This window comes from Suricata suricatta, chromosome 2 (genome assembly GCF_006229205.1).
Source record: "Suricata suricatta isolate VVHF042 chromosome 2, meerkat_22Aug2017_6uvM2_HiC, whole genome shotgun sequence".
Lineage (NCBI taxonomy): Eukaryota > Metazoa > Chordata > Mammalia > Carnivora > Herpestidae > Suricata > Suricata suricatta.
The window spans coordinates 180,073,775-180,145,863 of NC_043701.1; positions in this window are offsets into that span (position 1 = coordinate 180,073,775).

Below are 72,089 nucleotides of genomic sequence, written 5' to 3' on the forward strand. Positions count from 1 at the left end.
CCAGCTGCTTGCAGGGGGGACAGGTGTTACTAGTGTGTATTCCTGGGACTTCATGCAAGGTTGGCGCCCAGGATGTGTCTGCTGAATGGATGGTGGAAAGAAGGGAGCTTTCTCCCTTGAGCTTAAAACCTGCACATAGACACACTTGGGGAGCACACGGAAGCACACATTTTTCTTGAACCGAACACAGTGAAAAACAAGTAAGAGGCATGATGGACGTTAGTAAATGGGTGGGAATTAGGTATACCCGGACACACTATCGATGTGACCCTGGGCACGTTGCCTCACGTTTTCGATCCTCAGTTTCTTATAGACCCAGCAGGGGTGTGAATTAGCTGTAACAGAGGGCAGGTGTGGGTGGAGGACGGCATTCCATCCTTGGTGGGTCATTGCTCAGTAAATGCTTGCTGAATGAATGAATGGGGGGGAAGATGGACTCGCGCCTCCGTGAACTTGCCCTTGAACCCCCCAGCACGGGGGCATGTTGACTGACGTGGTTTTGATGGCTGTGTTGTTCCAAGAGTGGAACTGCTGGGTGGTCCGGGGTGTGGGTGGGGATTTGCACGGACCTGCGTGTGCATCCCGTCGCTGCTGCCGAACGGGTCCTGGAGAAAGCCCGGGGTCGTCATTTTCACCATGAGATGCACACTTAGCAAGCACAAACCCAAGACCTCTCCGTCCGTGGATGCTGGACCCCGGCCAGGGCCCCCACGCTTCCCACCACTCACCCTCACACCACACTGTGCCTCACCCAGGACTTGCGGGGTTGAGCGAGCTGTGGCCTGTGGATCAGGTGGTGACACCCCTCAAAAGCAGATGCTCTTCTCCCCTGTATGGATCATCTGCGGGGGCGGGGGGGAGAGTCCCTGTTCCCGGAGCACTGGTGCTGGCGGCCGAAGCACCAAGAGGTGAAGCCAGAAGGTCTGGGATGGCGGCCCGGAGAGAAGTAGAGATTTGTCTGGGGGACACTGGGGCTGAGAGCCTGAGCCTTGATGTCCTTGCATATCATAATCCGTGGGTCCCCGAGACCCGGGCCTTGTACTGATTCGCAGTTTCACAGGTGGGATTGGTTCAAACCATGGGGTACCTACAATCTGCCCAGAATGCACAGATAAGGCTCAGTATCTGCCCTTCAGGAACTTGCAGTCCGCTGGGAGGAATAAAACACACTTCACGATCCAAGTCAGAAATGATCAGTGAATTAGAGAGGCCGACTCCAGTGCCGCCTCGGTTCTGAGCATAGACGGATCATAGGCAGCTGGAGGAAATCAAGGAGGGCTTCTTGGAAGAGGTGGCACTGTACTCTTCAAACAACAAGCATTTCCTGGGGTGCCTGGGTGGCTCCTTCAGATGAGCATCTGACTTCGGCTCAGGTCGTGATCTCACAGCTCATGGGTTCGAGCCCCATGTGGGGCTCTGTGCCGACAGCTCAGACCTTGGAGCCTGCTTTGGATTCTGTGTTTCCCTCTCCCTCTGCCCCCCTCCCACTCACCCTTGGTTTCTCAAAAATGAATAAACGTTAAAAAAAATTAAAAACAACAACAAGAAGTGTTTCCTGAGCATGTCTCTGGAGGCTCCCTGCTTGCCATGAGGCCTGGGCTCGACGGTCCCCGCTCTAGGGGCTCACACGGTCGCGGAGGAGAGGCACAGAGGCAGACTATGAACGAGCTGACGAGTGAATGAAGGGGATGCTTTGCAGAGAGCGAGGAGTTTGGACAATGAGGATGTCTGGGGCCTTGACGGATGCGTAGAAGGAGGGCAGGTGCTCTGGGCAGAGTGTCACCAGGGAAGAGCCCTGGAGGAGAACAGGGGCAGGCAAGAGTGGGCGAAGCCCGGAGGCAGGAAGTGGGGCTGGAGAGAACTTGAACTCCAGGCTCAGGAATGTACATCTTAGCCAGCGAGCACTAGGGAGCCAAGGTGGGTTGTGGAGCAGAGGAGGGCATGACGAGAGCAAGCGGTGCTTTAGGGAGCGGGTGGGATGGTAAACCTGGAGTGCGGCTGTAAGGGAGAGACCCCCTGGAGGGCGCTGAGATGCCCAGGGATGAAGTAGTGAAAGGGGATGAGCGGGGTGGCCACTGGCAGCAGCATGGGGTCATTGACCAGGAGGACGTGCGGCTTCCGCATGGGTGAGGACAGGACAGATGCAGGGGGCAGTGGGAGTAACAAGGGGGTTGGGGAAGGTGCCTGAGGACGGAGTAGTTTAGCAGTAGGACCCGTCCACCTGTCCACCGACCAACGCATGGTGACCCCCGGAGGGCACGTAGGCTGCAGGGTGTACTTTCCCAGCACCGCTGCCTCGTCTGGGCCCCATCTGCCGTGCGCTTGGAAGTACAGCCCTTCGGTAGGGTTGCCGGATTCAGCAAATAAAAGTGCAGGACGTTCAGTTGAATTTGATTTTCAGGGAGGAAAAAAAAGGGATCATTTTGTAGTATAAGTATATCCCACACACTATTTGGAGGTATACTCAGACTAAAAATTTACTGGATGTTCGGTTATTTTCCCTGGCCACCCTACTCTGTGGTAACAACTGAAATGAAGAAGCTGACAGCTGTGTCCTAAGAAATAATGCTTCTGTGAGTGTGAGTGTGTGTGTGTGTGTGTGTGTGTGTGTGTGTGTGTGTGTGAGAGAGAGAGAGAGAGAGAGAGAGAGAAAGAGAGAGAGGCCATGTCTTAGTTCTTGGAATGGAAATGACAATTCTGAACGAGTTGAACTTGAAGCTGTCTTGACAGAAAGGACACTGCTGCTCTCTCCCGGGCCAGCCCAGCGGGCTGCAGAGTCCTGCTCACAGGACAGGGTGTCAGCTCCAAGGCCGTGGTCTCTGGGGGGGGTCCTTCCTTGATGGGACTCCTCCTTCCCCGGAGCTTCTGGGGTTGCACATCAGGGTGGATCTGACGATGTCACGTGTTCTCCAACAGCAAGAACCCGGTGCTGATGCCCGTCTGGCTCCCCTGGTCCATTTGCGTCATTTCTGTCAGCAGAAGAGTGAGCAGTGGTGGGGACCCCACAGGATGGCTTCTGCGTCCCTTGTCTGTGATTTGCATGGGTGGGAGCAGGGTCCAGGGTCCTGCTGGGCGCTCAGCAATGGGTCAGGGTCCCGGCAGACCTGGCCTTGGGGACATCTACAGGTTCTCGGGACCTACTGGGTTTGGCCCCCCTGAGGGGATGCAGGCAAAGCAGCTTCTGGAGGCTCTGGAGGCTCTGGGCCAGCCTTGTTCCAGCGTGTGGCCACCACTACCGGGAAGACCAGAAAGGCCAACCTCACAGCAGGCCCTGAAGTGCTGGTGTGGCAGGCCGTGGCAGCTCGGGTCCGAGGTGCTGGGGCGGGTGTCACCCGGACCCAGGAACTTGGTGTCGTGTTCCAGGGGTGCCCGCGTGTCTGTTCCTGGAGAGGGCTTTCCTTCTGCAGAGAAAAATCCTTCCTCCCATCCTGCTCTGGAAAGTTCCACAGTGTTTCCATTTATCCAGATCTGTCTTCACCTCCTGCCTGATTCCTTTTGGCCCATCTTGTACCAGATTCTGTTTGGAGTTGGCTGTGGGGGTGCAGAGGTGGTACTGAAGGTCCGCTGGAGCTCTGCTGAGTTGGGGCACTGTCCTAAACTGGGGGTATTTCTTTAATTTTTTTAATGTTTATTAATTTTTGAGAGAAAAAGAGTGCACACAAGTAGGGAAGGGGTGGGGGGGGCATAGAATCCGAAGCAGGCTCCAGCCTCTGAGCTGTCAGCCAGAGCCCAACGCGGGGCTCAAATCCACAAACCGTGAGATCATGACCTGAGCCGAAGTCGGACGCTTAACCGACTGAGCCACCCAGGCGCCCCTCATTTTATTGCTTTTAATTTTTTTTACATTTTATTTATTTTTGAGAGACAGAGAGAGACAGAGCATGAACAAGAGAGAGGGGGACACAGAATCCGAAGCAGGCTCCAGGCTCTGAGCTGCCAGCACAGAACCTCACGTGGGGCTCGAACCCACAGACTGCGAGATCATGACCTGAGCTGAAGTCTGACGCTTAACTGACTGAGCCACCCAGGCGCCCCTGGGGAGATTTCTTAAAAAAAAATAAGTGGATTGTCCTGATCATTTCCTCCCTCAGAATTAAAAAAGGCAGCCCTCGAAGGCCTGATCTTGGAAAGAGTCAGAGATGGGGCTAGAACGCGCACCTGAAAGTCGCCAGACCTGCGTGTGAGCCCCACCCACCCCCGCTGACTCTACACAGGGGCTCTGCGACTTTGGGGCAAGCTGGTGACCTCTGCGTGCCTCGGTGACCTCATCTCCCCAGGCCCAGAGAGGCGCCCGGGAGCGTGTCGTTAGACAAGGGCCCTCCGCAGGCACCCAGGAGCTCAGAGGGCACCTCAGCATGCCCTTCGCCAGGGGCCGGTTACGTGCTTTGCATTTAATTCTCCGAGCAGTGCTGTGCCTGTGGTTCCACCCATTTCGCAGGGGATGAACCGGAAGGAGAGGTGTTCGTTCTTTCTCCTCGTGGATTAGGATCTGGCAAAGAGGCCCCGACAGTCCCCATAGATGGGCTGCGCTGTAGGCACTATCCGAGGGCTACGGGAGCGCCGGGAGAAAGGGCAGGGGCGGGGAGGCTGTAGGCCGTGGTTTCAAGAGGTGACTTTGAAAAACCAGCCGTGGCTGGGGGTGGGTGGGAAGAGGGGTCGTGGATGGAGCACAGCAGCCGCAGAGGACAGACGGTGAGAACGCGTGGCAGCAAGGGAGGGCCTGCTGAGCTGCAGCTGGGCGCCGGCTCCGTGTGCGTGCACATGCGTGCGGGTGTGTGTGTGTGTGCGCGTGCATGTGTGTGCATGCGGCTGTGTGTGTGCATGTGTGCATGTGGCTGTGTGTGTGTATGTCCGGCTGTGTGTGCATGTGTGTGCATGCATGCGTGTGGCTGTGTGTGCGTGTGTGTGCATGCATGGTGTGGCTGTGTGTGTGTATGTCCGGCTGTGTGTGTGTGTGTGTGTGTGCATGCATGCGTGTGGCTGTGTGTGCGTGTGCGTGCACACATCAGAGGTGGCAGGGAGACTGAAAGCCCAGCCAAGCCCTCTGAGTTTGATTCTGTGGAAAGCCGTGCTATCTCCCAGGTGCAGACTCTGAACCTGAGTCACCTTTTAACTCAATTATTGAATCTGTCCATCTTTTTAATAAGATGTTTTTAATGGCAGTGAAAGGCTGCCCTTTCCGGTCAAGATGGACCACTGGACTTGACATTTACTGGGAAAGAAGAGTCCAGGTCCGCAGGAGAGGTGAGCAAGATGGGCGCATGTTCGTCCAGAGATTCTCCTGGAAGTGGGGGGGACGGGTCTGGCTTCTGTTGCGGGGACTTGGTCAGTGCCCGGCTGAGCCTATGTATAGTGGTGGCCAAGTCGCTGTGGCCCAACGTGGCTGGTGGTGGGACAAAGCTGGGGAGACCCCGGCTTCTCCAATAGCTTGCTGACACATCTCTCCCGCTGGAGGAGTTGAAAGGACATCTTTGGACACAGCTGTAACAGAAGATCACGTGTGCTAAGTGAGAGGGTGCTGTGGGGGTGCAGGCGTGTCCCTCTGGGGTGTAAGGCAACGGCTCTGTGGGGCAGGCGTCCCACACCACCTGAGGGGTGGCCATTCTTGTTAGTGAATCCAGCGTGAACAAGATTCATCGGCCAGACAGGTGACTGTCAGCCAGTGGAGGGTGGGCGCTGATGAGACAGGGGGGAAGAGGGAGGGGCTGGTAAAGGTCAAAGACCTGGTGGCTCCTGGGAAGGGGTGCTCATCGGGGGGACAGGACATGGAGCTCTGATCTAGGAGAGAAAGGCTTTATCACAGACTTTCCCAGGCTCAGGATTTCTCAGCGGCCTCTAGGACTTTAGGAAGAGGTAGGAGCAAATTGGTTGGCCAGGGTGCTGGCAATGAGAAACAAACTCTGGAGTTCACCAGAACAGAATTTGCTGGAGAAGTATCCAGAATCAATGGGAAGACTGGAGACCTGGCTCAGAAATAGGCAGAAACCAAGAAAGCTTGTTGGGGGAGGAGGGGTCAGAATAGCCTCATGGCGGGAATGTCGGGAACGTCTCCATTCTGGACAACTAGTCTACCTGCTCAAGCTCTGTCCTCAGCCAGGCCTCAGTTCAGAGCCTAGCGTGCGCCACCTGTCTCCCTGTCGGCTCAGGGAAGGCAGGGTCTCCTCCAATTCCACACGTAATTTCCCCATAAAGAGACTGGAATGCCGTTAGGAAGGCGAGTGGGGGTGGGCGGCCCTGAGCCACACTGGAGTCCACTGGACATGCATTCTTGCCTGGAGGGTGTGTGAGGCTCCCGCCTGGTTGTCCAGGGTGGTGTCAGCAGGGACAGGTAGTCCTCTGCCCTTCTGTGTAACCCTTAGACTATCCACATGCCTCATACCCGCTGGGGGCGTGGGGCTCCGGGCAAGTTCAAGTGCCCCTACGCTGCAGAACGCACAGGTCCCAGCCACAGTAGACCCGTGTCAGAGGGAGAGAGCTGTCCCCCAGCCTTTGCAGGAGCAGAGATGGAACACACTTTTAGCAGCTTTTAAAGAGAATTACCCGGGATAAGCCGTGTTCTTCCAGGAACACACGTGCTTCAGGAAAACCGCAGGAAAAGCTGGGAAAACACGACACGTTATGATAGACTGAGCCCGGCAAAAAAACGACAAGCCATGTGACAAGGGGGGAATTTTGGGGTTGGGGACAGAGTTAGAAATAATTACAGTATAACCGAGCACAGCTTTCCTACCCCTCTTGCTGCGCGGCTGGGGTCTCGTGTGCGTGGATGGCAGAGAAGGGGGAATCATTTGACTCTAATTTCAAGCCTTGTTCCTCTAATGGTTCCTTGCGGAATGATGTTAAATAATGATAATTATTACAGAGCCCCGTGCTTTGAGCATCTCGCGTCAACTGCAGCTGGGGCCCGTGGGGTTTGCCATTTCTCTCCGAAATTCGTTTGTAAGGCCAGTCTACAGATGTGAGCGCATTACTGCCTCTTTAACTTTGTAACTGCAGTTTGGGTAGGCGTCACCAGAGGAACCCGGATATCTTGTGCTTGGCATTGTCTGCCCAGCAGCCTAGCCCTTAGTGGTCACGGAAAACTAGGATTGCAGAGACTGAGGCACACTCCACGCCCACGACAGTCCATGAAAACACTATTCGTTCCTTTATCCAATCAACTCCGTCCCATTCAAAGACTAGTGGTGGCCATTCAGGGACGCTGTGCTCTGTGCCAGGTGCCCGGGCTGAGACTGAGGACCCAGAGGGAAACGGGACATGCTTCCCTCTTCTAGGAGTTCATAGAACACGGAACTGTTGGCCATAATGTGCAAGGCGTGCTAATAAAAATGTGCACACGGGGCTTGGGAACCAGAGAACGGATTCCCAAGCCAGCTTGGAATGGACAGGAGTCCAAGAGAGGCTGGTGCTTGGAGGGTAAGTAGGAGTCAGAGAGCAAGTCTGCTCCAGGCAGGAGGACCCCACGAGTCACGACAGGACGCACTGAAGCAGATTGCAAGTCTAGGAGCAGGAAGGGGACACAGTGGCTGAAATGAGGCAAGACCCTATTTTAATTTTCAAACAATTAAGTATTTCTGATTAGGGCAATAATAAATGTTTAAAGACAACTGTGGTTGAAATGTTGGTATTCCTCCTCCTCTGTGTCCGCCCCTTACTGCCTCTTCTACGAGGCTTCTTTCTATGCATTTATCACTCTCTCCAGAATTGGGATGAGATTGAACATATAGTTTTTATATCCTTTTAGCACTTACAGATTACGTTACGATCATTTCCCCTATCATTAAATATTCTCCATCGATATTATATTTAATGACTTACTATTTCATCGTATGCACATACCATCGGTTTCTCACATGTTCTGTCATGTGGGACATTTAGTTTGTTTTTGGTGTTCTGGACACGGCAGTGAACATCAAGATAAATACTTTTGTCCACATTTCTGACGAGTTCTTCAGGATAAATTCCTAGAACTCTGCAAGTGGAATGAAAGGGTCTGAATGTTTCTAAGGTTCTTGGTTCATGTTACTCATTGCTTTCTTTTAAAAAAGTTTAAACCAGGGGGCACCTGGATGGCTCAGTTTCTTAAGTGTCTGACTCTTTGGCTCAGTTCATGGTCTCTTGCTTAGCAAGTTTGAGCCCCGTATTGGGCTCTGTGCTGAGGGTGCAGAGCTGGCTTGGGATTCTCTCTCTGTCCCTGCCTTGTGCCAGGCGCATGCTGGCGCTCTCTCTCTCTCTCTCTCTCTCAAAATAAATACATAAACTTAAGGAAAGTTTAAGATAACTCACAGGTAAAGAGGGCAGATGAAGCACACTAATTTTGCTCTTCTTCTCACCGGTACGGTAAGATTTTTTAAAAAGGCATAAACTTGCAAGAACACGAGAGGAGCACAGCAGCACAGTCTGGGAATCTGGGAAGCAGATGGACAAGGGGTAGCTGCTTTAGCAGATTTGGGAAGACGGAATCCCCAGCCGGTACTGGAGAAAACACAAAACCAAGTCAATGCACTCAGCTGAGTCCTCAAATCATGCAGGAGGAGGTGGCACCAAGTGAGTCTCAGAAGCTGAAAGTTTTTCCAGAAGCAGTCAGATCCCCAGGCTCCCTACCATACTCTGTTGGAGGGGCATGGAGTGAGCCCCACACCCCCTACACCTTGCACGCATTTGGACATTATTCTTTGGGAAAGGTAAAACAAAGCAACCTTGCATTGGGCCATTAGATGTGGCCTGGATGGGGTGTTTATCATACCTGATAGTCTACATGGATGGACCTAGGCAGGTGGCTGCTGTCACCTCATTTCAGCCCTCCCCAGACTCTGGGGACAGGGACAGCCAGGCAGCGATCACCAGGCTGGAGACTGAAGGAAGTTTTTAAAATGTTTACTTATTTTTGAGAGAGAGAGCGTGCGCGAGTGAGCATGAGCGGGGGAAGGGACAGAGAGAGGGAGACACAGAATCCGAAGCAGGCTCCAGGCTCCGAGCTGTCAGCACGGAGCCTGATGCAGGGCTTGAACCCATGAACTGTGAGATCATGAACTGACCTAAAGTCAGACGCTTAATGGACTGAGCCACCCAGGGGCAGCTGCAGGCATTTTCTTTCAGGAGACTGTCTGGCACAGGGGGAAAGACTGTAAAGATACTAATGTGCAGAACTTCAGATGAACTTTCTGGGGTGTTTCTAGCTTACATTCCCTCCCCTCACATGCAGAATTCCTAAATCGATTGTTTAGTTCCTCATGTTTAAACATGTGAAGGTCACCAAGGGTTACCAGACATCTGAAGAAAGTCTCTAACATGGAAGGAAAGGGCCAAAGCAAACTATCAGAAACACTGGCCTCCACCTCATACCGCACACAAACACCGATCTGAGACCGTAAGTCTAAATGTGAAAGCTACAATAAATTATAAAGCTTTGAGAAGAAAACATAGGGGAAGTGTCATGACTTTGGAGTAGGCAAAGATTTTTTAAATAGGACACACACACACACACACACACACACACACCCCATTAATTAAGAAATAAAAGATTAATCAGAATTCACTGACATTTAGAAGTTCCACTCCTCAAAGGACACCATTTAGAGAATGAAAATGTAAGTCACAGAATGGGAGTTGATATTTGTAATTCTTACCTTAGACAAAGGGCTTCTATCCAGATTACACAGATAATGCTATAAACCAATAATTTAAAAACCAGCCCATAAAAAAAAATTGTTTGAAGACTAGAAGTCTTCTAGAAATGGGGGCACCTGGGTGGCTCAGTCAGGTAAGCTTCTGGCTCTTGATCTCGGCTCAGGTCATGATCTCACAGTTTGTGAGGTTGGGCCCCATGTTGGGCTCTGTGCTCACAGTGTGGAGCCTGCTTGAGATTCTCTTTTTTCCTCTTTCTCTGCCCCTCTCCTGCTCATGCTCACTCACCTGCTTTCTCTCTCTCAAAAAAATGTTCTAGAAATGAAAAACCTAGAACAGAGATCAAAAAGATAAAGTTGAGGAATCTCACAAAAACAGAGTGAAAAGACCACAGATGGAAAATAAATAAGATCAGAAAATGAGAAGACCAGTTGGCAGAGTAGGAAGAGAGAAAAAAAAGAGAATAAACAAGTAACCTGATCCAATAAAACATTTCAAAGTGAAAGGCACAGGTTTCAGCATGAACGGGGCTCATGTATTTACCCCGAATCAGGATGGAATCACATCATGACATTCCAAGGCGCTGAGGACAAACTATGAGCTACCACAGGGAAAAGAAATAAAATAAACCCAATACAAGAGAATAAGTCCTATTCGCAGGGACAGCTGTCAGACTGGCTTTGGATGTCTTAGCTTGGAAGCCATCTCAAGGCTCAAAGACCATGGGCGATCTTTTAATAATGTGGAAGGAAAAGGATTCTTAACCCCCTTTTCTACCCAGCTGACCTATCAATCAGATCTTACAGTAGAATAAACTTATTTTCGTATTTGCGAAGTCTTGGAAAATTTATATCGCATACACACATTTCTCATAAAGCTGCCATAGTTTATATTTTACCAAAAGAGCAAAGTGAACATCAAGAAAGACAGGGAGTCAGGAAACGGGACAAGCAACAAGGAGACAGACAGGTGGAGGGACCCCTAAGGCGGTGGTGGAGGGGGAGCGTTGGCCCCAGCCAAGTACCCGACACGGAGGGCACTGGGTCAAAGCGGTGTGACTGAGACAAGGGGCAGGCTTGTCACCACCTTGATGCCTTGTGCTCTTTCACTCCCTTTGTATTTTCTGCGTTAAAAAGCATTTTAAAAATTGTGGTAAAATATATATAAAATTTGCCGTCATAAATATTTTTTTAAAAACATTTTTATTTATTATTGAGAGACAGACAGAGACAGAGCACGAGCAGGGGAGGGGCAGAAAGAGAGGGAGACACAGAATCCGAAGCAGGCTCCAGGCTCTGAGCTGTCAGCACAGAGCCTGATGTGGGGTTGGAACTCATAAACTGTGAGATCATGACCTGAGCCAAAGTCGGGCGCCCAACCGACGGAGCCACCCAGGCGCCCCCAATGTAACCATTTCTAAGCGTACAATTCAGAAGCATAATTAAGTTTACATTCATAGTGTGCGACAAGCATCTCTACTAGCTGTTTCCAAAATCTGTCATCGCTGTCAACAGAAACTTTGTACCCACTGAGCAATAACTACACATTCTCACCTCCCCCGGTATCTGGTAACTTCCATTCTGCTTTCTTTCTATGAATTTGACAGTTCTAGGGACCGCATAGAGGTAGATTCATACAATAGTCATTCTTTTGCGTTGGGTTTGTTTCATTTATACTTTAAATGTTTATTTATTTGAGAAAGAAAGAGAGAGAGAGACAGAGCGAGCGCATGCGAGCTGGGGAGGCGTAGAGAGAGAGGGGCAGGACAAGACTCCAAAACAGGCTCCAGGCTCTGAGCTGTCGCTGCAGGGCTCAAACCCACAAACTGTGAGATCACGGTCTGAGCCAAGATCGGATGCTTAACTGACTGAGCCGCCCAGGCGCCCCTGGCTGGCTCCACTTAACACACCGTTTCATTTAGCATCATTCAGTCTGCATTGGTGGTTCAGTGGTAGAATTCTCGCCTGCCATTTAGCATCATTCACCATGTTGTAACACTTGCCACGTTACAGCCTACGTCTGACGTCATTCCTTGTTGTGGTTGGATAATGTTCCATGTGTATGGAACTCCATGCAAATCTTCCATATTTCGTTGACCCTTCGTTTGTGGATCCCCAATCTGACGACGTCTGCATGAGTCCGTCCTGTGTTGGGCTCCTTGGATCATGTGCCGATGCGGTCTCTGCTGCCTACGTCAGCTCTGAATAGTCGTGCGCTTTGCAGTTCAGAATACTCAATTCCCTGCATGGAGATTTTTTTTTTAACTTTTAAATGTTTTATTTATTTTTGAGAGAGAGAGAGAGAGAGAGAGAGAGAGAGAGAGAGAGAGAGAGAGACAGCTTGAGCCGGGGAGGGTCAGAGAGAGAGGGAGACACAGAATCTGAAGACAGGCTCCAGGCTCTGAGCGAGCTGTCAGCACAGATCCTGACACAAGGTTCGAACCCATGAACTGTGAGGTCATGACCTGAGCCAAAGCCGGATGCTCAACCAACTGAGCCACCCGGGCACCCCAACGGAGATATTTTTTGACCTGCCCTTGTGGCTAAGGGTGAGTTACGGTGAGCTCAGCGGAAGGAAACGGAGAACAGCCCAGTCCCCAGGCCCATTCCTGCTGGGACCCCAATATGTCCCCACACCCACACTCCGCCTGATGCCCCGAGTGGGGTGAGCTCTGCTTCCGTGAAGTATTCATGGCCTTTGCCACTGACATCCCCAAAGAGGCTCTTAATGATTCTCAGGGACGCTGGGGCCAGACTGACCAGAGACTTGCTCACCTTCTCTTCTCCGGAACCTTCACATAATGTGAGCGTTTTACCGTTCCAGGGCACAGGGAGCTTTATGCCATTTTCTGCTACTCATTTTTCATATTTTGTTAACATTTTTTTAATGTTTATTCATTTTTGAGAGAGAGAGCGAGCAAGCAAGCAGGGGAGGGGCAGAGAGAGAGAGAGAGTGAGACACAGAATCCAAAGCAGGCTCCAGGCTCTGAGCTGTCAGCACAGAGCCCGACATGGGGCTGGAACTCAGGAACTGTGAGATCATGACCTGAGCCGAAGTTGGATGCCTAACCAATTGAGCCACCAAGGCGCCCTTCATTTTTCATATTAATTACCACTTACACTCATTTGTATCTAAGTAGCTGTTGATAAATAAGAATATTTGATTAAAAAAGAAGGGTTAAACTTGCCTAAGTCTGATCTCAGAAAAGTATCCATGTCTTCATGCCATATACATTGTTAGTATTTATAGTTTGATGTGACATATGGAGGTATTACTGTTTTATTTTTCTTTGTTTTGGTTATTAGTGAGACTGCCCATTTTTCTTCTGTTTATTAGTCATTTGTATTTATCTTCAGTTCTTTAGCCCATGCACTGTTTTAAAGTTTATGTATTTATTTTGATAGAGAAAGAGAGAGAGTGCTAGCAGGGGAGGGGCAGGAAGAGGGAGAGAGAGAATCCCAAGCAGGTTCCACGCTGTCAGTGCAGAGCCTGACGTGGGGCTCAGTCCCACGGACTGTGAGATCATGACCTGAGCTGACATCAAGACTCAGGTGCTCAGCCCACTGAGCGACCCAGGTGCCCTGAGCCCTGGCACTTTTTATTTTCACATGGGAAGCAATGCCGTGTGGGTAGGAAGAGTTTTTCTAAAGAACAATGCCTACTGCTCTATGCCCTCCTGTCCCACCCATTAGCACACTCCTGGAGGAGACGGAGGCTGTAAAATGCCATTGTGCACGTGAACCCAATGCCTGTCATCAAAAGTGTAATGCTGGTTCTCCAGAAAGTCCCAGCAGCCAAAGAAGTTAATAAGCAGAAACGAGGCGTTGCTGCAAATCCAGGTGGAGTGTTTTCTTCTCATTGTGTCCGCAGCAACCAGGTGGTCTCAGGAAAGCAGAGTCCCCACCGCCCTGCTGGCTGCACTCTGGGTTCGGAACCAGGAATGCTCATGAGATGCCAGGCGGGAGTCCCCGGGGGTGCTTTCACCCGCTGGCCTGCAGCCCCAGGACCCCGAGAATCTGGCAACGCTCTGCTGAAAAGTGCACAAGACGGCATCCCACTGCTGGATGGCATAAAGACCCACTTACACCCTCATTTGACTGTTTGCCAAGGAATCAGCGTCTCTAAAGGCTCCTTTCCCTTCTGCCCGCCCCCAGTGAACTCTCAGTTACCATCATACGTGCTTAAAGCGAGGAGGTAATAGACACATGGACACATGCCAGCCTTAGTGCCCCGTAATAGCACCGAGGGTAACCTCTGTGTCCAGCGGGAAAATGGTTAAGCTATGCACCAACCACGCGAAGGAATATTACACACTTGTTAAAATTAGGTTTACTGGGAGTTTATAATAAGACAGAAACACACTTAAAGTGTGTTGGCAGATAACAACGGGATGCACCCCTGCGTTCCTGTAATACTACAGCCACTTCCGTAGGAGAAAACAGATGCTGGAGGGAAATGCAATGAAACGCTACACTGGCGGCTCCTGGCGACTGGAATCGTGGGTGAGGGCTCCCGCCCCCGTTCCTTCCAAGTCCTTTTCTCTCGTGAGAAGATCGCTGCTTTTGTGATGGAGGTTGCTTATTAGAAATAAGAAATGGGGGGCTGCTAATTACCCTGCTGTCAGTAACGCCGCCGGGAGCGCTGGCAGTTTCTCCCGAGGGCTGCCTTCCGTGCCGGTTGTGCAAATGTATCTGAGAGGAGTCGGTTCCTTCCCTCCGCGTCAGTTCCCTGCCCAGACATCCAGCAATCCCCCTCGTGTGGACCCCTCATCGCTCTTAATGAGGACCCAGCCCCCGGCGGTGGCATTCGAAACCCTAGGGGTGCTTTTAGAAATGAAAAATTACACTCTGGGGCACCTGGGGGGGTTCAGTCAGTTGAGCTTCCGACTTTGGCTCAGGTCATGATCCTGCAGATCGTGGGTTCCAGCCCCGCGATGGACTCTGTGCAGACAGCTCAGAGCCTGGAGCCTGCTTCAGATTCTGTGTCTTCCTCTGTCTCAGCCCCTCCCTCCCTCATGCTCTGTCTCATACATTACAAAGTTTTAAGTAAAAAAAAAAGAAGAAATGAAAATTACTCTCAAGAATTGCATCAAGCGAATCAAAGGTTCCTGTGCTCCATAAGGAGGAGGCAGATTTTACATAGTGACTTGCTTCTGTGTTTAAAAACCAGTCCAGGGGGCGCCTTGGTGGTGCAGTCGGTTAGGCATCCGGCTTAGGCTCAGGTCATTCTCTCATGGTTCGTGGGTTCAAGGCCCGCGTTGGGTTCTGTGCTGACAGCTAGCTCAGAGCCTGGAGCCTATCTTCAGATTCTGTCTCCCTCTCTCTCTGACCCTCCCCTGCTCACACTGTCTCTCACTCTCTCTCTCTCTCTCTCTCTCTCTCTCTCAAAAATAAATCAAAAATTTAAAAAATAAAACAACCCAGCCCAGGTTAACGTGTTAGGTGCACGGATTCGCTGACCCTGCCGGTTGGAGGGTGAATTAGCACCATCCTTCGAGAGGACGATCTGGTGGCATTCAGGAAAAGTCTTGTGATTCTGCATATTCTTTGATGGCATGATTCTGCAAATTGGTGTTTCTTCTAAGTTTTTTTTATTTTTGAGACAGAGAGACAGAGTGCGAACAAGGGAGGGGCAGAGAGAGAGGGAGACAGAGAACCTGAAACAGGCTCCAGGCTCGGAGCTGTCAGCACAGAGCCCAACGCAGGGCTCGAACCCACGAACCACGAGATCATGACCTGCACCGAAGTCGGACGCTTAACTGACTGAGCCACCCAGCCGCCCCGGGATTTCTTCTAAGGAAATAATCCCGAATGTTTGTAAACATAGAGCTGTAAGCATGTTCATTGTAGTAGAGTTTATGATAATGAACAATTGAAAACAACAAAGGGAGGCTTTCTCAATAAATTATGGTACGTTTATGTGATGGCATGTGATGTTTTTGAAGAATATTGAATGAAATGGAAATTATTCAAAATACATTGTTATATAAAGTAATCTGATTATAGAGTAGTACATAATTTTGCACTGAAATACACATGTGCTAATTAAAAATAATGAAAAAAAATACATGAAATTGGTGACTATAGCTCTGTTTCCAGACGGCAGAATTTGGGGTGATTTATTGACGTTTTTGCCAATGGATTTGTTCATTCAATGCATCTCACCTATTTTGCTCCGTGGAGCAGCGTGTAGTCGGGGCGGCGTGTCCTCAAGAGGCATGTCCTAAATGAGGTCTGGGGTGCGACCTGTGAGTGGCTCGGAGCGTGGGGCCCCAGGCATGCTGAGAACCCCTCAGAGCCCAAAGTGAATGCGGCAGGCCTCGGGAAGCAAGGACACGTTAGACTGGCCAGCGCCAGGGGGACGTTTAGGTGGATCACTGCTCACCCGAAGGGGATTGGAGAGAAAAAGGAAGTCTTTATTCCTTCCTCGAACTAGTGTGCCCTGAAAACTCTTTTAAGTCACATTTTTTTCAGTTCCATCTATCTACCCCCCCAACCATCCATTCATCCACCTACCTATTCCTTCATCCACCCACCCATCCGCCTTCTCCTTCGTGCACTTATCTACCTATCCATCCATCCATCCATCCATTCACTGACCTATCTATCATCCACCCATCTGCGCCTGCATCCGTTGACTCAGCTACCAGCCCACACATCTGCTCAGCCATCCAAACTTATTTGCTTGTGTACTTATCCATCTGCCCATCCATTCACTCATCCATCACCCACCCATTCACTCACATGAATACTTATCCACCCATCCAGCCGGTCACCCACCTACCTAGCCATCTACTCACGCATGCACTCATCCATCCTCCATCTATCTATCTATCTATCTATCTATCTATCTATCTATCTATCCATCCATCCATCATCCTTTTGTTTCTTCATTCATTCCACAAACACTGACTAGGAATCTACAACTTGCCAGACCCTGAACTTGGATGGTGCCAAGATAGAGGATGCAGTGGGGCGCCTGGGTGGCTCAGTCGATTAAGTGTCTGATTTTAGCTCAGGTCATGATCTCACGGTTCATGGGTTCAAGCCCTGCGTCAGGCTCTGGGCTGACAGCTCAGAGCCTGGAGCCTGCCTCAGATTCTGTGTCTCCCTCTCTCTCTGACCCTCCCTGCTCACACTGTCTCTCTCTCTCAACACTAAAATTAAAAAAAAAAAAAAAAAAGGACACAGCTCACCCTCAGGGAGTTCACAGTCCGGGCTGTCTCCATCACTCACACCAACAAGGCCCGTTGGCAGCTTTGGTGTGACCTGGTAGCCACGTGGCACCCTGGGGCCCTCCACCCAGGTTTTTGTGAAGTGTGGGGAGGGCCCCGGCTGGGAGAGTCCTTGGGAACATGAGAAACAAACTTTCTCGGAGGTGAGAGCATTTGGGAGCCTCCTCTGACACCTGGGGGAAGGGGGATGGGTTTGTGCTGGGATCTGGAACATTCCCTCAGACTTCCAGGAGGCAGGCAGGCCCTCAGGGTGGAGGCAGATGCGGGTGTGCGTGGGGAGGCCCTCTATGGCCCTTGTGCCCAAGCAGAGACACTGAGGAGCTGCTGTCCTCCTGGGCCATGATCTGCACCATGGAGGCCAACACGGTCTGGAGACCAGATGATTCTTCTAAGAATGTTCTGGATAATGTTAGAGCTCTAGCACCATTGGTGACTCTAGGAAGGGGGTGGAACTCCCAAGCCAACTGAAATTGAATCACCTGCCAGCCTGATCCACGAGGCTCTGACAAAATTAAATTTCACTCCGAAAAATAGAAGCTTGACATTTCTTGAGTTTTTGATCTATGAGCTAAACTTCCACCAGCTACACTGTTTTTCCAGGGATCTTCCTGGTCAAATAGAGACCTGGGTCAAAATGTGGGGATGTTTAACCTATTAGGGGACCTACAAGATTCCTTTACAACAAGGTAGTCCATACCCTACCAGCTTCCCTAAGCCCTTGTCAGCACAGATGTTACCAACATTTGTAAGTTTTGACTCTAGGATGGCTTAAAACTCCTTATTTCCACGTGTATTTCTCTGGACACTGACAAGGTTGAGCATCTTTGCATGTTGGTTGCTCCTTTATACTTTTCCTTTGTGGCTTGCCTGTTGTAATTGCAAGTCTTGGGGCACCTGGGTGGCTCAGTTGGTGTCCAACTCTTGATTTTGGCTCAGGTCATGATCTCATGGTTTGTGAGGGCTCGTGAGGTTCGCTGCTGTCAGAACACAGCCTGCTTTGGATCCTCTGTATCCCCATCTCTCTTGCCCCTGCCCCGCTGGTGCTCTCTCTCTCTCAAAAATAAACAAACATTAAAAAAACATGTGTGTGTGTGTATATATATTTATAATTGCAAGTCTGTCCAGACTCTCTCCATTTTTTGTGCATCTTAAATAAGTGTTTCTCAGTCATTACCTTTGGAGTTAGATGTTCGGTCCCTTGGTATCTGCAGTTAGCTGAGTCCTCTATCTTAACATTTATTTTGTTTGGTTTTGTGTACGGGAAGTACATGACTTTGTCCATTTCACCTCCTGCTTCCTTCCTCAAAGGACTGCAGGCCGCCTCTGTGTCTTCCTTAAGACTGAACTGAATGGCAGCGATTGTGGCCAATTGAAGAGTTGTGCCTATTCCTTCCACTATTAAACCAAGAACTCTGAATGGAGGTCTCGGAATTTCCCCGCACATTTAGTAATTGTCAAGTTTTTTCGAAGTACCTTTTATGGTAGAGGAATTTGGCAGACGGTGCCTTAACCAAGTGACCGGAGCCAGCATCACCCATAGGAGGGTGAATGTGGGGATTTAGGACTGTTGTCAGCTGTACTGTGGTTTTGTCCAATACGCACGGCCTGAATCTAACAGCAAATCCAACAAATGTCAATTGGAGACCATGTTACCAAACAACCGGCCCGTTCTCTTTAAAGCAGTCGGGGTCACAGGAGGCAGACGAGCTGCAGATGTGGTCCAGGCTAATGGAAACCAGAGCCATGAATGTTAATGCAACATGTCTCCCTGGGCTGGGTCTTGGGTCAGAAACACACCGCGCTAAAAGGCATCCTTGGAGCAGTTGGGGATTTGGGTATGGATTCTATGAGAGTCATCTTGTGTCAAGGTAAAATTTCCTGAATTTGATAATTACATTGTGGTTACATAAGAGAATGTCGTTGGTCTTGTGAAATCTGTGCTGAAATATTTAAGGGTGATGGGTCATGGTTCTGCACCTTATTCTCAATTAGCTCAGTGAAAAAATTTCTGTAACACACGAGACGGAGAGAGAGAGCCCGACTGGGAGAGAGCGTGCACATGCATGCAGATGTGGCTCGATTGATGAGTACAGGTGCGTAGGTAAAGGGTGCGTGAGTGCTGATTCCAGCACTATTGCAACTATTTGAAAAAATAGGTTTGGCATTTCCAAAATAAAAGGTGATTTCTTATATTGGGCACAAAGGCTACCACCCTCTCAGGTTGTACTGAAATCAGGGATCTTTTCTGGAGTGGCTCCAGGGTTGAGGGACAGGATGTAGCATATTGCCTGTGACATTAATGAAGGTATCTAGCACCTTCCCTGCATTGACTTTCATGAGCTTCATAGGAAAGAGGGTTTAGAACGCTTTCTAATTCTTCTTTCATATCATCTTGTTCACTGTCGAGCCAGCATCGATTTATCCCAAACCAAACTCAACCATGGAGTTGCTGTTTAAAGTGTAGACATGTGACCATTTTGAGGGGATCTGATGAGCTCAGGAGGCCATTCCAGAGGACACTGTCCTGACGCTTAGAATTGTGTCACGTATTGGTTCTGTTTTCAGTTACTCACAGATGTAACTCACAGATGTGACGCAGAGTAACTCAGAGTCATTTATAGATGTCTATGCTGATCAAATTAGTGGAGTATTCCTCTCTTCTCCACCCCAAGTCTGTAGATATGTTCCACAGGAAGTTTTTGCTTGCCAGGCATGGTATGAAGATTAATGGAAGAAGTGTCATTGGCAGTGGGTGACTGACAAGTGACAGGTGACAGATGATGAAGCAGAAAAATCCAGAACCCATGTGCATTTGACCTCTGTGTAAATTGGACCCTTGCTGGGAACACAGCACATTCCCTGCAACATTTTCTTGGGTGAGTAGGGATTATTTTTTAATATTTATGTATTTTGAGATAGCAAGTATGAGCAAATGGGGGAGAGGGAGAGAGGCAGAGAGAGCGAGGGAGAGAGAGAATCCCAAGCAGGCTCTGCACTGTCAGCACAGAGCCCAACTCGAGGCCTGAACTCACAACTCACAAACTGGGAGATCATGACCTGAGCTGAAATCAAGAGTCAGATGCTTAACCGACTGAGCTGCCCAGGTGTTTCAGTAGGGCTCTTTTTAACACTGAGACACTATCTGCCTCCTAGACATTTTAGAAGAAACTGCCATGAAGAACAGGATTGAACTGAAGAGTGATTTTCCTTACAGCCAGGATGGCTGGGGAGCCTGGGTAGGGAGAGGCGTGGAGCGAAGGGTGCACAGCTCAGTGGGCCTGGGGCTGCGGTCTGGCGGTGGGAAGGAAGTACTTCGGAGGCTGAGCTGGCAGGAGGCCAGGAAGGTCCTGGGGGTGATGGTGAGGACAACCGGAGGTGGTGGGGAAGGAGAAAGACAACTGACCAGCTGGGCACCCAGGCTGTTTCCCTCCTCTCGCTATGATGGGCTCCCCTCAGGGTACGTTCTAATTCCCATGAGGCAGGTGAAGACCACACGGGGATTTTTTAGGGGAAAGGCAAAGGATGGACACGGAGCGAAGGCTGGAAAATAAAGACCTGGGTAAATGGTTCTGGGCATGGAATTACTTAGTGTGTAAAAGAGGTAGTGTAGGATTTGGTCATATAAACCAATATGGTGAGCCACGCCTGTTTAGATGCAGGAGAACAAGGTGGGCATTCTGGGGACAGAGGAGAGAGCACAGATGAAGTCTCTCCCGCATCAGGGACGGACTTGCTGAGTAGCTCCTGACATGTGGGTTTCACGTCAGTGTGATCAAGAACACAAAATGTTAGGCAGTGACCTTGAGTTGCCACCTTGTTATTTATTCGAGTCAGGAAGACATTTACAAATCCCAAACTCACTGTCTCCCATCACCATCATGTTGGAATAGAGGGGAATTTCCACTCCCATAAGTCAGGAAGGACTGACCCTCGGAATGGTGGGCCGTGCTGTGTGCTGAATGTACTTAGTTTGGTAGCACACTTCTGTTTCTCTTTTTGCTTCAGACCAATGCAAACGTTGCTCAGTAGGGCAGATCCCCAACCTCATAGCCACCTCGACTCCACAGCCTGGGAGCCCATGACCTCTAACGGGGCAATTAACCAGAGGGCCCCAAGACCCTCACCTGTTAGCTCTACAGGAGAGCCCTGGCCTCCTAATTAACAGGAACAGGGACACCTTTGTCACCAGCTAACAAAGGGACTGAGGTGATTGGAGGCAGGTTACTGTTGCACTTAATGTGGTGATTTGATTTGTGACCTTTAGTCTCCATTTTAAGCAGAAGAATGAACAACTATAATTGTGTACTGTGTTATTTTTTTTTCTGTATTTAACCTTCAACATTACATCCAGGCGAACGCCTGATCTTCCTGGCCCCAGGAGGGTCTACCTTGTTTATGCATTTAATTTTCCCTTCTCTCCCTTCCCGAGCTGACATTTTCAGCTGACATGGAAAAAGGGACCTAAGTGTAGGTAAGTTGTTAAGTTTCTGTGTTTTGACTCTGAGATGAAGACTTTCTGTCCTGTTTCAGGGGATTAGAGCTGGCTTTCTGGAACTATTTCAAAATTCCAGCTCCATATTCTTGAGGCGAATGTTAGGGACACATCGGGGCGACTCCCCCACAGACACACGAGCCCCTCGTGTCACGCGGTGACAAACCACATCAGGAACGGACCCAGACCTAGAACAGGGAACACTGGGTAACAGCTAATCCATTTCCCCCTGTCCGTGATGGAGAGTTCCATCCTGGCCGTTCAGATTTGAGTTTTTCTCTGATGGCTCCCGAGAAAGTTCTTCCTCCCGTTTAAGAAAGGCAGGATTTGTTTCCCTCGGAAGGTTGAGCAAAGAGGTTTGCCACTCTGCATGCTAGAAGCTTCTCAGAGCCAGGAGGGAGCCAGCTTGAGGAGGAGACCAATGACGAAGAGGTGGACACACAGATCTTGGAAGACATTGGATCTTGGTGGCATTGGGCTGCCTGGTCAACCATGACTGATGTCGTGTTTACCTGGAGTCTGGTGTCCTGGGAACCAGTGAGTTCGGTGTGTGGAGGGGTTTTGTTTCTGCAGCCCAAAGCCCCCTCACGGATAGGGCACCCCCTTCCTTCTTCCCACTCATTTACCTTGGATGTGTGTTTGCTTCTCATGAATTCCTACACTTCCTTTCCTACATTCTCTGGGGGCTTGTGTGTCTGCCCAGGATTGTTGAAAAGACAGATAAGCGGACTGCCCATTATATTTCCTGGGTCTCCTCATTTCTTCTCCCTTAGTCAGGCTTTCCCAGCTCCATCTTCCAAGACCCAGTTGAATATCATCTTCTTTGACCTTCCTGAATCCCAAGAGGAGGGTTGTTTACACCCTCCTTTATGCCTCCATTGTGAAGTGATTAAGGGCGTCACAAGACAGGTGCTTCCAAAAGAGCAGCATTATTAGGATATGGTTTCAACTGTGTGTGACAAAGACCTGTTACCAGGGGCTTAACCAAGACTGGTGTTTATCCTCATGTATGTCAAGGTCTGAGCAGGAACGTGGCTCTGCTCCATGGAGTCATCAAGGTACAAGCTCTTTCTCTCCTGTGGTGCCGCAGTCCCTAGAATGTTGTCCTTGTCTGCCTGGTCCAAGTCACTTGACCACCATGTCCTTATTTCAGCCAGTCAAGAAGACAAAGGAAAAGTGGAGGGTTTGTCCCTTTCCTATAAGGAAACTACTTTTGTTCACGTTCCATTGACTAGTAATTAAATGGCTTCAATTAGCTGCCAGGGAGTCTGGGAAATGTAGTCTTTCTATTCTTGGTGGTTGTGTGCCCAGGCAGAAGTCTCATTACAGTGGAAGGAGGAGGGTTTAGGGGTAGGGGTGACTCCCAGTTTCAATAAAATATCCTTGGCATCAGTCACAGAGCAGTGCTACTTAGTGCAGGTTCTCACGCAGGACTCTTTACGTGAAATGTAACTTGGTTCCATTCTCGGTAAAAGAAAGCCAGTGCAATGGAAAAATTCCTGCTAGTGCCGACCATTGAGTGATTTCTTGGTGTGAGCAAGGTGAGCACGACCTTAGGCCACACCCTCTAGCTCGAGACCCGCCGGTGACGGCTGCCTGAGCCTGGTAGTCTCAGGTCACCAACATTCTGAAACCATCATAGTCCATGGCCAGGTCCCTTTACTGTGAATGAGGGATCTCTCCTATCATCTATGTCTCACGCATTCGAAAGGACCCCGCTCTTTCAACAACACCTGCCCAGTCTGCTGAATCACAGAACAAAACGGAAGTGGAAATCTGCGCTACAGCAACGCAAGAAATGCCCTGCTGGCCGCGAAGCCTGGACAACAAGTTTGCAAGACTTCTTGGCTCTCTCCATACAGAACACCTCTATCTTAGGACACGTGAAGGACTAACGTTCTCCAGTTTGGGGTCTCAGAAACCTGCTGAAGAGAGAGAGTGCCAAATATGCTCTAACACGATGCTCAGTACATGCAATGCATTGCTTATTCGAACCATGAAGAAACGTAATGCTGTTCTTATGAACAGAAAAAGAATTTCTTCTATCTCTCCAACTGTTCAATATTTAAAATGTGTTGTTTTGAAGAAGGGGCTAGATAATTAATTAGCCTGCACTCAGGTAAGCCTCAGGTCTTTATTGGATCCTGATAGACTCTGGGTTTTCATTACTTGTTAATAAATACCCCCTACCCCCAGACTCTAAGATCCTGGAGGCCAAGAATGCCTTAAATCTCAATATCCTCAGACGTTGGGGGATATTTATAAAGTCCTGAGTAGGCAGAACACTGATCTAGGCAGATCAGCATTAGGGTCTGGATGAAGACTTCTGTTGGGGAAGGACAGTCACTTTGTGGAAATTAATAGCCCACATTTGAATTCCAGAGGCCCCAAGAAAGCTTGCTGTAAATAACTCAATTTAACTCTTCACTCCAGTGTGTCCCAAATGTACACAATCACCCCTCTTTGGGCTTATATTTAAAAATTATTACTGGGATGTATTTCAAGCACATGCTAAACATAGAGACCAATGTAAGTACCCTTGTGCCTATTGCCCTGTGTTCAGTTTTAGCACTTTGTCCTACTATTTCAGAGTTTTAGAAAATTCAGCATCCCGGCGCACCTAGGTGGCTCAGTTGGTTAAGTGTATGACTTTGACTCAGGTCATGATCTCACAGTTGGTGGATTTGAGCCCCGTGTTGGGCTCTGTGCTGACAGGTCAAAGCCTGTAGCCTGCGTCCAGTTCTATGTTTCCCTCTCTCTCTGCCCCTCCCCTCCTCCTGCTCTGTCTCTCAAAATTAAATAAACATTAAAAAATTTAAAGAAAATTCAGCATCCCTTTTCATGTAACACATTTGAGGTCATAGGAACCTACAGTGGGAAATGCTGGCCCAACAAGTGGACCCCCCTCCTCCACACTTGGCATCCATATTCGGTCCCCACACCACTGCTACAGAGTCTTCCTGGAGCATGGCCACGGCAGCCATCTTCCCTCTCAACACCTTCACTCACTCCCCATGGTTCCCAAAAATAGTCTCTGCTTGCCTTCATCTGGGGCCTTTGTTCTCTGACCTCAAGAGGCACCTGCTGAGTTGGGGGGTCTTTCTCATGGACAGTACATACTGTTGTGCAGAAGAACATGGTTCATAGCCTTCCTTTTGCCTCACCCTGGCCCTTCTCTCTTGCCTCTAGAAAGTCCTCTCGTAAGGCACTGCTCAGATGCACCTCCTTCAAGATGCTTTCACTGGATCACCTCAGCCTCTGCAGTTTGAGAGGCTGATTCATATCATGTCTCTGTAGACACTTGTGGTGTTGTGGGCTTTTTAAAAAAATCACTGTTGTATTCAAACCTTTTGGGGCAAGGACTCTGTTTCCTACAACTTTGTCTTTTGTAGCTCTTGGTACAGGACATGGCCATGATAGAGGGTGATTGAATGAATGAATGAGTGATTGGGTCAGTACAATTTCTCTTTGGATGGTCTTGAGGGCTGGAATTTGGGGCTTGGAGTGGACAAAAACCTGTGTTTTATGAAGATTTTGCCCCCGCAGGGTTTTAGCCTAGGAAGCTGGAGGGATGGTGGCCCCAGCTGGCAAGAGGGCCACCAGCAGGCACATAGCCTGACTGGGGCAGAGGGTGCAAGGCCAACCCTAGACTCATCGGTGTGTAGTGATGATATGACAACTCCCGGAAATGACAATGTGCACTACACTCACCAGTGCGACCTAAGTGACCAAAGGTTTGCAAAAGAAGATTTGGGAATTCCTCAAAAAGTGAAGTGTAGAATTTCCATCTGACCCAACAGTTCCACTCCTGGGTATATATCCCAAAGAATGGAAAACAGGTTTTGAAGAAAAATTCATACACCATGTTCCTAGCAGCACAATCAGAATAGTTTAAAGGTAGGAACAACCCAAGTATCCATTGACAGATGAATGGATAAAAAAAGGTGGTCTATCTCTACACTGGAATATTGTTCAGTCATTAAAAAGGACCAAAGTACTGATACATGCTACACAAAAGACCACACATATGATTCCATTTATAGGAAATGTCCAGAACTGGTAAATCCACAGAGACACAAAGTAGATTAGTGGTTACTGGGAGTGAGGGAGGGGACAGGATGAAGAATGACTGCTTAATGAGTACTCAGTCTCCTTTAGGGATGATGAAAATGTTCTGGTAAAGATAGAGGGCATAGGCATACAACACTGTTAATGTACTAAATGCCACTTTAAAACAGTTTCTTTAAAAAAATTTGTTTAATGTTTATTTATTTTTGAGAGAGAGGGAGAGACAGAGCATGAGCGGGGCAAGGGGAGCAAGAGGGAGGCACAGAATCCGAAGCAGGCTCCAGGCTCTCAGCTCTTCAGCACAGAGCCTGAGGCGGGGCTTGAACCCACCAACCGTGAGATCATGACCCGAGCTGAAGTCAGACACTTAACTGACTGAGTCACCCAGGTGCCCCTAAAATAGCTCCTTTTATATTATGTGGATTTCACCTCAATAAAAAGTAATATAAAGATAAGTTTGAAGGAGGTGGACTTTGGGAATCCTGGCCTGTAAAGAGAGTGCTGGAGAAGGGAAGTGTCCAGGGATCTGGAAGTGGCAGGGAGGGGAGACAGAATGGAAGCAAGGGATTGGCTAGAGAGAGAAGTAGAAAACTGAGGTTCTCGGCCCCAGGAGGCAGGGAGTGAGGACTGGGGAGCAGGTGGCCAGCCGTGCTCAGTCAGGGAGAACAGTGGAAGCAAGACAAGCCATAGAAAAGGTCACTTGCCTGAATTATCCAACATCTATTTACTGAGCTCCTGTGGTATGGCAGGCTCCATGCTGGTTACGGGGACCTCAGTGTTTTCTGAGAAGTAGCTAACATGGAGTGCTGGGGAGGGAAGGCAGGTCTTAGGCATCTTGGGTGGCGATGTGTGGAGAGGAAATGGATGCACTAGATGTAGAGGGCCAAGAGACTGGACATGGGGCTGGACAGGACCTCAGGATCAAGTGAGAATGTCCACGCTAAGATGGTGGATCGAGGGGACCATTGAGGATGGAGGGGAGAGAGCCCCAAAGAGGAGGAGAATGAGGGAGCCAGAGAAGGGAGGGCTGATTAGGAGGGGGATGTCTTGCATGAAGTGGCAACTAGAGTCTTCTGAGCCCAGCCCGCACTCTGCTGTGGGCTCACCTCAGGGGTTACCATTTTGGATGAGGCCAGCAGTTAGCAGTCACAGCTTTACTGATTTCTGACCCAAGGAGGAGGCGGCCCTGAAGATGTGTTGGGCATCAAATGCCGTCAACTGCTCTAAGCATCTTTGGGGTGTCCCATTGCTGCCTGCCAGTCATGCGTTTTCTCCCTACGTTATCCAACCAACGGGCGTCTGGCAATTTGTGACCATTTCTCTCAGATCACTGAGGCCCAGATTAAACCCAAAGGTTTGAAGAATGTCATGATAGTTTTGATGTCTCCCGGATACCACCCTGCTGGCCAACAAGCGTTGGCATATGTGACTCTATTCTGTCTAAAACTGATTCAGAGCCTGAGAACGTGAGCGCTTTCCAAAGACCATCTGTTTACTCTTCTGCTTAAGGAACTCCACTCTCCCGCAGCCTCCTAGGATTGGATTCAATAAATTCTGACACAGAGGGATATTTTTTTTGGCGGGCCTAGAAACTGAATGTTTTCCAAATGGTACATTATTGATATTAAAACCGATTTGTGCATCGCCAGCCATCAAAGAAATGTACTAAATAATATCTCCAGGAATGAAAAGGAAATTGAAAAGCCTGTCCATGCACATTTATCAGCAAAAACACTAGCCTAAACTAAAAAACTCAGCGAGAGAGAAATCTATGGACCCCTACACACAAACCGAAGGACCTAAGGTATATTCATTCAGACTCAAATCCGCCTAAGTCCACCTAGAAACACCTGACACGAAACAAGCCATCCCAGGCGGCCTTGGCGTTGCTTCCCCCTCCAGCACGTGGCTGTCACCGGAGGCACGAGGCACAGATCTGGGAGTGAGGGAGACTTGCATCTGAATCCCAGCCTTCACCTCCCACCTTCCGGAAGTTGTGATGTGGTCTTGCACAAGTGACTCAAACTCTCCAAAACCTCAGCTTCCTCACGAGTAACAGCCTTCTCATAAGATTGGGCAAATAGTACATCTTACCTTCATTTCGTTTTCTATTCTCTGTGCCGCCCAGCAAAAGTGCAGACTCTGACAAGTACATCAGACCAGTATCCTGTCTTTCCATTCATCCTGCTTCCACCAGGGCTGGTTTGCTTGCTGCCTGTTTGCTGTCTCACAGAATGTGATTTTCTAATACAGAACACTAAACCTAGTAGATATTTAATCAACCTTTTGTTGAATGTGTAAGGATCGCATACAATATAATTCAGTGAGTGACTTAAGTAAAGCAATGGCATAAATATTTAAAGACTCATTGAAGATGCAGTTGTAAATCTGTATTGATTGCTGCTGCATGTTTTATTGAACGTTGTAAATTTCTGTGCATCATCCCGATGGAGAAGGACAGATCTGCCCATGATTTGAAGGTGGGCATGGTTTCCATTGGTTATTGACAGTGGAGTATAATATCTGTTTCATCATCAATAGAGATTTCCAGGCTGGGCAAGGGGCTTTGGGTCATCTTCCAAGGGTGGAGGATGGTAGCAGATTTCTTCTGAATTTTACAAAACCTAAATTTCAGACAGTGGTTTTCAAGCCACAATCACCAATGGAATATTAAATATTTATCTGACTTAAATTTACCTTTAGAATAGATCAGTGACCAGTTTTATAGGACTGTAAGTAATTTAAAAAACCCATCATGTCCACACACATATCCAATAGTCCAATTTTAACCAGACAGGTCTATCAGTTCAGTCACATGGGCTGACTCTGGAGTAAGGTTTCTGGGATCATTCCTGTAGAAAGGTATGAGCTTCCAATAAATGTGTTTCTGTAAGGGAAAGTGCGGCTCTCCACTAGGCTTTTTCTGAATCACAAAACCTACATGTCGTGCCCAATTAAAGGCTAGGCCAATTCAAGAGCATCTACCTGGTAAACATTCCTAGACTACAAAATTAGTCAAATGGACAGTTACAGGTTATGTTATGATAATGCTGTCTTCTGGTAGTTTTGGAACTAGTGAATTTTAAGTGTTTACTATTTGGCTTATAGTTGATAAAACGTGGAGGCAGTTGGTAGAATGATGATCATCTAAAGTGAAACAGGGGAGAATATCTTCATGATCACATGTTAAACAGAGATATCTTAGGATCCACACAGCCTCACAAATGCGATCCACAAAAGAGTGCCAAATTTGGCTTCACTGAAGTTAAGAGATTTAAAAAATGAGATACAATTAAAATTAAGAACTTTTGCCCATCAAAATATGCTGTTAAGAGAGTGAAAAGGTAAAACAAAGACTGGAGACGATATTTGTAACATGTATCTGACAAAGGACTTGTCTCCAGAATATATAAAAAGACCCTACAAGTCAATAAGGAAAAGACTTGCATAGGTACCTTACCGAAAATAAGGTTCAACTGGCAAATAAAACATGTGAAAAGATACTCAATATTACTCACTAGGAAATGCAAGTTAAAGTCATAAGAAGACTTCACTGTATACTCTTCAGAATGGCTAACACTGAAAAGAGTGCTAATGCTAAGTGTTGGTGATGATGAGGACCTGTTGATCACAGAGAGTTAATTGCCATAATCTCTATTTGGCAGAAGCTATTAAAGTTGTGTAAACACATATCCTAGGACTCAGTAATTAGTTTCCTAGGTGTATAACCAAGACATAAATTTATCTATCCCCCAAAAGAATGTGCAAAAATGTTCATACCAGCTTTGTTTAAAAACTGAAAATAATCTAGGATACAAAGCATTATTTATAGTAGTCAAGACATGAAAGCAACTCAAGTATTCATCCACAGACAAATGCATACAGAAGATGTGGTGCGCGCGCACACACACACACACACACACACACACACACACACAGAGGAATATTACTCAGACATAAAATAGAATGAGTTCTTAACATTTGCAAAACATGGATGGACCCAGAGGTTATAATGTTAAGTGAAATAAGTCAGACAAAGGAAGACAAATATCATATGATTTCACACATATGTGAAATCTAAGAAACAAAACAAAAGAGACAAAAGTAGACTTAAAAATGTTTTATTTATTTTTGAGAGAGAGAGAGACAGACAGCGTGAGCAGGGGAGGGTCGGAGAGAGAGGGAGACACAGAATCCGAAGCAGGCTCCAGGCTCTGAGCTGTCAGCACAGAGCCTGACACAGGGCTAGAACCCAAGAATTGTGAGATCGTGACCTGAGCCAAAGTCAGATACTCAACTGACTGAGCCACCCAGGTGCCCCCCCAAATAGACTGTTATACACAGAACTGGTGGTTGCTGAAGGGGAGGTGGGAGGGGGTATGGGAGAAACAGGTGAAGGGGATTAAGAGTGCACATACTGTGATGAACACTGAGAAATGTATAGAATTGTTGAATTACCATATTTCACATCTGAATCTAATATAACACTAGATTTTAATTATACTTCGATTAAAAAAACCTGAAAACAATTCAATGCCCATTAAGAATGGAATGGAGAAAGAAGCCAGAAAAATCCCAAATGAACTAACCTCATACCTAAAGGAGCTAGAAAATGAGGAACAAACAAAACCCTAAACCAGAAGAAGGAAGGAAATAAAGATTAGAGGAGAAATAGGGGTACCTGAGTGGCTCAGTCGGTTGAGCGTCCGACTTCAGCTCAGGTCATGATCTCACAGTTCGTGGGTTTGAGTCCCGTGTCAGGTTCTGTGCTGACAGCTCAGAGCCTGGAGCCTGCTTCTGATTCTGTGTGTCCTTCTCTCTTTCTGCCCCTCCCCCACTCATGATCTGTCTCTTGAAAATAAATAAATGTTAAAAAATTAAAAGAAAACACCAACAAAATTGATAAACCCTAGTGAGACTCATTAAAAAAATAGAGGACTCAAATAAAATCAGAAATGAAAGAGGAGAAATAATAATTGACACCACAGAAATACAAAAAATTAAAGGGGAATATTATGAAAAATGATATGTCAATAAATTGGACAAGCTAGTAGGAATAGATAAACTTCTAGAAACACATAACCTCTCCAAATGGAATCAGGAAGAAAAAGAAAATTTGGGGTGACTGGGTGGCTCAGTTGGTTACATGTCTGACTTTAGCTCAGGTCATGATCTCATGGTTCACAAGTGCAAGTTCCATGTTGGACTCTGTACTGACAGCTTGGAGTCTGGAGCCTGCTTCAGATTCTATATCTCCCTTTCTCTCTGCCCCTCCCCTGCTTGAGTTCTCTCTCTCTCTCTCTCTCTCTTAGAAATAAATAAACCTTAAAAAAATTTTAAAGAGGAAATAGAAAATTTGAATAGACCAATTATCAGCAAGGAGACTGACTCAGTAATACAAAAAACTCCCAACAAGCAAAATGTCCAGGACTAGATGGCCCTACAGGCGAATTCTACCAAACATTTAAAGAAGAGTTAATTACATATTTTTCTCAGCAAATTCCAAAATATAGAAGAGAAAAACTTTCATATTTATTCTGTGAGGCCAGCATGGCCCTGACACCACAACCAGATAAATACACTACAAAAAAAAAAAAAAAAGAACTACAGGCTAATATCTCTGATGAACATATGTGAAGAAATGTTCAACAGAATACTAGCAAACAGGAGCCAACAATACATTAAAAATATTACCATGATCCAGTGGGATTTATTCTGGGGATGCAAGTCTGGTTCGATGTTCACAAATCACTCAACATGATACATCACGTCAACACGAGAAAGGATAAAAACCGTATGATTGTCTCAATACATACAGAAAAAACATTTGAAAAAGTACAAAGCCCATTCATGATATAAAAAAAAAACCCTCACCAAAGTAGATTTAGAGGGAACATACCTCAACATAATAAAGGCTTTATATGAAAAACTGACAGCAAACATCTTACTCAATGGGGAAAAACTGAGAGCTTTCCCCCTAAGGTCAGGAACAAGAGAAAAATGTCCACTCTCACATTTATTCAATGTAGTCCTGGAAGTCCTAGCCACAGCAATCAGACAAGAAAAAGAAATAAAAGGCATTCGGATTGGTAAGGAAGAAGTAAAACTTTCACTATTTGTAGATGACATAATACTATATACAGAAAATCCTACAGACTCCATCCAAAAACTACTAGAACTGATAAATTCAGTAAGGTCACAGGATACAGAATCCATATGCAGAAATCTGTTGCATTTCTGTACACGGGTAGTGAAGTAGCAGAAAGAGAAATTAAGAAAACAGTCCCATTTACAACTGCACCAAAAATAACAAAATACATAAGGAATAGACCTAACTGAGGAGGTGAAAGACCTGTACTCTGAAAACTCTAAAATGTCGATGAAAGAAATTGAAGACACAAACAAATGGAAAGATACCCCACGCTCATGGGTTGAAAGAACAAATACTAGTAAAATATCTCTAGTATCCAAAGCAATCTACAGGTTTAATGTAATGCCCACAAAAATACCAACAGCATCTTCTACAAAACTAGACAGGTAATCCTAAAGTGTGTATGGAACCACAAAAGACCCCAAAGAGCCAAAGCAACCTTGAGAAAGAAGAGTTAAGTTGGAGGCATCCCAGTCCCAGATTTCCAGGTATACTACAAAGCTCTAGTGACCAGAAGAGTACAGTAGTGGCACAAAACAGACACAATAGAATACAACAGAGCCCAGAAATAAACCCATGCTCCTATGGTCCTGAATCTTTGGCAAAGAAGCCAAGAATGTACAATAAGAGAAATGCAATCTTTTCCCCAAACGGTGCTGAGAAAACGGGGCAGGTGCAGGAGAAACAATGAAACTGGACCACCTTCTTACACCGCACACAAAAATAAACTCAAAATGGATTTAGGATCTAAATGTAAGATCTGAAACCATAAAAATCCTAGAAGAGAGCCCAGGCCATGATTCTCTGATATTAGCTAAAGCAACATTTTTTCTAGATCTGTCTCCTGAGGCAAGGGAAACAAAAAGCAAAATTTAACTATTGGCATGACATCGAAACTAAAATGCTTCTGCACAGGGAAGGAAACAATCAACAAAACTAAGAGCCAACTTACTGAATGGGAGACGATATCAGTTAATGACGTATCTGATAAAGGGTTAGTATCCAAAATATATAAGAATTTGTGCAACTCAATAATCAACAATCCAATTGAAAAGTGGGCAGGAGAGGGGCACCTGGGTGGCTCAGTCGGTTAAGCATCTGGTTTCAGGTCATGATCTCACAGTTTGTGACTTCCAGCCCTGCTGTTGGAGTCTACTGATCTATGTGTCTGTTTTGTGCCATGCTGTGCCGACAGCTCAGAGCCTGGAACCTGCTTCGGATTCTGTGTCTCCCTCGCTCTCTGGCCCTCCCCCCTCTCAAAAATTATTAAACATTAAAATTTTTTTTTAAATGGCAGAAGACATGAAAAGACATTTCTCCAAAGAAGACATCCAAATGGCTAACAGATACGCGAAGAGACGCTCAACATCACTGGTCGTCAGGGAAATGCAAATCAAAACCACGAGGAGATACTGCCTCACACCGGTCAGAGTGGCTAAGGTCAAAACCGCAAGAAACAACAAGTGTTGACAAGGATAAAAAGAAGCCTCCTGCACTGCTGGTGGGGAGGAAAACTGGTGCAGCTGCTGTGAAAAACAGCATGGGGGTGCCTCAAGGTATTAAAAATAGAGGGGCGCCTGGGGGCTCAGTTAGTTAATGGCCCGACTCTTGGTTTTGGCTCAGGTCATGGTGTCACAGTTCGGTTTGTGAGTTTGCGCCCTGCATTGGGCTCTGCACTGACGGTAGGGAGCCTGCCTTGGGATTCTCTCTCTTCCTCTCTCTCTTTCCCTCCCCCACCTATGTGCTCTTTCTCTCTCTCACAATAAATAAATAAACTTTTCACAAAGGGAATGGATGAATACACTGCAGTCCATACATACACACAGATATAAAAAAGAGTAAACTATTGCTACAGAAAAAAACATGGATGAACCTCACAGACATAATGAATGAAAAAAATCCAGACACGGAAGAGTGTACGTCATGTATCCATTGATAAGATGTTTACGGACAGGCCAAGCAAACCTGTAGGGACGGAGGTCAAAACAGTGTGTATGTGTGCGCGCGCACGTGCGCATGCACGTATGTGTACACCCATGTGCTGTGACTAGCAAAGGGAGCCTGTGGGAATGTTCTAGAGTAATGTAAGTCTCTATTTGGTGATCAGAGTGGTCACATTTATAGTAAAATCCATCCTTTAAGAGGACACTTACGATTTGCACAGTTGGGGCGCCTGGGTGGCTCAGTCGGTTAAGCCTCCAGCTTCGGCTCAGGTCAGATCTCACGTTCGTGAGTTCGAGCCCCACGTCGGGCTCTGTGCTGACAGCTCAGAGCCTGGGGCCTGCTTCCGGTTCTGTGTCTCCTTCTCTCTCTGCCTCTCCCCCTCTCATGCTCTGTCTCTCTCTGGATCAAAAATAAATAAAACATTAAAGAAATAAAAAAAAAAAGATTTGCACAGTTGATTGTATGTAGGTAACACTGCAGTAGATGTAAAAGATATAGGAGCCAGCAGCGTGCCAGCGATGTTCACCCAATTCTCTAGGGGGAAAATTGCTCACCCTGACTTCTAAGTGCTTGGTAACTTCCTTTTGCTAATTTCCCTGGTATAAATATTCTCCCCGTATTCTCATCAAGCCGCTTCTGAGCTGCACTGGTTCAAGAATTGGCAACAAAATTCCGAAAAATTGAATATTCGGCTCTCACCGGTTCAAACTTTCCCCCACCATGGAACAACTGTATTACGCTTTTGATGGTTCTCAAAACGAACCTACTTCTCTTTCAAGCTTTTGAGATTAGTTAGGAGGTGAGTCTGAGGTGTTTGTATAAACCACTTAAAAGTGATACCATTCTATGCACTTTGAAGACTTCTTGCAAGGCCTAGAGCGAATCTACCACTTACTAGCCAAGTGACCGTGAACAAGTTACTTAAACTTCTCCGAGACTCTTTTTCCCAAATCCGCAGAATGGGACAAGTCACAGCACCGCCTCAGAGAGTTGTCGCGATCGAACGAGAAAATCCACAGGAACCGCAGGAACCAGGCCCCGGCCATCGCAGGGAGTGGTCATGGTGACCGTTATCCCAACCCAGAGCCACCCAGCTGACCGACGCAGCCAGAAGTCACTGTGCCCCCTCGGAGCCCCCAGTGGTACCTTCAGCACCTTCTCTGGGGGCCCCGCTTCCCGCATCGTGGGAGAGGTGTGGGGTTGTCCCTGACGACCCGCCGGTCCTCTGAGCTCTTCTGAGCTAGCGACAGCGTCTTCCTGCCGCCGTGGTGTTTGATGTACTTGTGAACTGGAGAAGAAATGGAGGAATGCAAGCTCATTTTGATGAAGAGAACCAGAAGATACGATACCTTTAAGAGACTGGTAAGGTAGTAATGGGAATTTTTTTTATCTTGGAAAAGCAACCTTGAGCAAGATCTATATATATTCACATGGATAAAACTCAAAAGATAGAATTGCAGTAAAAAAGGTTAAGTTGGAGAATGAGGACTATTCCATGAAATAATTTATATAAATTCTTTTAATGTTATTTTATTTTTCCATTTTCTTTTTTTTATGCTTAACTTAGAGAGAGAGAGAGAGAGAGAGAGAGAGAGAGAGAGAGAGCGAGTGAGCCAACACGAGCAAGTAGGGGAGGGGCAGAGAGAGAGGAAGGCACAGAATCCCAAGCAGGCTCCAGGCTCTTAGCTGTCAACACAGAGCCTGATACAGGGCTTGAACCCACGAATCAAAAGATCATGACCTGGGCTGAAGTCAGACAATTACCCACCTGAGTCACCCAGGCGCCCCTATAAAAATTTTTCTTATACCCAGCTTGGAGCCCAATGAGGGGCTTGAACTCACAACCCTGAGATCCAGATCTGACCTGAGATCAAGGGTCTGACACCTAACTGACTGAGCCACCCAGGTGCCCCCATTTATATAAAATTTTAAAGGCACGAAGTGTTTTCTATTGATAGATAGGTCGGTAAGTGTATTACCTAAGAGCACAATGTTGAACTCCACCTGTGGGGTGTCCCTCTGGCGAGGTGCGAGGGGTCTGGGTGTGGTGAAGGTCAGAGGAGTTTGGCTTTATCTGAAGTAGTTTAACCTTGTAAAAAAGGACAATGGGTTCAAATGGGTTGTATATTTTTAGAAATAATAAACATAAAAAATGGGGAACAAATATGGCAAAATGTTAATAAGTGGTTACTTCTGGGTGCTCGGAAAAAGGGGTGGTAATTTTTTTATTATTTGTCATGTTAGATTTAGCTTTCATGATTTATTTTTATATTTAAAAATTTATTACAAATTTATCAATTTACCTAAAGTATCTTATTAACCAAACGATTATTTTATCCACAGGTAAAGTGGCACATTACCAAGTCAAAGCTACACACGATTACACAAGGAAACAATCTCTACCCCTGCCCAGATTGTCTCCCTATGGTCAACAACTGTTAGTAGTTTCTTAGGAATTTTTCCAAAGATACAGTCTAAGTTCTCACAAGTGTGGGGCTTTTTTTTGCACAAATGGTAGCATTCTACACAGACTTTCCTATAACTTACATTTCTAAACTTGACAGAGCATTTTGAAAATAGTTCTTTCTTTACATATTAGAGATTCAAATTAGAGAACTTTTTTAAAATAAAAGGTTGATGGCATTGTATTTTATGAACATGCCATAATTTTTTCAAAGCTCCTATTGATGGACGTTGAGTTTGCTTCCAACTATTTGCTATTACAAACACTGTCTCGGAGCACCGGGGGTGGCTCAGTTGGTTAAGCGTCTGAATTCAGCTCAGGTCATGATCTCATGGTTCGTAGGTTTGAGCCCCGCGTCAGGCTCTGTGCTGACAGCTCAGAGCCCGGACCCTGCTTCGGATTCTGTGTCTCCCTCTTTCTCTGCCCCTCCCCATTTGCACTCTGTATCTCTCTCTCTCAAAAATAAGAAAACATCAGAATAAAACACTGTCTCAGCAAACACCATGGTCCATACATCCTTTTGCATGTCTGTGAGTCAGTTGATTGGTAGGAGAAATCATTACAGGCAGACCTGCTGGCTCGGAGGGTGTGTTCATTTACATTTTTGACCGGTATCGCCAAATTCCCTGGAGATCGTTCCAATTTCTCCCTCACCATCAGGGTATGTGATCAATATAAAGGTTTTTGTTATTTAAAAAATTAAAAAACAGAATGAAACTCAATCCATGTTTTGGGCCCCAGGAACTGCAGACGTCTGTAAGTATCATGTACGTCTGCTTTTAGAACTGGCAGGCCTTCCCGGCGTGTTCATGTAAATATTATGGCTGATGAATTTTGTTCTTGTTGGGCTTGAGTCCACAAGAAGTCCCTGCACGGCTAAAATTTAAAAGTATTTTAAAATCACTTTATGCAGCGTAGCATACGCATCCTATAAGTCACTCAGTTTATTAGTTTATTTTGAAAGTCTTTCCCTCTTTATAAATTGCCTTGTTTAATAAGCATGCATTTTAATTATCCAATTTACAGGGTGTGGGAAGACCTAAAAAAATTGGCATGCGTCAGAACATTCACAACCTATTTAGTGGTGTTTTTTTAAACCAAAGGCTAAGAGGATAGCTGTATCAATTATAGATTACACATATGATTTCTTCAGAGCGTTTGTTTCTGCTCCATTTCAAACATCCCCATTGTCGAAATGATGGATTTTTATTTTAATTAGTCTTAAATTCCAGGAGAGTGATCTTAATGTATAAGAAGGTATTGGTAGTTGGCCGATCGCAGACCATGAGGCCAGCTCCATCAGTGACGCCGACGGCCACGCAGTGGCCTCTGGGGACTGAACTTCGGCCCCAGACTTGGTTGTATCAAATCAAGGCCAATAAAACTTACTGTTTTGGAAAGAAATGGGAAGTCTGGCACTTTCTTCAAAAGTGTTTTTGTTTTTCTTTTAATTTTAAAGCCTGGAAAAGGATGTAAGTCAAAGGGAGAAACACGGTTGGGGCAGAGAGAACTCCTCACTTGCAGTGGATGTCGAACTCCCAGCACGCTGTTTTGTGGAAAGCAACAAAACTGATTCTAAAGTTTATACGGAGTCAAAAGGCCGGAAGAGTCAACACGATATTGAAGAAGAACAAAGTGACGACTGACACTACTTGGCTTTAAGACTGGCAATAAAGCTACAGACAGTGTGATTTGGGGGAAAGAACAAATAGATCAATGGAACAGAACAGAGAGAGAAATAAACCCATATAAGTAGTCAAATGATCTTTGAAGACGGGGCAAAGCCCATAGAATGGAGTAAAGATAGTCTTTTCAACAAATGATACTGCAACAGTTAGACATCAACCTGCAATTAAAAAAAAAAAAAGAATCTGGGGCGCCTGGGTGGCTCAGTCGGTTAAGCCTCCGGCTTCGGCTCAGGTCAGATCTCACGTTTGTGGGTTCGAGCCCCGCGTCAGGCTCTGTGCTGACAGCTTAGAGCCTGGAGCCTGCTTCCGGTTCTGTGTCTCCTCCTCTCTCTGCCCCTCCCCCTCTCATGCTCTGTCTCTCTCTGTACCAAAAATAAATAAAACATTAAAAAAATTAAAAAAAAAAAAGAATCTGGACATTTGCAATGGACGGGACCAGATTATTAGGCGCCGGGCGGGGGGATGTTAGATGAAATGCCAGGGTGGGGTTACGGAGGGGGGACTGAGGACTTCTTTCCTGGAATCTCTAGGAATAAACAATCCTGCCTAATTGGGAAGGTCAGCAGGGCCGGCTAAGGTGGCTAGAATCCTACAGTATTTTTCACTCCCTGACGAGGCTGTCCCGGCTGCCCTTTCTTTATCGTGCCCAGGGGTGATGCAGGGCAATCAAAATGTGTCTGGGCTTATTACACCCCGTCGGGGGCTCCTGCTCCAAGCAAATCTGAGTGCAAAATAAACACTCATTGGCTTTGTCCAGGCTTATCCAAACAGGCGCGTTAATGGGAGCTTCCAAAAAATATATTTCGCCTCTTTGAGTAGAGGAAAATCAATAATAATATTAGGTTTATGTGAAGGTCAGGCCGTTGAGCACTTAGCTTCTCTCATCCCCGGATCTTAAAGGAAGCGAGGAAGGAGCATTGTTTCTGACAATCGTGCATGGAAAATGTCTCGACTGAGATTCTTGGGCTTAATAAAAGATTTATGGTGGAAATTTTGCGAGTAATATCTTGTTAAAATAACTTCTGTGCTAACCTCAAGTGACAAGTGATTGCTCAGACTTGTTCTACAGCTCCTGGGCCTTCTCTTTAATCTTTTATTAGCTCTGTTCTCCAAACTTGAAATACAAGGGACGGCAATTGTTTGGGTCCATTATCTTTGATATGAGTGTCTCTTTGCTGTATGTGAAGACGTGTTTTCTTTTTCTGAATTACAAATGAAGTAAATGTCACCATTTGATGGTAATGGATGGCATTTAAATACACACGATGTCCCACGGCTTAAAAGTCAAGACCCTTGTGAGCGGTGTTAAGTGATAGGCAGAGGGTGCATTCTGGGATAGAGAAGGCAGTGGGAAGAGTTCACAGCCAAAAGCACTGCCTGCTCCTGGCTTTCCAGAATGTCTGTTGTGCCAAGGTCTTTATTGTTTGAAAATGAAAATAAAGGAAAGCACAGATGTGTATAGACCGAAAGACTGTTTGTTTCAGAGAGGAACAGCCGCTCGAAACATCTCCCTCAGTCTGGTAATGACGGACGGTCCTGGTCGTCTATGGTTATGGACTGAACAGTGTCTCCTGCCTTCCCCCCACTCATAAGATAAAGTCCTCACTCCCAGTGTGACTGTATTTGGAGATGGGGCCTTTAAAAAGGGAACTAAGGTTAAATGAAGTCCAAAGGGTAGGAAAGGGTAGGACCCGAGTCTGATTAAGATTGGTGGGTTTACAAGAAGAGACCAGGAGTGCGCATGTATAGACAAAAGGCTGTATGAGGACACGGTGGGAAGATGGCCATCTACAAGCCAAGAACAGAGCTCTCATTAGAAACCAACCCACTGGCACCTTGATCTTGGACTTCCAGCTTCCAGAACTGTGAGAAAATAAATTCCAGTTGCTTTAAGCTACCCAGGCTTTTATGGTGGCCCACACAGGCTACTGTATCTGCCCATCCACAGATACCAACTGACACCTGCAGCTCAGGTATGGGCACGTGACCCATGCCAGCCAATGAGAGAGAAAGGAAAGTCTGCTGGGGGCTTCTGGAAAAGACTTTCCTCCCTATAAGGGATAGATACCTTAGAAGGACCTCCCACCCCTTTCTTTTTGCTTTTGAATGTTGTCCTGGGAGGGTGTGAAGCCTGGAGCTGCTGAAGGCATCTTGGGATTCTTTGGGGGAAGGCTGAGAGGATTGCCAGGGTGTGGCCCCAGAGCCCCGGAAAGCGCTTACCCAACACTCTTCGGTATGGGAAAGAAATAACCCCCCCACCTAAGCTACTCCTACCTGAATATGCAATGTTGGGTTGAGAAATACGCTAAGTGATGCTGTGATTAAAAAGCACCCAGAGGAAGCCGACTGAAAATCTGTCATTCTGTATGATATGATACCAGACAGAGAAGCTGTCTCACTCTGGAGAATCCTAATTAACTCAGGCCATTAGAAAGTTGAGTCTTCAGCAGAGTGGTTTTGCAGTGTTGACATTATGTATTGACTGAACAATTACAAAGACTGTGTGTGATTCCAACAAAACGGGGGTGGCTTGACATTCGACAGTTTCTAGGTTTTTCAAATGTCCCCCTGAAGACCGCTAGCACTTGTCTCTCCTCACCCCCGGCACGAGCACCCCGGGCCACTGTCTCGCTCCCACATGGTTCCTCTGGCGTCCCTTCCCGTCTATGTGCACCTACGTGCTTATCTTTTACTTAAGAAAATTCAGATCGAAGTAACATGTGCGCAAGGTCAGGAAACAAAGCTGCATGAGGGATCGTTCACGCCCCAGTCCTGGTCTCATAGGCGATCTCTTTAACCAATAAATCATCATTTAGTAACTTTATAGTCCTCCCCACCCCCCATAATTGTATCATTATTTTTAGGTTTTTTTTTTTAAATGGTTTGCATCTACTGACACACATATAATTACTCATCTATGGTCTGGAAATTTCTTAGAAAGTTAAATATGAAATTATTACGCATCCCAAGAGGAACAAACACCCATGTTCACTCACACAAAGACTTGCACCAGAATGTTCACGGCAGCACTGTCTACAATCACCAAAAGGCGGAAATGACCCACGTGTCTGTGCTCTTACGAATGGATAAAGTATGCTATGTCCAGACAACACTATTATTCACCAGTAAAAAGTAAGCTCTGACACATGCTACAACACGGATGAGCCTTGAAGACATCATGCCACGTGAAGAAGCCAGACACAAAAGACCACGTACTGCAGAATTCCACATGTGCAAAATGTCTAGAAAAGGCACATGGACAGAGACCAGAAGATAAGTGGTTGGTTGCCAGGAGCCAGGGGGTGGGATTGGGGAGTACCTGCAAATGGGCATGAAGGCTCTTCCTGAGCAGAGAGGAATGTTGCACAGATCTGTCCATTGACTAATAATCATTGAATTATGCGTGTCAAGAGCGAATTTTATGGTATGTAAATTATACCTCAAGAGGGCTGTTAAAATATATAAAACATGACACAACTCTCTAGTTCTTGTTCCGTCGTCTAGAACGGTGCTGGCCACTTCTTTGTGGGGCAAGATCGATACCCCCTCGCCCACTGTTCCTGCTCTCCTCCTTCGCCGTCCAAACCCCCAAACCTCTCCAAACTGTACACTGACTTCTGTTTTGCAAAGAATGCCAACATTTTACACTAACTTTATAGGATTGAAGTCTGTAAGCAGTGTTGATATTAACATGATGATGCAAATATTTTTCACAAAAGAACCAAGTCTGGTGCCGGGATTGTATTTCCTTCTCTATGGCTCTGCCGTCACTTTTCCTGGATCATTCAAAGGGAAAAAGGAATGTTCAAATGGATTCTCTATTTTTACATTTCATCAGTTCCTTACGATCTTGCCACATTTGATTCTTCTTCCTACCTGAGCACTGCCTTTCTTATACATCTGTACCCTTCTCCTGCCCTTGGATTAAAAAAATAACATTTCCATTTTGGAATAGTTTTAAATTTACAGAAAAAATGTGAAGACAGTACAGAGAGTTTTCCATATACCCCACACCCAATTTCTTCTGTTATTAACATTTTACATTAGTGTAGTACATTTATCACTATTAATGAACCGATATTGATACATCATTATTAAATATATATTTATAAATAATATAAAGCCCATGCTTTATTTAGATTTCCTTAGATTTAATGGTTAATGTAATAACCACTTTGTGATTCCATCCTGGAAACCACAATATATTTAGTTATTGTATCTCCTCAGGCTCCTGTTGGCTGTGACAGTTTCTCAGACTTTGTTTTTGATGAACCTTGACAGTTCTGAGGAGGGCTGGTCAGGTGTTTTGTGGAGGGCTCCTCTATCAGAATTTGTCTGATGTTTTTCTCACGATTAGACTAGGGTCATGGGCTTTGTTGAGAAAGGTCACAGAGGTGAAGTGTCGTTCTGATTCCAATGTGGCAAGGGTGGTAAACAAAAGTGGAACCTCCTCATGAATTATCTGGGCTTCTGCACAGAAGCTTTGTCTGTTCTCCCCCATCATTCATTCATCCATTCATTTATTCATTCAAGTAGTATGGACTCACGAATACAGTAGAGTCTTTCAATGTCTCTGAATCTGTGTGAAAATAGAGAGAGAAACTATATAGCAAAATCTGAAATCCATGGACCACATGACAACAAAAATAGGCAATACTAAATTGTGTTTATCTACCCCAAAATACAACTGGGTGGGAGAAACACCAAGAACTAGAAGACTTGCATTTCCTCAGTTCTGCAGGAGGAAGGAGGAGGGAAAGATGGAGTAGCATTCAATGAACCTAAGTACAGGAGAACCTGGAACCCCAGCAGGTACCCACTGGAAGAAGGTAGGAAAACTAGAGAGCAACAGCTGGCACCAGAAGGGGCTTTCCCCCTCTCTAAATAAGAGGTAAGTGCAAAGGGCCTGTGGTAAGAAGCACTGAAGGGTTCCTACACAATGGAGAAAATTCTGGGAATATAAAAACTGAGCAAGACAGGGACAAGAGAGAGGAAGGGAAGAATAGAGCTGGGTCAAAGCAGGGCAGAGGAACAGAGAGGTGGGAAGTCCTAAAAAACAAGACACGGCATTTTGGGGGCATTGTGCAGAAAGAACAGAAGAGGGAATTCTGAAGTCAGGAAAACTTTTTTAAACCCCTTCCTCATTCTAAGGTTTAAGAACTGATTTTCCAAAAAAAAAAAAAACAATAGAAAAGCATCAAGGCCAAATCCCATACAAAATTATTACTGAAAAAAGAAGAGAATAAAGACCAGAACAACACCCTATGGACACCCTCAAGAAAGCCAGGTTCATGAAACAGATGGCACCTGCAACCCAAAGAAAGAAAATATGATCCAAGGATTTAAATTCAGCAAAACTAACTTTCAGGCATAGGGATCACGGACAAATTGTACTATTGATCCCATGAGCCCTTCCTGAGAACCTACTAGACAACAAGCTTCAGACACCCCAAATGATGGGAGAACCACCATGGAAACATTAAATATAATTACCCCCAGAATGTAGACCCACCAAGGGGAGAGAACACGTCCAGCGTAGATGGCCATCTGCTCTTATGATACAGTCAAACTCCCATAATGGGGGAGAATGGGAGAGCATATAAAATTTTAATAATTTTAGTAAGCCGAGTAATTATATTATTATCATTCTGGGGTGATTGTACATGTAACACAGGATAAAACAAATCATGAGTTATAGGACATTCTAATTCTATCATCCCCCTTGACTTTGAAAACCAGGGATTTCTGGGGCGCCTGGGTGGCTCAGTCGGTTAAGCGTCTGGCTTCGGCTCAGGTCATGATCTCACGTTCGTGGGTTCGAGCCCCGCATCAGGCTCTGTGCTGACAGCTAGCTCAGAGCCTGGAGCCTGCTTCGGATTGTGTCTCCCTCTCTCTCTGATTCTCCCCTGCTCGTGCTGTCTCTCTCTGTCTCTCAAAACTAAATAAAAAACATTTAAAAAAACCCCAGGGGTTTCAGTGGGGATGAAGGGAGATAGAAAAGCAATAGACAAGAGGAAAGAGCATGCATGTACATTTGTTTATTTATTTTCTAGCACTGTCTGCAGAAAAGGTCTAGATACAATGGCCGACTGTATTAGTCTGCTAGGCCTATCACAACAAAGGACCACGGTCTGGGTGGCTTGAATTAGAGTATTTTCTCACAGGTCCGGAGACTGGAGTTCTGAGAGCAGGGTGATGGTTCCTTGGGAGGCCTCTCTCCTTGGCCTGCAGATGTGTGTCTTCTCCTAGTGTCTTCAACATGCTTTCCCCCCTTGTATCCTCATCTCTTCTTAAAAGGACACTGGCCACATTGAATTAGGGCCAACATTGATGATCTCATTTGAACTTCATTATCCCCTTAAAGACCCTCTCTCTGAAGACAGTTACATTTTGAGGTCCCAGGGATTAGGAATTCAATATACGAATTCTGTACGAGACACAATTCAGCCCATGACATGAACCTAGTTCAATAACAATGGGCATCTCTACTGCTCAGTATCTGGTACTTTTTACTAAAAGAAACGGGTCTTTTGGAGAGGCTCTAGGGGGTGCTACCAAATTCTATTTTTTTATAGAAGTGGTGGTTATAAGGTGTCCACTTTATAATAATGCATTGTCATCTGCTTATTTTATGTAGTTTATGGGAATGTTTCATTTAATAATAATGCTATAGATTGAATGTCTGTATCCCTTCAAAATTCAGATGTAGAAATCCTAATCCTCAGGGTAATGATATCATAAGGTAGGGGCTTTGAGAGGTGATTAGGTCATGAAGATGAAGCCTCATGATTGCGATTAGTGGCCTTATAAAAGAGACCCCAGAGAGCTAGCTTCCCCTTCTGCTATGTGAGGACACAGTGACAAGATAGCCGTCTATATACTAGGAAGCAGGCTCTCACCACACATTGAATCTGCTGGTACCTTGATCTTGAACTTTTTAGCCTCCAGAAGTATAAAAAATAAGTTTCTGTTATTTATAAGCCACTCAGCTCATGGTGGCCCGCGTTGAATATGACAAATAAAAAATTGAGACAATTTTAAGAGAAAAAAATGGAATGACTAGCAACTTGAATAAACATGCAAAAATAAGAAAAATGTAAAAGAGGATATAATACTTTAAGTAATAAAGACAGAAGGAATAAAATCAAGTATATCAGCCATTATATTAAATATGAATGAACTAAATTCTACCACTAAAGACAGAGGTTGTCATATTAGGTGTTTAAAGCCAGAGCCAACTAGGATAAAGGAGGTATAAATATACAATAGAATATTACTTAGCCATAAAAAAATGAAATCTTGCTATTTGCAACAACATGGGTGTATCTAGAGAATATAATGCTAAATGAATTAAGTCAGTCAGAGAAAGACACATACCATATAATTTCACTCATATGTGGAATCTAAGAAATGATATAAGCAAAGAAAAAAAGAAACAGACCAATAAAACACTCTTAAGTATGGAGAACAAACTGATGGTTGCCAGAGGGGAGGCGTGTAGGGGGATGGATGAAATAAAAGGAATTAAGAGTACACTTACCCGGCGAGCACTGAGAAATGTATAGAATTGTCGAGTCACTATATTGTACACCTGAAATTAATATAACACTGTATGTTAAGTATATGGGAATTTAAAAAGTGAAAAAGAGCCTGCTAAATGCAATGTATACATATCTAAAGGTAAGTGATAAAAATGGTGGAATGTAATGGGTCGGTAAAGTGATACTAAGCAAATGCAACCAAAGGAAAGCTGTATGTATGTGTGTGTAGCACATTTCTTTGTCCATTCATCCCTCAATGAATACTTACATTGTTTCCATATCCTGGCTATTGTGAATAATACTGTAATGAACATGGGGGTGCATATACCTCTTTAAGACAGTGATTTTACTTCCTTCAGAAAAATACCCAAAGTGGACTTGCTGGATAATATGGTAGTTCAGGTTTTTTTCATTTTTTTTTTTTAATTTGAGGAACCTCCATATTCTTTTCCATAATGTCTGTATCAATTCATATTAAAATTTTTTTCATGCTTATTTACTTTTGAGAGAGAGAGAGAGAGAGAGAGACTGAGTGCAAATGGGGGAAGGGCAGAGAAAGGGAGACACAGAATTTGAAGCAGGCTTCAGGGTCTCAGCTGTCAGCACAGAGTCCAATGCGGGGCTCAAATTCATGAACCTTGAGATCATGACCTGAGCTGAAGTTGGATGCTCAACCAACTGAGCCACTCAGGTGCCCCTATCAATTCATATTTTCATCAGCAGTGTAGAATAATTCTCTTTTGTCCACATCCTTGCAAATACTTGTTATCTCTTGCCATTTTAATAATAGACATTCTAACAGGTGTGAGGTAATGCGGCATTATGGTTTACATTTGCATTGTCCCAATGATTAGTAATGTTGAGCACTTGTTCATGTACCTGTTGACCATGTGAATATCTTCTTTGGAAAAATGTCTATTCAGGTCCTCTTCCCATTTTAAAATTGGATTGTTTTTTTGTTTGTTTGTTTGTTTTTACTGCTTTTGAGTTATATAAATTCCTTACATATTTTGGATATGAACTCTTATCAGATGAATGGTTTACAAATATTTTCTCCCATTCAATTAAGGATGGCCCTTTCCTTTTGTTGACGGTTTCTTTGCCGTGCAGAAGCTTTTTAGTTTGATGTAGACCCGCTTTTTTGTTTTTGGTATGTGTACTTTTAGGAGCATGTCTATAAAATCATCGCCCAAACCATTGTCAAGGAGTTTTCCCCTACATTTTCTTCTAGGAATTTTATGGTTCTACATTTAAGTCTTTAATCCATTTCAAGTTAATTTTTGTCAGTGGTATAAGATAGGGGTCTAGTTTCATTCTTTTATATGTGAATAGCTACTCTTCCTAGCACCATTTATTGAAGAGATTATCTTTCTTGCATTGAATACTCTTGGCTCCCTTGTCAAATATTAGTTGACCACGTATGTGACGGTTTATTTTCAGGCTATTGATTTGGTTCCACTCCTCTATGTGCCTGTTCTTAGGCCGCTACCATACTGACTTGATTACGATAGCTTTGTAATATAGTTTGAAATAGGAGGTGTGATGCTTCCAGGTTTGTTCTTTTTTAGGATTTCTGTGGCTATTTGGCATCTTTTGTGGCTTCAGATGATTTTTAGGTTGGTTTTTCTGTTTCTGTAAAAAATGCCATTGGGATTTTTATGTTGAAAATAATCCAAAAAATTCTATGAATGGATAAATCCTAGAGTATAGTATAGTCAAGGATACATAATAAGAGAGAAGCTTAATGGGGGGGATATGTCTGATCTGGTGTCAGAACATACGATAAAGGTACTGCAGTGAAATCAATATGTTATTTGTTTCAGAACATGTGAATAGCTGACTGAATCAGAATAGTGAATCTGAAATTAGAGCCAGAAGAAAACCTATATAGGACAAAAATAGTGGTTCAGTTTTTGGGAAAGGACAAGATTATTTCATAACTCTTGGTGGCATAATCCACCTAACATCTAGAAGAAAATAAAAGTGAATCTCTATCTTATATTCTGTTTGATCACAGAATTACAGAATATGGAATAAACACAAGAAGCAAAAGCTAGCAAACTCTGTGTATAATCAGGGGTGGGGAGCCTTTATTTACCAGACTGACAACGCAAAAGCTTTAAAAGAGAAAGACAGAGGCGCCTGGGTAGCACAGTCAGTTAAACGTCTGACTCTTGGCTTCGGCTTAGGCCATGATCTCCTGGTTTTGTGAGTTCGAATTTAGACACGTGCACTCTTTCTCAAAATAAATACATTAAAAATTAAAAAAAATTTTTAATGTTTTTTATTTTTGAGAGACAGAGACAGTGTGAGCAGGGGAGGGTCAGAGAGAGAGGGAGACACAGGATCCGAAGCAGGCTCCAGGCTCTGAGCTGTCCGCACAGAGCCCGACGCGGGGCTCGAACCCACAAACCGTGAGATCATGACCTGAGCCGAAGCCGGATGCTTCACTGACTGAGCCACCCAGGCGCCCCTAAAAATTAAAAAAAATCTTGTTAAAAAAAGATAGACATATTTGAATATATAAAAATTAAGAACTTTTGCACAGTGAGTGATATTATAAAAACAATAGCTTGGAAAAAATATTTAATAGAGATGACAAAGGTTCTATTGATTATGTACAAAGAGCTCTTACAAATTGACGATAAAAGCTGATAGAAGTGATCTGATGGAGAAGAGAGTGAGTGGATAAAGGGTGTGAACAGGGCGTTCAGGAAGGCAGAAACCAGAGAGGTCAGCAAACAGGCAAAGAGGCTAAAGTGTACCGGTGTTAAGGGAATTTCAACGTTAAACAGCAACATAATACCATTTAAACCCACAAGACTGCTTAGAAGTAAAATAACACAATGTGCATGAAATAAAGTATAAGACCTGTTATGTGTGTATGTGTATTTATGCAAATGTGTACTTACATGAGCATTTTTGTGTCTGTCTACGATTTTATGAGCGTGGAGAATTAGTAAAGGCTTTATTGTAGATTGCTAACATACGTTACTTAAGCTGGTGCTGGAGGGAAGGGGGGAAAAAAAGAGGGAGAAAACAAAGTCAAATGAGAAAGGAAAACCAAAAATAAGACAGTATTTTGAGAAGCACTGATGATGTATTTATGTATATGTGTGAAATTATACATGGGCGTACGTAGGTAGACTTTTTTTTTTTTTTTACAAAGAAAACATTTCCTCAGATTCCTGAAATCATAGTGTATTGCCTCCCCATCCCCATTTTATTATAAATTTTAAAACATGAATAGAAAAGTTGAACTAGTACAAGATGTCCTTTACCTAGATTCAACTGTGGGTAACAGGTTGACATTTTGCTTTAACTGTAAGTATGTGTGCCTGTGTGTGTGTAACATATTTGTGTTTATACACACAGTTGTTTACAGAACTATTTGAAGGTAAGTTACAGGCAAAATTGTCAGTTCATCCTTAACTACTTTCGCATGCATCTTTTATAAATAAGGACATTTTCCCACTGTGTCCACAACACTATTATTATACCTAAAAAATTTGACACAAATTTCAAAATGTCATCTAATATCCATTCGATATTCAGTTTTCCTCAACTCTCCTAATGGTATATATACTCACTGTTTCTCACTTTTTAAAAAGTTTATTTACTTTGAGAGAAAGAGAGAGAGAGAGAGAGGGAGGGAGGGAGGGAGGGAGGGAGGGAGAGGGAGGGAGGAAGTAGACAAGGGACAGAGAGAGAGAGAATCCCAAGCAGGCTCTGCACCACCATTGTGGATCCCAATGTGGACTTGAACTGCAAGATCATGACCTAAGCTGATGTAGGATGCTTAACCGACTGAGCCACCCAGGTATCTCTGTTTTTCATTCTTTGAACCAGGAGCCAGTGATGTTTTATGCATTGCATTGTCATTTCTTCCCAAGCTTTTATAATCTGGATTTTCTCCCTAGGATATTGACCTCTGGAAGAGTCCTCGATAGCTGATTTGTTGAATGGCCCGTGCTCCATGGGTTAATCCTCCCTGGTGTCATTTGACCACATGTTTATCTTGAGTTGCCTGGAGCAGAAAGCTAGAGTGCCACTCTCCGACACTCGTTGGTCTATTTCTCTGTCCTACCTTCTGTCCCGTACAGTATCTCTTGGTCTTGGGCATCTGGGATCCCTGGGGGTGGGCTGGTTCTCCCCCACAGACGTCCAGCCCCTGCGCTGTGTTCTTTGCCATAGCTCCATCAGCCGTTACCTCCTTGCCATCTGCTCACCATCCTCCATAAATTTTGTCCTGGTCTGAGCTGAGCAGAGGCAAAGGCTGATGAGGTACCACTTTACTAGGAAGTGCCACTCCAGGTAAAAGGGGCATGGGGGGAGGGAGAGCCCAAACAAGGATGTGCTGGCCCATTAAGTTCAGCAGGTGGACCGTGCAGGACCATCCCGTGAGGGGTCCGATGGCCCCATTCCTCATTAGTCAAAGGTTTACCCCATGAGACTGGAACATGCCACATTTCCGGGTTGCAGAAGCCGGGGGTGCCTGCAGCTTCCCGTGCCTCAGGGAAGACCGGGGCAGGGGGGAAGACCTAGTCAGCTGCTGCCTGCTGGAAACTGGCCAAAGCCCTCCCTGCTCTGGGCTGGTGCTACTGGGCTAGGACGTGGGCATCTGACGTGATGCCAAAGAGGTGGGTACCCCGTGCAGGAGTCTGGCCGGTGGTCTGCCTCTTGTTCTTTCTGTCATTAACTCACACCTTTTTCTCGTTATTGTTTACCATGATTTAGGAGGGGGACAGGAGACAGGAAAGATAAATGCACATAGTCAATTCTTCACCATGAACAGTGAGTACCTTCTTCATTTGTTTTATGTGCTTCCTGAAACATGAAGATGTGAACTCAGCGGTGAGCTAGAGAATGTTGAATAAGTGGCTCTCTGGGGGAAAAAGCCCTGATTTGTAGCATTTGCTGATTTCCCTGGTGCAAATACTGCCACCAGAGCCAATTTCAGGCTCCCAATGTAATGTCACTGAATGCAGAGTTGGGAAGGGACACAGACAATTAGCTCCCATGAGCTGGTGTGAGCCAGCTCCAACACGCTCCCGTGTGTTAAGTGAACAACACAACAAAGGACACAGTAAATGTAGGAGGCCTGCTCCATGGTCCAGTCGAGAGCGCAGACAAAGTAAGCAACAAGCAATTAAAATCGAAAGGGCAGTCTCCCATTTGCTGACCCTTTATATACAACAAATCACCGCCTCACAAATGAAGTACTAGCTTGCTCCTTGCTCCTGATGTGGGGGCTGCTTAGATTTCTCAGCTGTGCCTGACTCTGGGTTATATATAAATCCACATAAAGCATCAATGACAGGAACGACAACAACAAAATATAGTTGGAGGAGGAGGCAGAGAAGGGTGTCCTACCTGTTGAGCCCGTGGCCTTCACAACCCAACAGACTTAGGATCTGATCTCCACTCCAACCCAGACACTCGTAGGAGTTCCAGAGGGTGTGGACCTCCCAGTAACACCTAACCTCAGGGTCTCTGGGCCACAGACTTAACTCACACAACCTATTTCCTAGCAAAGGGATTTTCTTTTGTGAAACAGGTCAGTCTCCCTTTGTGAGCTTAGCCCAGGCAAGAGTTTAATTAATAACAATAAAAACATTCCATCTGATTTTAAGGTGCCTCTAGGGTTGAGAATCACTGCTCTGTGGGTGTGCAAACACAAAATGACTTCGTGGCCGTGGGTGAGACGTGTCTTTTGGCGAGTCCACAAGGGGCATGCCTGGAAAATCAAAGCTCACCTAAGAAAATGCTTTTAATGGAGTCAGTATTCACTAGAAGGCCCTTGAGGAGATGGCTTTGAGGTTGATCCCGTGTTGACACACACAGTGGACGGATCCTCAATGGCGCAGGGGAATTAGTGGTCTAATGACCACAGGCTGGCGCTTGCCAACCTTCCTCCTGTTCTGCAGAATCTAATAATGCGAAGTTCCTGTATTGCTGATGGACGTCCACCAGGTGCTTACAGAACAGAGTGCAGGGAACCCTACTGCTCTTCCAAGTCCTGGCTGGCTGGCAATGGTCCTGAGTCCCGCGAAGTCTTAGCGGTTCAGCTAGACTGTCTCCCCACAGCTCAGGCTACGTATGCAGGGCCTGTGTTCGCATTGGTGCTCGTGCTCTTCTGACATTTCAGGATGTGGCGTCCAAGTCCATCCCCATCTTATCGAAGATGTTTAATCGGAATGGATTTTGATCACATGTACTACCGGATCTTGCCTGTCTAGACCAGAGAGGCCTCAAGCTTGCAGCCTGTCCTTCCCAGCAGCCCCAGGGCCATTTCCACGGTCCTTCCACGGGCGGCCATAGTTTTACAAACACGGCGATAGGGAAACGTCCAGGTTTTTTGGTACTTATGTCAACAGGATGGCAATTGGTTAGAAATGACTCCAACCAGGAGTGACTTAAACAAAAGAGTATTTATTACCTTACGTCTCAAGAATTCTGGAGGTAGACTGGTTCAGGCTCGGTTAATTAAGCGGCTCAGATATTATCAGAGACCCAGGTGCTTTTTATTTTTCCACTCTGTCATAGCCCTCACGTTGTCTATTGTACTTAGTTCCCTGGTGTTACAGATCATTGCCCCAGTGCCCAGCTCCCTGGGCAGACACAGCTATGTGAGTAGCAGAGGGAAGCCGTCTTCTCATGTGTGTTTCCCTTTATCAGCAAGGAAGAACTTGTGCTGAAACTTTCTAGAAGTTTCCCCTAACATCTCACAGTCCAGAATTTCATCATATACCCACCCTTAACTGGTCAGTGGCAAAGGGAATGTATTTACTATGAATGGCTTAGCTTAATATTTAACTTTCTGAGCTGCCTGCCTAAAGCACATTGCCATCTTGTGTTGGAGAAAATTGGGATTTGTTAGCAAAGTAAGTGAGGAGAAATGATTGTAGGATAAGGGACTAACCGTGGCTGCAGCCCCACAGGTTTTGGTTACAACAGAGCACCGAAGAAACATGCTTCTCCTGATTCCCAGGGATCTTTCTGGAGACATTTTACACAGGAGATAGTGTTGACTCCTTGTGTATCCAGAGGTACCTTCCTTCGCCCCTACATTTCACTGCTGGTTTGGCTCTCCATAGATTTCCCAATCAAAAGCACTTTGCCCAAGGGCTTTGAGGTATGGGTCCGCCACCTTCCAGCACTCATGTGTCCAAAGAGACATCTGAGGTAAGGCTGAGTCTCGTGCCTATCTGATAAGATGTTTTGTTCTCTCTGGAACAATTTTGAATTTCCTCTTTACCCTTGGAGGTCTGAAATTGCACCCAAAGTATCTAGGTGCGAACCTTCTTTCCTTCAGCCCTCCGGGCACTTGGTGGCCCCTGGGAGTATGGCTATTACACCTTTAGCCACCTGGTTGTCTCAGTCGGTGAAGCATGGACTCCTGATCTCAGGGAGCATGTTGGACGTAAAGATTACTTGAATATTACACCTTCACTTCCACATTTATTTACTCTTTTTTCCCCCTGTGCTTCTGGAATTCTAATAAAAGTAATATTTTACCTTCTCAGTCTATCACCCTTGTTTCTTCACCTTTTCTAGTTTTCTGTTTGTGTCTGCTCTAAATTGCATGAGGTTTCCTTGACTGATCTAGACCATGGGTTGGCAAATTATAGCCCCCGGGGCAAATCTGTTCTACTACGTGTTTTTCTATGGCTTGCTGGATAATTTATATTTTTAACTGGTGGAGAAAAAGAAAGAGAGTAATATTTCAAGCAGTTGAAAATTATATGACACTTAAATTTCAGTATTCATAAATCAAGTTTCATTGAAGTACACCTAGTCTACTCACTCACGTACGGCCCCTGGTTGCTTTGGGCTGTGATGGCAGTCACACAGCTGTGGCAGAGACTGTGCGCCTCACAATACCTGGAGTCTGAACTGTCTGCCCTTTACAGAGAAAGTTCGCCGATTCCTGTTCGGAACACCAGCATGGATTTTACCTGTCCTGTTGTTTACCCGTTCTATTTATACTGTTCAGGTGGTCCACTAAGTGTTTTCTTCAACAATTATTATTTTTAATTATATATTTTTAAAGTTTATTTATTTTGAGAGAGAGAGAGAGAACAGGAGAGGGGCAGAGAGAGAATCCCAAGCAGGCTCCACACTGTCAATATAGAGCCAGATGCGGGGCTGGAACTCACGAACCGTGAAATCACGACCTGAGCCGAAACCAAGATCAGACACTTAACCGACTGAGCCACCCAGGTCCCTATCTTTAATTATTTTTAATTTCTAAGAACTTTATGTCTCTGGTTATTCTTTGTATCATCAGGAGCAGCAATTTTGTTAGGAGTTTAGTATTGATTTTTAAGCTTTTTGTACAAGTACAAAATAGAATGTAAATCATATGTGTGAAATGCAATGAATTTTCATAAAAGGAACATATCCATATAACCAACCGAAAGATAAAGAAAAAGAAAATGAGCAACGTGCCAAGTGTCTTCTTGGTCCTCCCATATACTACGGACCAAAATGTACCCACTATTTTGACTTCTAACTGAATTTTATCTGAACAGGACCTGTTGGGATGTATCTTTTTGTGTCTAACTTCTTTCACTCAGTATTATGCCTGTGAGATCCATTTTTGTGGATCGTAGTGGTCGTAGCAACCAGTTTACTCACATTTGTAAATATGATTCCATTACATGAAAATGACGTAATTTATTTAATAATTCTATCAAAGTTGTTTCCAATTTGGGGCTATTGAAAGCAGCACTACTATAAACATTCTTGCACATGTTTTAAAGAACATACTGTGTTCATGTCCATTGTCGGGAATAGATTTCCAAGGCAAAGAATATATTCAGCTGTAGTGGATACTGATGAATTCCTACCAGCCCTGTAGCTGAGGTCAGTTCAACATCCTCACCAGAACCTGGTAGGATCAGTCTTTTTAATTTTAGTCATGCTGGTGGATACGTGTTAGTATTCATTGTGGTTTTAATCTGTATTTCTGCAATGACTAAGGAGTTTGGGAGACTTCCATATGCTTTGGGCCATTTGGTAGCCTCTTTTGTGAGGCATCTGCTCAAGTATCTTGCTTAGGTTCCTATTGGATTGGGTGTCTTTTGTTTACTGATTCACAGGAATTCTTTTTGTATTTTGGGATGACTCCCTTGTCACTCCTCATGGCTTGCCTTTCTAATATTCTCTCTGGTGTTTTTTTGTCTGTTTTACAACTTTTTAAAAAATTTACTTTGTGAGAGAAAGAGAGAAAGAGAGTGAGTGAGGAGAGGAGAGGCAGAGAGAGAGGGAGGGAGGGAGGGACAGAGAATCTGAAAGTCTGAAGCAGATTTCACACTGTCAGCACAGAATCTGACACAGGACTCAAACTATGAACCGTGAGATCATGACTTGGCCAAGTCAAGAGTCAGATGCTTAACCAACTGAGCTACCCAGGCACCCCTAACTTAATTTTTTAAGTTAACATTTTTTATTTAAAATTTTTAACAATTCTAATTTTTTCCCCTCTAGTGCTTTAAACATTATGCTTAAGAAATCTGTGCCTACTTTGCAGCCATGAAAATAATTGTTTTCTTTAAAAAACTTTTTAAAATTTTACATTGAATTTTTATTTATTTTTAATTTTTTCCCCCAGATTAAAAATTTTATTTTTTTAAATATAATTTATTACCAAGTTGGTTTTCATATAACACCTAGTGCTCTTCCCCACGGGTGCCCCTCTCTATAATGGTCATAAACATTTTTTTTAATGTTTTATTTCTTTTTGAGACAGAGAGAGACAGAGCATGAGTTGGGGAGGGGCAGAGAGAGAGGGAGACACAGAATCAGAAGCAGACTCCAGGCTCCGAGCTGTCAGCACAGAGCCCGATGCAGGGCTTGAACCCAGGAACATGAGATCATGACCTGAGCCGAAGTTGGAGACTTAACCGAATGAGCCACCCAGGCACCCCGATAATTGTTTTCTTTAAAAGCTTTTTTTCCCCCTCCTGTCATGACTTGATCTTCAATCAATCTAGAATTGATTTTTGTTAATGGTGTAAGACCCTGACTAGGATTTGTTTTTCCTGCATGGATCTGTAGCTGACTCGGTTTAATCTATCGAAAGCACTATCTCTTCCTATCACACAGACCTACCTCCTTTGTCATGAATATAGCAACTGTGTTTGCGTGGATCTTTCTGGATCTTGTGTTCCACTCCATTGTTCTGCCTGTATGTGCACCAAGACCACACCGCCTTCATTATCAGGGCTTTGTAGCAAATCTTGACATCTGGTCCTGTAAGTCCTCAAGCATCATGCATCTTTAAGATTACCTGGGTTTTTCTTGGCCTTTCTCCTTTGCCCATAAACTTGAAAAACAACTTGTCAGTTTAGACACACACATTAAATTAAAAAAACCTTCTGAATTTTTACGGGGGTTGCCCTGAATCTAAATTCAGTTTGGGAATATCTTTATAATACTGACTATTCAAGTTCATGAATGTGTCCTTCCTTCCTTCCCTCCCTCCCTCAGGCTTTTTAAAATTATCATGGATACTGTTTCGCATTTTGTTGTGTGTATAGATTTCACAACATCTTTTGTTCAATTTATTCCCAGACATTTTGTTTGCTGAAGCTATGGTAAACAATATCATTTTTGAATTTAATTTTCTAGGTGTTTGTGGCCTGGTCCATTTCTGTATATTGACCTCATATCCAGTGACCTTGAACTCACTTAGCTGTACATCTTTCCAACTGCTAATATTCAAACATGCTGTCAGAATAACAGCAATTTTTTGCTTTCTTTATCCTCACATTTTTTTCCCTTGCTTTATTGCACTAGCAAAGACCTCTACTACACAATGTTGATAAAAGTGGTAAGGACTGATCTTGTCTCATTCCTAATCTTAAGGGGGGAAAATGTCAATATTTCACCATTAAAATATGACGTTCGTTTTGTTTCTTTTTTTTGGCACTCTTTCTCAGTTTAATGGGATTCCCTACTATCTGTATTTTTGTTATGAATGGGTATTGAACTTTATTAAATGCTTTTTCTGCATCTATGGAGATGATTGCATAATTGGATAATGTGGTGCATTATTTTGATTGAATTTAGGATGTTAAACAACTTTGCATTCTTAGAATAAACTCAACTCAATAACGATGTGTTACCCTTTTCTTATCTATCATTGAATTTGACAGTTAGATTATTATCTACCATTAGATATTAGTGGTTTCTATTTTCCATTTGTTACCCTTGTTCTTTGTTCCTATTTTTGTCTTCTCTTTTTTCTGCCTTCTGTTGTTTGAATTGGGCATTTTATATGATTCCATTTTCTCTGCTTTCTTAGTATGTCAGGTATACTTTTTTTTTTTTTAACATTTTTCAGCGGTTGCCCCAGAGTTTGCAAAATACACTTAAAACGAATCCAAATCCCCTTGCAAAGAACACAGTGGATTGTGTGAGTGCCTTATAGTAATGAAATAATCCTCCTTCTTCCCCTCCCATTCATCATTGCTGTCATCGATTTCACTTAAATGTAAACATCACTAGGCTCTATGTATAAACTAACACAGTGTACATATATATGATATGCACAAAACCAAACAGGACTGAATATGTTGTGGTTATGATTATTTTGAACCAACTGTTCTCTGTTTGATCAATTAAGAAAAAGAACTTTTTATTTTACCTTCACTTTTTTCTTTCTTTATGTAGATCCACACTTCTGATCTATATATTTTTTCCTTCTCTCTAAAACACTTTTTAACATTTCTTGTAAGGCAGAACTACTGCAAAACCTTCCCTCAACGTCTGTTCGTCTGAAAAGTCATTATTTCTCCTTCGCTTTTGAAGGACAATTAATTTCATAGGGCACAGAATTCTAGGCTGGTGGTTTTTTCTCTCAACACCAAATGTTCCATTCTACTCTCTCTTTTTTCTGCGTGGTTCCACTGGGTTCACAGGTATTTCTTTTCTTTTTTAATTTTTAGAGAGCACAAGTGGAGGAGAGGGGCAGAGAGAGAGAGAGAGAGAGAGAGAGAGAGAGAGAACATCTTAAGCAGACTTCACATACTGTGCAGAGCCTGACGTGGGGATGGGTCCCACAACCCTGGGGTCACAACCTGAGCCAACATCAAGAGTCAGATGCTCAACCGACTGAGCCACCCAGGTGCCCTGAGTCAGAGGTATTTCTTATCTTTGTTCCTCTCTAGGTGAGCTTCCCCCCCACCCCAGCTTCTAAGTTTTTTCTTTATCTTCCATTTTCTGTACTTTGAAGAGAATGTGCCTAGGTGTAAGTGTTTTGGACGTTTATGCCACTTGTTCCCTGAGCTTTCTGTATCTGTGGTTTGGGGGTCTGACATTAATTTGGGCAAATTCTGAGTCATTCTTTCAAATATTCCTTCTGTGCCTTCCTCTATCTCCTTCCAGTATTTCTGTTTCGCACACGCGACACTTTTATTTGTCCCAGAGTTCTTGGGTATTCTTTGTTCTCTTTGCTTTACAGTTTTTGAGGATCCTATTGACCTCTCCTCTAGCTCAGAGGTTCTTTGCTCGGCCGTGTCCAGGCTACTACTGAGTCCAACAAATATCCTTCTCAATCCTCTTACAGTGTTTAAGTAAACAAAACAGTATTTAAACAAAATTTGTTTTTACGTTTATTTATCTTGAGAAAGAACACGGGCGGGGGAGGGGCAGAGAGAAAAGATGAGAAGACAGAATCCCTAGCAGCCTCCACACTGTCAGCACAGAGCCCTATGCGGGGCTTGAACTCAGGAACCATGGGATCATAACCTGAGCGGAAACCAAGTCCGACACTTAATCGACTGAGCCACCCAGGCGCCCCTCTAGTTTTTCTTTCTGGTTCTTTTTTAGGATTTCCATCTCTCTGCTTAGATCGCCCATCTCCTCTTGCATGCCATCTACTTTATCCATTAGGACCTTTGGTGTATTAATTGTATTTGTTTTAGATTTCTGTTCTGACAATTCCAACACCCCTGCCATGCTTGGTTGGATGCTTGCTCTCTCTTCATGTTGCGTCTTTTGCCTTGTAGTATGTCTTATAATTTAAACCGATATCCAGACACGATGTACCAGGTAGAAGGAATGTACTAGGTACTAGGTAGCCTGTAGTTATGTGGTGGTGAGGTGTAGGGAGCCGGGAGGCAGCCTAGGTCCCATGATCGGGTCTCAGTTGCCTAGTGAACCCCTCCCTCTGGGCTGTGAATTTCACAAGTGATCCTCAGTGTGGGTCTCTCCCTTCACTGGGACAGGATAGCTGGAGCGGAGGTGGGGATCTCCCTTTCCCTAAGTCACTGAGACTCTAGTTACTAGTTTCCCTTGACAGAACGCTCTGACCTCTGTCAGAAGGGCTCTTTTTCCACTCCCCCTGCTGGAAGCCTGAGGGGGTATTTTTCCCTCTGATATGGCTGAGCTCCTGGAAGTAAATTTCACAGTACTTGGTGGGCTCCCTTCTGACCGGGTCCCTCTGGAGTTTTCAACTTCAGATTTGTCTGCAGTGAGCCTTGAGCAATTTGCTAATTAGAGCTCAGGGTCTCCTACCCACAGCCCAGTTCTCTCGTTGGTTTCCGCTGGCAGATCTCTGGTCTGGGAGGCTGTGACTCGCTGTGGTCGCCCGTCTGTCTCTCCAGCATTGGGAGAAGTGTGTGTGTGTGTGTGTGTGTGTGTGTGTGTGTGTGTGTGTGGTCTTCCCTTCTCTCCCGGATTTGAGAAGAACTGTTCACTTCTTTGGGCTATTTGGCTTTGTACTTCTTGGGATGGAGTGGCCCATTCCAAGTCCCTGACGTGTGGAAATGGAAACTGAAAGTTATTGCTGAATTTGATTTGCTCGTATTTGTTTAGGTCTTTTGCATCTGTGCTCAAGAAGGACACTGGCCTGTGATTTTCCTTCCTTGCTAACTGCAGATCCGGAGACGGCCTGCTTACAGAGGCCCCACGGATGGGAATCTGGAGACACCTGCAGGGGACCACCTGCCAATCCCCTTGTGTGTTTGAGCCTTTCAGTAAACTGCATCACTGTCCCGCGGCATCGGGCCCGAGACAGCATTCACTGCTGGTTCCTCCCTTGACCTCACCCTTGGCATCCAGAATATTGGCAATTCCTGTTGTGGCACCTCTACCCAAAATCAAAATTCAAAGAATGTCTGGGGCGCCTTGGTGGCTCAGGCAGTTAAGTGTCCAACTTAGGCTCAGGTCATGATCTCACAGCTCGTGAGTTCAAGCCCCGTGTTGGGTTCTATGCTGACAGCTCAGAGTCTCTCTCTCTCAAAAATAAATAAACATTAAAAAATATTTTAAAAAATCCAAAGAACTTCTCACATCTTCATTGTCATAGCTGTGTCCCAGGCCCAGTCTCCTTTTGCCTGGACTTCTGCAACTGTCTCTGACCACCTCCCTGTCCCCCCTCTTGCCCTGTGCCCCCACAGCACACCCAGTACTCAGAAACCAGAGAGGTCTTTACAAAAATCTCTGTCTAGTCATGTCACTTCTCTGCTTTTATCCATCTAGTACTTCCCCATGTAGCTAGAATAAAATCCAACCTTCCGACAGGGTTTCAGAAAGGACCTACTCCTCCTACGGCTTCTAGATCTCACGTCCTACTCCTCTGGGGACTAGGTCCAGCCTTTGAGGTACGTACTCTACCACCTTACTGGTGTCACTCTATCTCTGGCCTTATCTGACTAAGATAGTAGGTTCGTTCCTATTTTCTGCCCATCTTCCCTGCACTCCTTGAGAGCTGGACATTCACGGACTGTCCTCCGCAGCACTGGGGACAGTGCCTCATCACACAAGGGGCTGGGACATGCTTTGTGACAACCTGCTTTGTGGAACAACCAACCCAGTGCACCTGTGGCTTATCTCCCAGAGTTTCCACAAACTCTGACCAGATGCAGACTCCCTTGCTTGTTTTTCAAAGCCAATTTTATGTTTATTTTGTAAAAATGTTTATTTTTGAGAGAGAGAGAGAAAGAATGAGTGGGAGAGGGGCAGGCAAGGGGACAAAGGATCTGAAGCAGGCTCTATGCTGCCAGCAGAGAGCCCAATGAGGGGCCCGAACTCATGAGCCGTGAGATCATGACCTGAGCTGAAGTCAGACGCTTAACCGACTGAGCCACTCAGGTGCCCCTCAAGACGGATTTAAAATTTAAAAAAAAAAATATCTCCTTTTTTTTTTTCCCACTTCAATGGAAATTTGCATGGGAGGAAATACAGGTATGTATATTTAGCCTGCGTTTTTTGTCCTCACAATTACATGGTTTTCCCTAGCACTAGTTAATGTATTTATTCATTTCACTCATTATTGAGTGCTTGCTATGAACCAGGCACTATACTAGGCTCCTGGGACATACTAGCAAACAAAACAGACAAAGATTCCTGTCTTTAGAGCTGAATAGACGTACAACAAATAATATAGCAAAAGGAAAATTATAGACTATGTCAGAAGTTGGTAAGTCACATGGGAAGAAGAGAACAGGCTGAGGGGGGCATCTGGGTGGTGGGTGTGGAGGTAGAAGCAGGTAGGGGGGTCAGGGTGTCCTCAGTGGGGAGGTGAAATCTGGGCAAAGACCTGGAGGAGGAGAGCATTACCCAAGTAGGCATCTGGAGAAGAGTGTCCAGGCAGAAGGCACACCAGACCCTAAGGAGGGAGGATCTGCCTGGAGCGTCTGAGCAGCTGGGAGACTAGAGTGACCGGCACCCAGTAAGTGAAGGGAAGAGATGTAGAGAAGAGGACAAAGAGGTACAGGGGCCACATTACATTAGGTTGTTGCTAAGAACTGAATATGTATCCCCCCCCCCAATCCATACATTAAATTCTAAGCCCAAGATGATGTTAGGAGGTGAGCCTTTAGGAAGTGACAAGCTCATAAGGGTGGGCCCTTATGAACGGGATTGGTGGCCTTATACGAGAGACCCCACAGAACTTCCTCACCCCGTCTGCCCTGTGAGGACACAGTGGGAAGATGGGCAGCCATGAACTAGGTAGCAGACTGTCATGGAGACTATGGACTTCTTGATTTGGACCTCCATCCTCCAGAACTGTGAGAAACCGATGTCCGTGGTTTAAGGTGGAAGGTATAAGCCTTCAAGTCTCCAATATTCTGTTACCATAGCCTCTACAGATAGACACAGTTGTATTTGCCATTGCAAGGGCTTTGGCGTTTACTCTGAATACGATGGTAGCCATCAGAGGGTTCTGAGCACAGGCTGTGTGACCAGCCTTCTATTTTGAGAGGATTTCTCTGGGTGTTGTGTTGGGAGGAGACTACTGGGGGGCAATGGTAGAAACAGCTCAATTTGAAGGCCAGTGCAGTGTCCCACCTGTCCTGTAAACAGAGCAACAACAAGGAGGTGGTTATGATGTGATCAGATTCTGGAAATGTAAATTTTTTCACATTTTCCCATACATTGTTATGGGCATTTAAAAAATAGAGAAAAATTCTTTTCCAGGCCATCTTTTCTCTTGGGCTCCCAAGAGCCCAGTACAGTCACATTTTCCCCATTTCTTTGTTGAGTAATTTTGGATTGTACCGTGAAGGTTCTGTTGTGGAGTCACTGGGTTCCATTATATTCCTTTGAAGAGCGCCTGTTTTTTTAAGCAGTCACGTAACTGGATGAATTCCAGGTGTAAGTTGTCTTCCCTGCAGTTGGTGGCCGATCAAATCTCAGTTTAGTTCCTTTAGCCCAGGCTGGGCCTCTGGAATCTGCCCTTCCCACACGTGGTTTGGTGTCACTCAGAGATCTGGGTTGAGTTTACATCCTGAAATCCGGGTTTCTGTTTTTCGGTTCTCTCCCTTTCAACCTTTCCCTTCTCGTTTTCTGCCAGATATGGCTGACTTGGACCTTTCTTCTAGTTCTTCAAATAAGACTAAAGTTTTGCTATTAGACTTTTAGATGCCTCACCTGCTGTACCTGTGAGGCCTTCCTTGGTAACACTTGTCAAAAGTGGGAAACTCATCCGCGGTCATTCCTTTCTCCCAGGGGTCTACTCTTCTTGAAAACCTGTCTGGGCTGCTCTCCAGCGCCATTAGGTAGTTATATTTTTATATTATCTTCACAAGAGTCTATTTGATTAGAACTTCTCATCATAACCAGGATTGGATATATGTTGAAGTTAGAATGTCGAGCTTGAGAGAATTTTGTTTTCTCTCAAAGGAGTTTTCTCTGGAAACTGGTAAAGATAGGGTTAGTAGCAACTGAATGGGTGGGGGGAAGATCATGGACATGTTGAATTTGAGATGTTTGCTGAGTAGGCTAGTGATATGCAGGTACCAAGTTCAGGAACTACATTGGGGGATTGTCGGCATAGAAGTGTGAGATCATTGACAATGTGGATACAGAGGAGAAAACCAAAGACTGAGCCCTGAGCACTCCAAAAATTAAGTTGAGGAAAGACGAACCAGCAAAAAAGCAAGAAACGGCGGTCAGCCTGGGAGGGAAACCAGGAGAGTGGCACCCTGAAAGCCACAGAGAGAAAATGATATAGCTGACAGGCGAGAACGGCTTTAGCGACATGGAGGTCAGTGGCCGCCCTGAGCAGGGCATTTTTAATGGAAGATTGGTGGTGAGAACCTGGCTGGGGTGGGTTTGAGAGAGAATGAGGGGCTGGGACCGGGGTACTGAACGGTTTATTTAGAAGTGGCTTGTCAGCAAGTTGGCTTAAGATTAAGGATGAGGGAATCGTCAAGGCGATGTTCAAAGTACCTGATGCCAAGAATTTCTAGGGATGGAAGGGAATCCAGAAAGAGACTCACAGCAAAAGCTCAATTGGCCGCAAGTCCCTGAACCCGGGAGGAGCCTGTGAGGTGGGATGAGAGAGGTGGGAGCCTGTGAGGTGGGATGAGAGAGGGAGAAGGTCAGAGACCAGCCCTGACATTTGCTATTTCCTTAGTGGAGCCATTGTCTGTGATGAAGGGCCCAGGAAGGGCGCGGGGAGGCCGGCAAGGAGGAGGGAGGCCAGCGGAAGTCAGGAGGAACTCTAATAGTGGGATGGAGCGAGTGTGCAGATGATGAACTCGCCTAGCATGTTGGCAAAGTCTGGGGTGCGGAGAAAGAGGGAGCCGCTGGGTCCAGCTGTCAGCACGCCTGAACGTGGGCAAGCGAGTGGAGAGGACCCGTGGCAGAGGCCGGTACGGCTTGGGGGTGGGGGGGGTGACTTGAAGGTAAGGGGGTGATGGCTCTGAAGTCCAACCCCACCCCCCTTGTCCCGGTGGTGTTGGCACACGGGGCCACGAACACCCCCAAGAGATCAAGGCTTTGGGGTAGAGCCAAGCTTCAGCTTTATCACTCTTAAGGGGCGCCTGGGTGTCTCAGTGGTTGAGCATCTGACTTTGGCTCAAGTCATCAAGATCTCACATCGGTTCAAGCCCTGCATCAGGCTCCCTACTTCTAGCACAGAGCTCACTTCAGAGCCTCTGTCCCACGCCCCTCTCTCTCCGCCCCTCCCTCTCTCTCTCAAAAATAAATAAAGCATACGAACGAACAAAAAACAGCAGCAGGCGGGGCTCAGCTGGTTAAGCGTGGACTCTTGGATTTGGGTCAGGTCATGATCTCACTGTCGGTGAAATCCGGATTCCCAGCGTGGGGCCTGCTGGGGATTCTCACTCTCCTTCTCTCTCCGCCCCTCCCCTGCTTGTGCCTGCTCTCAGAATAAACAAATAAACACTGAAGAGTCATCTCCGTTGAAAACAACAGGGTCATCAGGGCAACTATTTCTGCCCCATCACGCAAGCCTTCCCTAAGAACAGTCAATACCAAATAATTTGCAGTCCTAGAGCTATCACTGCTTGGCATTCTGTGCTCATAGTGTATTTGCAAATTGATTGTTTAATGTTTTACTTACCTTTTCAGGGTTAGTGCAAAGCCAAGGAGTAAGTACAAGACTTCTCCTCTCCCTTCAGTTCAAGGCATTACTACCTCTCAGCACCTCCTCTGGCTCCCAGCTCCTCCCCTCAGCTGCCTTCAGTCTTCAGTCCTTCTCAGCATTCAGATCTCGGTCTACTGTTACCTCCTGAGATAGACCTTTGGTCATTCTGGAGGTCCCCAATCTGTCCTTTATTTCAGCACCCTTTCCCTTTCTTTCACAGAGCTTGCTGCAAGTCCTCTTTCTATATTTCCCTTTTAAACAATCTATTTCTCTCAGGATAACATTGCACTAGGAGCCAGGTCAGCCGTCCTGTTCACTGTCATACTTCTAGCACCTGCCAGAGTGCGCGGCACAGGGCCACATCTAATTTGTTGGGCAAATATTTGTATCTCCAGTTTGTAAATGAGAACAATGAAACGCCGTGAAAGTGACAAAGCCCGACTTCCAACCCAGGGCATCCAACCTTCCTGTTTCCATAATCCCTCCTGGAATTAGGAAACGGCTGATTCTCTTCAATTCACCGGGATGGGTTAGAATGGCCACAAAGTCTTTATCACATTCTCTCTGGAGAGGTGGTGCACACTTCACACCCGGATCTGCAATGCTCCGGAGATTGACCTGACATTGACCAAAAGGGTGTCTACAGAAGTGAAATTGTGGCTGCTCTAGGTTCGGCATCCAAGAGGCCCGGTAACTTTGCCTTCCCCATCTTAGAATACTTACTGTTGGGTGATCTAACTGCCTTGTGAGACTGAGTGTCCTTCTGGAAAGCCCACGAGGCAATGTTATGTGCGTGATACTCAGCTCTAGGTCCATTTTGGCAAAACGTCCAGGTAAATCCAGCCCAGCTGCCAACTGAAATTTCACGAGATCACAAGATCTCGGATGAGACCAGGAGGATTCCCCAGTGGAGCCTTTAAACCTGCAGTACCATGAGGGATTTTTTTTTTTTTGAGAGAGAGAGAGGGAGAGGGAGAGAATGCACAGAGAAGAGGGGCAGAGAAAGAGAGACAGAGAATCTCAAGGAGGCTCCACACTCAGCACAGAGCCCTGTGCAGGGGTTCGATCCCACAACCTTGGGATCGTGACCTGAGCTGAAATCAAGAGTCAGATGTTCCACTGCCTGAGCCACCCAGGTGCCCCCCATAAGGGGGAATGCTGAGATGGTTATTTTAAGCAGCGTGGGGTCTGGGGGGGCAAGAAGGCACCTTGGAGGTGCTCACTTTCAGGGGCCCACCTTGACCTTGAGAGTGAACCCCTCCTTAAACCTTGTGCCCTGGGGGCCCCGCTTGTCCCGCCCCACCCCTAGCCCCAGAGAACCAAAGCCCTCGTGGCGCCTCGCACAGAGCAGGTGCTGTTAACTGAATCAGTAAATAACATTCCAACGTCCAAACAAAGTGTTTTCCTAGGAATCCCTGGTTCTGAAAGTTTGTATCACACTTTCTTCAACATGATGTTCTTGTACATTTCCCATATGTCTTTCTTGTGGTTCTAAACTCTCACTCTCTCCACCTTAGCAAACGTTACTGCGCTCTATCTTGGGCTCGGCGCTGTCCTGGCGCTCAGAGACCGGTGGGGAGAGGGCAGGGGAGACAAATGAGTGAGAAAAGTGGGCCTGCCTACAGGGACCCCCGTGGGTGGTGCAGACACAGGCAGCCGGCGCTAGGGCACGTGAGGGCTGGGGAAGGGGCCGGAGGAGGTAACACTTGAGCTGGGGACACGGCAGAAGACTGGACAGGGGTCGGGGGGCATGTTGGTGCTGAGCAGGAAGGACGAGCAGGGCTCTGACCAGCAGCCCAGTGGACAGAACACGCGTGCACAGCGCTGCTCACACCACCCTTCTGATCTCTGGTCTGTCCTGGGCCCCACCCGCTTTGGAAGGATCAGGGAAAAAGCATCAAGGGGTTTCCAGAGGTCTCTTTGGCTCTTTCCTCCAAGTTGTGGCTCCGATTGGCGCCAGAACTGCGCTTCTTCTGGGCAGGGCAGTGACATTTTCCTGGTCAGTGCTGGTCACAAAGTCTCTGTGAGCCTAACCCTGCTCCATTGTCCCTTAATAAAATGACTGGCTCCATCGTGCCTGTTTGCAGATGTCCTGAGAATCACGGGGAGCTTTTAGCGGAAATAAATATGGGAAAGCTTATCTGGCTGGTGAACCGCCTGCCTGGCGGAGATCCACATTCTAAGGCTCGCTGGAGGTCAGGTGCTCTGGCCGGCCCCAAGGTCAGGCTGGGCCCGTTTTAATGTAATTCTTTACAATTAGCACGTGGATTGTCTGTGGAAAAGGGCAGCTAAGTGTTTTCCAAATAGGAGCTTCTCTGTAGGTTAAACGTTTACTTTCCTCTCTGCTAACACAGTTAGTTTGCAGAGCAAACCCCTTTCCTCTGAACTTGGCAACAAACGCAGCCCAATTCTGCAGGCCCCACCCCTGCTAGGATGGCGGGCAGGCAGGCCGGATGTGCTCCTGAGAAGCCCGGGCAGGATCCGGCAAGGAGGGAACTGGTCCCAGCTGGCGAGGGCGGCCTGAAAGAGAATCTCTCTGCGGCACCCTGTGTGGGGCTAGGAAGAAGGTCAAGAAGAACCCGCTTCAACCTTTGTGGCCCTCGGGGGGACATCAAAGTTCTCTAGGAAAGGAGCCCCGCACTCTGGGACTCACGGCTTCAGGCCAAGTGCAAATCCCTTGGACCATCAATGTTGCTAAAATGTAAATGTAAACATGTTGATTATACTTCTTTTTTTAAAAAAATGTTTTAATGTTTTATTTATTTTTGAGAGACAGATTGTGAGTGGGGAGGGGCAGAAAGAGAGGGAGACGCGGAATCTGAAGCAGGTGCCAGGCCTGGAGCTGTCAGCCCAGAGCCTGACGCGGGGCTTGAACTCACGAACCGTGAGATGGTGACCTGAGCCAAAGTCAGATGAGGAACTGACTGAGCCCCCCAGGCGCCCCTATACTTCTTAAGTTTTGTGTTTGCACGACCGTTCTTAGGTTGGAACATCTCACTGAGGTTTGGCCATGAACGTTAACAGGGGACCTGAGTGCTGGCCTTCGTGGGTCTGGGGTGGGGGGGGTGCCCGCCTCTTCACCCTGATGCAGGGATTGCAGACTCAGGCTCCAGGGCCAGCGGGTGACAGGAATAAACGGCACATGGAGGGAGGCCTGTGGCCAAGAGAGGCCCTCAGATCGCTTTGGACAGAAACCTGATAGCAGATTCCCGCCTGTGAGAAACTCTGGCCCAGTGTCCCACGTGGGCAGATCTTAATAAGAGGAGATGGCTCTCTGTGCTTTTCCTTGAAATTGGCAGAAAAACATGGCAGGACAAAACAAAGCGTGTTTGTAGTCCCTGCTGGGCAGCCAGGGGAGGACAGGGTGTGGAGGGGCGGGAGTGCTCAGGCCCGGATGTGGATTCTCTAGAGCCACTGACTGTTCGACATTGTCCGAGTCACGTCCCTTCTTGGGCCTCATTTTCTTCATGTAGAGAGTCAGAAGTCTAGAAGATCCTATCTTTAAAGTGTTGTTCAGCCTCAGGATTTCGAACCCCCAGCACACGGTGTGACGTATATGCTCAATGGGGTGGCCAGTAAATTGATGTTGAATCAGCCTAAGAAGGAATTGCTCATCTGGACTTGCAAAGGTTATCAGCCGTGGAGGGAAGTCCTAGCCAGGCCCCTCCTTTTCCCCTAACAAACTCCCCATCGTTTTTTAAATTTTCCTTTGATGCCGATTGCCCCCAAGATTTCAGTTTCCCTTTTCCAGGAAACCTCAGCTTTTGGAAAAGCGGCCCCCCAGACTCCTCTGCACGCCTCTGGTACGGGCGCCCTGGGGGGCGGCTGCTGGCTGCCCTCCCCTCGGAAAGCTGCTCAGGTGGTCCCAGGCCACGGACGTGAGCACCCCTTCCCCATGAGATAGGAGCAAATCTCTGAGCGCGCTGGGCGCCCCCGAAGACGGACACCAGGTCTGTGGGGGTGCCGTTTGTGGCTCAGTGGCTACCGGGGAAATGGTGGGTGTGGTTTATTGGTGGGTACAGAGGAAAGGTGATTTGCCCAAGTATAAGCCAGTCCGGGTGACCGGAGCCTGCACCTTTTTACGGAATCCCTTACCTGGACAAATCCCCTCCCTGGACAAATGAAGTCAGCCTGAAGAGAACAGGATCCCAAAGATGTTACAGGCCAATATGGGCTTTTCCAGGATTTGCAGAAGTTTTACATCGGAGGGTGGCTGGGAAGAAAGGCTGGCCTCCTAGGTGCCCTCCATTCTCTGGTGACCTTACATCTCACTCAGCCCTCGGGTCACATGATGCATTATCATATGACCTTACCAAGGATAGAATAAAGGTCAGGTGAGGAAGGGGAGTTCCCCAACATCAGGGGCGCCTGGGTGGCTCAGTTAGTTAAACATCTGTCTCTTGAACTCGGCTCAGGTCAGGATCTCATAGTTTGTGAGGTTGAGCCCCGAGTTGGGCTCTGCTCTGACAGTGCAGAGCCTGCCTAGGATTCTGTCTCTCCCTCTCTCTTTTGCCCTTCCCTCCTTCTCTCTCATTCAAAATAAATAAATAAACTAAAAAAAAAAAGAGAAAGAAATGGATAAGCATAAAAAAAAAAAGTTCACCAGTATCATGTAACTTGCAAATTGTCGAGCCAGGACCAAACTCAGAATCATCTCCATGGTCCTCATTCCTCCCATGAGGCCTGTAGACACTGTTTGCCAGATTGGTGTCCTTCACTTGAACGTGCTAGCTTCCCCAAGGTCAGAGGGAGGGTGTCAAACAGCTGTTTTCCTTGTCGGGCGGGCCCCACGGAGGTCCTTTGATACTGCGAGCGGCCCTGGGTGACCCCGGGCTGCTGGAGCTGGCTCCGAGCACCGGGAATAGAAATCACAGGCCATCGCTCCCTCTTCACGGTATCCGCACCTCAAGAGTCACATTGGATTGGATCGAGCCACACTCACCTTCTGGAAGAAGCCACGGGATGGTCATCAAGGGCTGTTGTGAACGTGGCTTGGGACACAAGGACCCAGATACGGGGCTCCACTCCCAGAGCCCCCCTCCCCCCAGGGGCCCTGGTCCCCTTGTCTCGCCTTGGGGCCGGCCCTCCTGTCACAGGCAGGCTTGTAGTGCAGGGACTTCACCCAGGGCCACGCCACGGCGGCAGTGGAACGGGTGACCCAGTTCCTCGCTGCTTGCTGGCCTCTCCGCGTCCCTGGCCGGGCTGGCCTGGGCGGTTTCTGTGAGCCTCACAATCCCCGGCACCTGCCGCTCCTCGGGTTCGTTTCGGCCGCTAAATTCTCCCGCCACCGAACCACCTGTCAGGCGCCGCCTCCCGCACCAGATGGCCGTCCCTCCTGCCCCTCCACGGCAGCCCAGCCAAACCCAGGCCCGGCACGGACAGGAGAGGACCCGAGTGGCCGCAGCCAAGGTCAAAGTGTCCATCTGGACACAGGTATGAGCAGAGCGGAGGCACTGCTGCAGAAATGACTTTGGCAAGGGAGATGTTTGCAGGCTTCCGGCTCTGTGTACCCTTTCAGTCTCGTTTCCAAATCAGAAGCTGCTCAGATAGATGGCTTCTCGGGCCAGGAGCAGATACCTGAAGAATGCTTTCAGGATCATTGCCCCAGTCACCCAGCCAGGGGCGGCCGCTTTCCGGAACCTTCGAGGACAAGTGATCTCCTGTCTTTGTCAGAGAGGAGCTTGACTCCACATGACTACCCGCCCCCACCCCCATTTTTCCAGGGCCTGTGCTGCCCGGTGCTCAAGGTGTGTGGTCCGCAAGCCTTTCCCTGTCTCCTTCCCCCTCCTCCCTCCTGGTGGGAGAGCCTTAAACTCTGAACTTCCTCCACTGTCATCCTCTGAAGACTTCCTTGTAGCCCCTCCCTGTGACCTCACGCTGTCAGATGTGTGGACCAAATTGTTCACAAAATAGCAAAGTCAGAGAGGAAACCATATTTTTGTTCTTATCGGCTGGTGTTTCCGTGTGTCCATGTGTCCATGTGTCAAGATGGCCTTGTAGGAAACTTGTCTTTGCTTTGAAGCAGACCTCTTCCTCCCCTCGCATGCCATTGCCAAGGATTATATGCTGAATAAAAGAAAAGTCCCACTGCATTCCGAGTTCCCAAACCAGCACGACCCATTTCTTAGTCTAAACGAGTGAGCCATCATCTATCTTCAGGGCCAAGATGTCAGTGTTAAAGGGAATGTCTTAGAACAGAAAATTGTTCCCCACCGTCCAAGCCGGGGCGAGGCTGACTACAGGCATCAGCTGATGATTACGGAGCATTTGTGCTTTTTCCTTAGAGCTTTTGTTTCTTCCCCAAGTGGTGTCTTCAGGAAGCCATCTTCTCTTTCATTCCATTGGATTCAATTTTTCAAAATGGCACCAGGAACATCTTATCCATTTTCCAGTAACTGGTGAGACAGAACCATGAGCCTTACCAGGTTCCTTTAGGAGAGACTCATTCGAACAGGGCACTCCTGTCAATCCTTGGGCCTGTCTGGGATGCTGGGTGGATTCGATGTAAGTGAATTAGATGTTGGACTTGCAGTTCTTTGGGCTTCAGATGAATGCTAGGATTGGACCCTGATTTGCTGGCCTCCCTCACATCACTGTGTAGCCACCAGCACCCCAATTCCTGCAGTCTTTTCCATTTGCTTCTTTGTGGACAGGGCAGGTCACTGACAGCCGCCGCTTGGACAGAGCTGGTCTTGTGATTTTGCCATTTTCTGCTGCTGCTGCCATTCTCCAGGCTCACCTGCATGTTGCCCATACTGCGGAGGGGGGATCACATCTAATTTGGGCACTGTTTTATCTGCTCGCTTTACACACAGATGTGAGTACATCTCTCTCCACTTTGCATAAGTACTGAAGCTTTCACTGCAACCGACTTCAGTACTTGTTATAACAGACACACAACTCGACAACCCCACCACACGCAGAAATACCCATCCACGCACCGTGCACGCTCTTCAAGGGCTGTTCTAAACAGAATGTCGTGAAATAAAGCGAGACTGGTGGGGGTTGTCGTAAAGTCACCAACAATGACTCAAGTGTGTCTCGGAACTATTTCATGTTTTCTGGAAGTGTGCTGAGGACGGCTGGAGGGGGGTGTGTGTCTTCTCCGTTCCCAGTTTGGGCTCCTCCATGTGAAATATTAATAGTATTACTACAGCTGCGTTCTGGCAAGATGAAGAAGCTTCCAGCAATAAGTTGTGCTCACAGGGATGTTTGTATTCATCGCAGGTTAGCAGAACCTCGATTTATGCAGGATGATAGGTGTGTATTCCCCAGGCCCATAAATTGAGGAGGGAATTCCTGAAACCCTCGAGGAGAATTCTCCCAAATGAAGGTTCACCAGGAAAAGCGAGTACAGGGCTGTGCCAGCCACGCCTCCCCCTGTCGGTCAGGACTAAGTTATTCATTATCAGTTACTCATCCCAGAGGCAAATGACTCACTCTTGGTGTCTATGCAAATAAATATGCGATTTTACTTAGAAAAACATTTAAAATCTTATTTTTTTAAATTTTGGACAGAGACAGAGCAACCCGGGGAGAGGGGAAGAGGGAGAGAGAGAGAGAAAGAGAGAGAGAGAGAAAGAGAGGGAAGCTCAAGCAGGCTCCACACTCAGCATGGAGCCCAGTGTGGGGCTTGATTCCACGACTCTGGGATCATGACTTGAGCCAAAATAGAGTTGGATGCTCAACTGACTGAGCCACCCAGGTGCCCCTGACTATGCCATCTTATACGTGCAAAGAATGTGCCTCCGGGTGCACACAATTTTTGTCTGATTGATCACCCGTGGTGGTTCTGGTGGGCTTTGTGGAGTGGGTGGCCAGGCGGTGCTAGAGCTGACGGGCAGGTGGCAAACCCCAGGGGGCCGGGACCCTGGGGAGTCAGCCCAGTGGTCACAAACACCACAGACCGCGGGACCTCATACATGGACACTAGGGTCTCACGGTTCTGGAAGCCGGAAGTCCAGCATCAGGATGTCCGCGTGGTTGGGCTCTGGTGAGTGCCCTCTTCCGGGGCTGTAGACAGCCCCTTCCTT